The sequence below is a fragment of the Cyprinus carpio genome, chromosome A15, assembly GCF_018340385.1.
Source record: "Cyprinus carpio isolate SPL01 chromosome A15, ASM1834038v1, whole genome shotgun sequence".
In the NCBI taxonomy this organism is placed as follows: domain Eukaryota; kingdom Metazoa; phylum Chordata; class Actinopteri; order Cypriniformes; family Cyprinidae; genus Cyprinus; species Cyprinus carpio.
Window position 1 is genome coordinate 24899905 of NC_056586.1, and position 50616 is coordinate 24950520.

At 34.3% G+C, this 50616-nt stretch overlaps 2 protein-coding genes across 2 annotated transcripts; both read right to left on the bottom strand.

Moving 5' to 3' along the window:
• Nucleotides 1-11006: 11006 nt before the first annotated feature.
• On the bottom strand, nucleotides 11007-12918 carry kcne4 (potassium voltage-gated channel, Isk-related family, member 4). Its single transcript, XM_042771835.1, has 2 exons — nucleotides 12720-12918; nucleotides 11007-12232 (listed from the first exon to the last, which is right to left on the bottom strand). The coding sequence occupies exon 2, from the start codon at nucleotides 12204-12206 to the stop codon at nucleotides 11676-11678; it is 531 nt and encodes a 176-aa protein (XP_042627769.1). The 5' UTR covers nucleotides 12207-12232; nucleotides 12720-12918; the 3' UTR covers nucleotides 11007-11675.
• A 3287-nt stretch (nucleotides 12919-16205) lies between these two features.
• On the bottom strand, nucleotides 16206-41153 carry LOC109080628 (long-chain-fatty-acid--CoA ligase 3-like). The gene is given in 14 exon segments (XM_042771844.1): nucleotides 16206-18220; nucleotides 19945-20089; nucleotides 21118-21245; nucleotides 21529-21720; nucleotides 23506-23580; nucleotides 25536-25708; nucleotides 26031-26170; nucleotides 27596-27667; nucleotides 28683-28806; nucleotides 29801-29951; nucleotides 32002-32128; nucleotides 33180-33304; nucleotides 37296-37473; nucleotides 40293-41153. Coding segments are annotated over 14 exon segments (2334 nt in total). The 5' UTR covers nucleotides 40839-41153; the 3' UTR covers nucleotides 16206-18062.
• Between the last annotated feature and the right edge of the window lie 9463 nt (nucleotides 41154-50616).

Genomic DNA, 50616 nt, shown 5'->3' on the forward strand with positions numbered 1-50616 from the left:
ACAAATTAAGATTTTTAGCTCAAACCGTTGCAGTCTATCAGTCTTATAATGGAAGTGGATGGGAATCACGGCTAAAACATACAATAAACCTAAAAAAAACATACACAAACAAAACTAAATTAGACCCTGCGGCTCGTGACAATATACTGATGTGTAAAGACAAGAAACTGAACAGTATTTATATAGTTTTTTACCACTGATTCACGCAATGTCCAAACAGTTAGAACTCTCCTGAGTGCATCCTCTTGATCGCGTTCTCAGCAGCAGGAGCGTGAGGCGTCTTCTTCTTCTTGCTTTATAGAGTATAACATACACACAAGTTAATTTCAAACACCAATATATCAACAGGTGCCGCAACACTCCTAACTGAGATTGTAGATAGAGTGTCACTATCTGATTCTAATTGGTCAATCGTACCAACGCTGTACTCATCTGTTTCGCGGACATTTATTTATATTCCTATAACGATTCCTATAATCTCCTCATGTGCATGTGCATGTGCAATTATGAACTGTATACGGAGATGGATCTTGAAATAAATATCCGTGAATGTTAAATTTAATAGTCTTTGCTAATGTAAGATCTGTAAAAAAAAAAATCTCTAAAACTTGAATGCCGCGGTTCCAAAGCCATGGGAGGGCAAGCCTGCAACCTTTAGCCAAAAAAGCGTAACGCCTAATGCTAACGCTACAGCTTTGAAAAAGAGACCAGAGGCCATTGTGTGACTGGCTGAGGTGCCTCACATGATCCAAGTTAGCCGTTACTCTTTTTCCAATGGTAAGTACTACAGACCCTCGCATCTCCCAATAATAAGACAATCACTGGAAGTCCTACCATTGGAGAAAGCATAACTGTCAACTTGAATCACGTGTGCCTTGATAACTAATCACATTACAGTCTTGATGTCTTTTGATTTTCGTTTTGAGGATACCACAGAAATGAATGAGAAGTACCGTAAACTGACCTACCTGTCGCAAAATTGTCAGTGACTTCTCTTATAACACCATGCATCCCTCACTGAGATGACTCGATGTCCCCGAGTCATATTAAAGATTTGTTCAAAATGAACGAGTCGCACATGACTAGTAAGTATATTACAGTAAAATTGTGGTAGTGTTCGTCTTGTCGATAAACCAGTTATTTTAAACAAAGTAATGAACTTTTTCTTAGCGGAAGCTTTATGGTAATATGCAGGTAAGAATTTTGACTCAAAATTTCACATTCACATTTGTTCATTCAGCGAATAAACATTTAATAAGTGGGATAGTGTACAGTCATAGAAAAATGAACTCCTCTGAGTCTTGTTTATTTTGTGGTAATGTCCAGTTGACACTGTATGCAGCTTCTTTTAGACATTTTATGGGCATTGTTAGTTTTTATTTGTAAGACTGTATCTCTAATTTATTTATTTATTTTTAACTGCTAAAAATCTTCTTCTGCAAGGAATATAAACATATGAAACAAGAGAGGTATGTAAACTCAATAGACGTAAGTAGTCACCTGATACTAGTTTATTTTGTGTTCTTGTTACTTCCTCATGTTTCTCTCTTCCTCTCCCGTCTTGTGTGGTGTTTTTTTTATGTGTTTGGGTGAAGGTTGTTGGTCTCAGTATCTTGAGGAAAGTGTAGCAGCCTGTTGAGGGACTCTAAACAGATCAACACGCATTACAATTTAATTACTTCCCCTCCACAACACACCCACACCCACACACACACACACATACATACACAACAGCAGATCATCAATCTGATCTGAGCCAACGACCTCTGTGTGTGTGTCTCTCTCTTTCTCTCTTCTTCCCTTCATCTCAATTATTGATCAGTATTTTTATCATTTTCTTTGTTGAAATGGACTCCATATCCCATGATCCCTCCTAAGCGGTCATTAAAAGCAGAGTAGTTTCCTGTTTGAGATTATGGAGGTTTAATCAGTTCAGATGCTATAAGGAATGCTACATCACAACAGAAAAGAAAAGGTAAATTTACTGCATTTTAAGGGATAATAATCAGCCGTATCAAAATCTAACCTGATTTATTTGGTTATACTTCTCATGGAGTGTTTGTTATTTTATTGGTTGTATATTTCTGTCCATTGCTGGACAAAGATTTAACCTAAAATGCAAAAGAAGATAAATGCCAGTCAAACTTTATTGCTTCTTGCAAGCAGTTCATTTAAATGGATGTAAAATCTGATGCAATGTGTCCTAACAACCATATTTGAATGCAGATGAACGTAAATTATATTTGAGGGCTGCAGTAGTGTTTAATTTTAAGTTTTTATACCAAAGCAGACTTGAAATACATAGCACATTATATTTGTGTAGACTTACAAGTGCCTTATTTTGTCCATTTTGGAGTTTAACATCCTCTTTTTTAGTATGGAAAAGAGCAGCCAGGACAGTTCTGCAAAGTATCTGCTTTTGTTTTCCACCAAAGAAACTCATTCAAATGAGGTGCATGAGTAAATGATTGCATTGCATTGTGTGCAGGCTATTTCTTTAATTCATTTGTGCAATTTGATTTAAAGGTAAGAGTGAACTGAAAGTCATATTTGCTTTTAGCTACTTACAAGTTAATGGCATGAAGTGTACAGCCTGGAGGCATCATGTGCTGGAGATCTTTCAGATAGGTTCTCTTTGTTGCCTCTCATAACACGGTCACTTTTCTTTATCGCACATCAGCAGACAAGAAAAGAGAAAAGAAGCGAGACTCAACGAGAGAGATGAGCAGATGAAAGAAGCCTTTGGGGATCAGAAATAGAAAGGAAACCACTCAACAAAAGGGTAAAGAGAAGAAGGGCTGTAAAACTGAGTTGCGACTAAAATATCTGTTAAACGCAGACTCTAATGCAGATGCTGGTGACACACTCCTGACCTCTGAAGACCCTGTGATTGACAGGTCATCTCAGGACACTGGGAGGAGCCAACGGAGACCAGAAACAAGAGGCAACATCAGTCTGAGAGAGAGAGAGAGAGAGAGAGAGAGAGAGAGAGAGAGAGGGAGTATGGAAGAGTGTTTTGCAGTGCTGCCAGCAATGACTCATAGGTCAGGTGTGTGTGTGTGTGTCTGTGTGGCTGAATCGAAACACGCTTTAATGAGGAAAAAAGAGAAAATTAAAAAAACAAAAGTTAACACAAGAATAATGTAACAATTATGAACCAAAAAAGATCAAACAAACTATATCAAATTAGAGTCATGACACTAGAGTGTTTTAGATGGGTTGCAGGGTGTTGCTGTGCCGTTGCTAGGATGTTTTGAGTTGTTGTTGTTGGAGTTTTACTCGGAAGTTGGTGCAGTGTTCTTCTGAGTGATTCTTAATGCATTGCTATGTGGTTTCTAGAGTACAGGTTTCTAGAGAAAAAAAACCTGTAGGATTTACTTTGAAATAATCTTTCACTCAGAAATTGTCAGGAAACTTACAACTAATTAAAAAAAAAAATAGTAAACAACACATTGAATTAAACTGAAATAGTATACTTAAAAAACCTACTCCTGTTATTATTACTATTACTAATATTTGTTTTATTTACAGTACAACTTTGAAAAATCATTTTTACAATGTTGTTTTGGGTGGTTGCGATGAGCAAATGTGCTCTGAGTGGATTTTATCATTTTGCCGGGGTGTTTTGGGTGGTTGCTTTGCTATGCATTGTCCCGGGTGTTCATGATGGTATTTAGCATGTTTATGTGGACATTCATGTACTCTCTATACATTGTTATGCCACCAGATAGCAACCCCATAGTAATGAACTAGAAAATATTTTCATTATTTCTAAAGCACAAATGCTGCATGCTGAGGTTTAATATTTAGTGGTGTTTGCTTGTTTTGAACAAAGCCCCAAGACTACAAATAACACGCCTCTCTTTACCTCGATTCAGATGTGCTTTATTGACATGCCAGGCATTTCTATTGGTCACAATGAATGTAGAACAGATATTAAATGAACAAAATGTAAAATGATAAATTCAGTAAACAGATTTCTAAACTTTCTAGAAACGTACTAAAAGTGTTTGTTTGTGAACGCATCACTGATTTGTCGACTCGTTTCTCTTTTTGTGACAGGCATTGATGTAGCATGACACTGGTAAGACTGGCTTTGGCTACAGTATGGTCATATCCGGCTCTCTTTGAGCAGTCAGTTTTGTCAATATCTGCTTGTTTCCATTAAACCAGAGTGTGATTGCTCAGTCTGTACCTCGTCATGATTTAGTTTACAGTATTTAAATATGCTCAGGTATTCTGCTCTTGTATAATCTCTGCTTAGGGCCAAGTAACATTCAAGTTGCTTTGTTTTTGAGTTGTTTCAGTCCAACAAGTTAATTTTCTTTTTATGCTTTGACAATATTGTGGGGCCGAATTGTGACTGTTGTTGTTGTCTCCCACTCTGAGGTGGAAACAGGGCAGTGTTGAAGACATAATTATCCCCAAGGGTTTTGTTCACAGCAAAGAGCCGAGCAAGCACACACACACACACACACACACACACACACACACACACACACACACACACACACACACACACACACACACACACACACACACACACACACACACACACACACACACACACAGAGGCAAACAGCTTTAATGACTCAATAAGTGTGTATTGATTATACAGGCACCACATATCATAGAGAAACTTCCTTATTTTGATTCAAAATCAATAACTAACATATTCTGAACAGTTTGTGGTGTTCATGTGGTCATAGTGACAAAAGTGGGTGGAAACATCAGCGAGGGGTCACAGGTGTCAGTCAGCCAAAGCCCCTATAGCAACACCAGCTGTCAACATCTGTAGCCATAGCAACCATGCTTGTTCTGTGCCTGGCAATAGCATTTCAGCAACAAATCCCAATCAATGAGAGCAACTAATTATTTCTCATCAGAGCTTAATTTTCTCATGGACAAAATTAACGTGAGCAAGCATTTTAATTATATATATATATATTTTTTTTAATTGCAACTCTCCTGAAAATTCTGTCATTCTCATTTGACGTGTTTATTAGTGAATACTGAGTCATCATAATCAATTGCATTTATTTAATGTGTAATTTTCTATCACTCTATCTAGCATCGTTTGTTATGGTTTGTTCATGTATGTTGAGAGAGAAAGAGAGTGATTTGACTTTTTTTCTGCATACTCTGGTTAAAAGCTCCTTCTTTGTGTGTGTGTTTTTGTGTGTTGATGCTATAAATACTCCCAACCGGTGAGTCATCCACCATTGCACCAATTGGTCTTTTCAACCGTGTCCATTCTGGCACTTTCTATGCCCCACATACACACTCACACAAATTAAGCTTTGTCATTTAAATCCAGCTTAACAGAATTTTGCTCATATATTTAGAAAGCTGTCGGCACAAAGCAAATATGAAATTAATTAGAAAAGATGTTACATGAATCAAGAAATGCACTGTAAAGTTTGCAGTTGTTTACAAGCCTCTGACCTCTAAACTGTGTCTCTCATCTCACTGCCAGCTCCATCAGGATGATTTCAGCACAGCTCCTGATCTGCACAGCAGTGTCACTGCAAGACAGTCGGTGCAGCTGGAAATCAGCCTCCCGTGTTCAGAACTTGACACACTTTACTCTGTGTCCTAATCAGCAATGTGACTTTTGCAGCAAAAGTTTCCAGTGACCGGTAATTTGTCTGTCTATGCATAAATAATTGTTCTCTGTTAGTTCATGTTAATTAATGCATTAACAAATGAGACTTTAAAAATTGTTGCTTTGTGAAGTGTTACCAAACAATCAAGCGAACTTGATTGTGTCAGTTATAAAGCTATAACTGTGGACGCATTTCCATAACAACATGCTGAAACATGGCATATTCTTTTACAGTCGTGCTCTCATTAATAATTTCATGTAGCCTATATGACAGATTTGTTCTGCACATGTTGCACTTAGTACCTCACTTTTTAAAGTAATTCAAGCAATTAAAAACCATCATGGCTGTACGCGCTTGAAGTGTCTCAGAGAGTATCGTGGTAGGTATCATGAGTGGTGTATCCAGACACACATGTAATGTATGAAAAACGTTACACCCCTAATGTTTACTATATACTGTATATTTACTATAAATAGAACTCTCTCTGCTCTTCTCTGGTGGAAAGAGAAAATAAAACCCTTATATATTTTCCTAAATCTATTCTTTTGTATTCAATAGAAGAAAGAAAATCATTTTGGAAGAGCATGAGGTTAAGTAAATGATGACAGAATTTTAATTTTTCATTTGAAAATTTAACATTAATGTTATCAGCTATTTGCGCAGTTTGTTTTATGAACACATAAATAAAACATAAAACATTTTATTTGTAGAAAATCACAAACCCATTGTGTAGAAGCACTCAACCAGTTAACCTTGAATTTGTTTGATTACATTTCTTTTTCTTTCATATCAAGGTGGTAAAACGTGGTAGTTAGCAGTGATTCCCCGCTGAGATGGGAGCAGATGGGATCTAATCATCTACTTTGCAAGATTTTAATGCAAGTTCTGTTATATATGGCACCAGGTTGTGCAAAGTTGAAAGCAGGATCAAAGTTTCTTCAGCATACATATATTCAGAAAAGACAGCAGCTCTAACAAGCATCATGTTATTATGTTCACTTGATTTGGTTGCAGAGTGAAAGTGTTGCTTGTTCTATTGAGATTTACAGTACACACACAAGTTTTCAGACTTTCAAAGAGTCACTTATTTATTTTGACCATAATATCATCATCTTTTATGTTTTGCTGGTTTACTCTCATGCATGATGTTTTTCAGCAGTCGTGTTTCTGCACGTATTCATGCTGCAGGAAATGAAGAGCTTTGGGAAAATCAGCTGGGGGTCTCTTACTAGCCTCCCGAAATCATGAAGCTTATCTTTTTTGTTTTATTATGTCAAGTTCAACTAATCGGTGAGTTCAAACCAGCGTCCGCTCAGACCACCAGAACGAGACACTAAAACTGAGATCAGATAGCAAAGTCAGATCAAAATACAGGTTCTTTAGTGGTTCCTTGCCCATAGCTGTGTAATTTGGTATGTTAAAATACTTTCTCATATCTCAAAATTATGTTCTGACTTACAATAAGCCATTGTTAGTTTGATGTTCTGAAGAATGAAAACTCTGACACATTCAAAACATTGATCTGTTTATTTGAGCAAGCCAGTATGACAGCTTCTGAGTCAACCAATGACGTGAGTTTGTGGATTGTTTCCTGTTAGATACCGTTTATGATTTCAGATGCAGAGACAATTATACATAAGGCTTTCATAGGTTGACATCTTGACATCATCCCGAGCAGCCCAACAAGCCAACATTGACTGTGAATTTGGTATGAGACAATCTGTTTGTCCAACCAGTTTGATGATGTTAGTGGTGCAGACGTTACGCACTTCAACTTTAATGTATCAGTTATATCTACTAGACAGCAATGAGAAAACTGGAAAGGAACTGCAGGCTTTTGAATAATAAGTTTCAGATGTTTTTTTCTGAAGAAATTGAGCATAGTAATCTCATGTGTCTCAGAGTTTCAGAAGAAAGCTCAAGAATGCTATCAACGGTTGTACATCTCAAATGAAAACATTTCTCCTAATGATCACCTGAGCCACTATTTCAACATTAGATGAATATCGACTAAGCATTGACTAATTAGTGTCTGTTTTATCTGTCCTTAGGAGTTTTAGGAGAAACATCTGAAGTTGTCCCTCTAGTGAAGCATAACGAAGAACCCCATTAAGTCTCACAACTACGAAACATCCATGAAAGAGCCTCTGAGAATTTTTTTTTCTCTTGGTCTTCTTTTCAACAACTGTTTTAGGTGTTTAGGTTTAGTTAATAGTAGGTCTTCAGATTTCTTCATATCAGTTTTTTGGGTTTTTAAGCAACAGGGCACAGATGGTTTTCTGAAGAACTATAAGGAAAAGTACTTTATGGAACTTCAATGGCATACATCTCTTTGTAGTTTTAATTGGAACTGTGAGCAATAGTCTTTAACAGCAGAAGGGTTCTTCAAATACTTTCAATATTCTGGGCCAGTTTGATTTTCGTCATTGTACCATTTCATGCAATATTACATTAATGTACAAGATTTAATTTATTTCCTACTTTATGTGCTTTTTCAGGAGCACCCATCCACTCACACACACACACACACACACACACACACAACACGGCCCTCACACGGATGTCCTTACGCCATCCGGATATCTGACTGCCACATGTAAATTAAGCACTCCCTCTGGAAACTGTTGCCATAGAAACTCTCATTAAGAGCCTAGAGATATGAAACATTTGCGTGTGTTCAGACTCCTCTGAGAATGGTTCGGATTAGTATGTGAGCACCTTATCAATATGTTCAATATTATTGGTACTCTTGATCTTCCTAATTACATCTGACTGTTCAGATTGTTGCCCAATATTTAAATATGAATCAGTCAAGTTGGGTTGCCATTTAAAACATGGCAAGTCTCATACATGTTCCATTTAATGGAAAGTCATAAAGGTCAGATGAGAAAAAGAGAAATGAAAAGAGAATGGATTTCATGTTTTTCTGTGTTAGAGATTTACATGGTAAATGTTAGTCTCAAATGTCACCGTGACTAAGTCGGTGAGCAAAGAGAGAGAATCACTTTTATTTTACCATTTATTTTGAGCACAAGTGCACTGCCAAAATGTGGCTAAGGCAGTATGTGAAATAACCCAGCAATTGAACCCAAAAAATCCTTGTGCTCTTTCATCGAACACAAAAACTGTTTAGATTTCATACAGTAAATGGGTACATTTTCTGTTAAAGGGATAGTTCACCCCAAAATGAAAATTACCCCATGATTTACTCACCCTGAAGCCATCCTAGGGTGCTTAATAAAGGGGACATTGCATGAATCAGAGGTAAAAAAACCCCCGATATAAATACTGATCAGTTTCTTGCACAGACCGATCGTTTTGTGTCTTTACACATCAATGTATCGTCACGAGCTGCAGGGTTTAATATGGATTTGTCTGTGCATGTTTTTTTCTCTCTCATAGATTCTGTTACCATTGACAAGCATTGTACTGCTGAGAGACTGCAACGGCTGAAGCAAAAAAATCATAATGTGTGTTCTACTGAAGAAACAAAGTCACCTACATCTTGGATGCTCTGGGGGTAAGCAGATAAACATCAAATTTTCATTTTTGGGTTAACTATCCCTTTAGAACTCAAGAGAAAAACTTTTGTATTCCTGTCATATTTGTTTCTTTATACAGTCCTCGGAAATTGGAGAAAGGCAGCTGTCACTTTCTCTGTTCATACTCTTATATCAACAGCAGCAATGTTGTGTCATTTGTACGGAAAGAAAGAGTAGCTAATGACCTAAACTTAGGAATTTGCGAATGTGAAAATCAAACTGACCGAGACCTTATTCGGAGGTAGTCTGAGCTTGGTTTTCATTTCTGTTCGCATTAAGGGGATCTGAGATCAATCGTAGAAAGCAGTGTTCACACGTGGGCTAAAAATACAGGTTCAAGTCCCTGAAACGAACCAAGCTAGCACAATAACATGCATGACAAGATCCTCGCACTTTCAAATCCTCTGAAATCACACGATAACTTTGAACACTTAAACAAAAATTCGTCAGATATAATTTGCATCGTAGCTGACTGAGTGAGACTAAAGTTTTAATAGCTATGCTTATGTGAATTTTCAGTAGGCTAAATACATTTCAGTTTGTGGAATACAGTGCTGGTGAACCACTTTTACAGCCTTTTTGACAGCTGAAGTTCTCTTTATCTTTATTGTATGCAGAGCCAGACCATACTCTTAGCAAAAACATTGGATGATAAATGCATCATAAAAGAGCTGTTCCCGGGTCAGTTACCGCAGTCCTGTTAACAACACTTACTGTAGCACAGAAGTAGCTAATAAAACTGCTCGTAAACGCTCCATTCATGCCATAGATGTTACAGAGCCACAGAGAGAGGGAGGAAGTGCCTTTCATTTCCTCTGCAGGGAGTATGAGTCACACCAACCTCTCTTCTGACTCCCTCGTTTTGTCTTTCAACACAGTCGCAATCATTTAATCAAAATGAAACTCTCTGGGAGCACAAGTTTGGCCATAAACAGAGACAACTAGATGTGACTGCACGTATAAGCTTGACATGGTTTATAATTCATGACCTTTGATATAGGGCAAAAATGATTCAGTAAATTATTCACATGCAGTGTTTTGTTCGGAAGTTGTATTCATTATGCATCACTGTGTTTCATGTGACTCTAAAATCAAAATAAAATGTTTTTCAATTCACCACAGCAACAGTTGGGCTTCACTTTTTACTCCTCGCTTTAAAAAGCAGGAAGACCAACGGGGTCACCTCTCTTTTGAGGTGACATCGGTGTCAAAAGCTGAATATTTAACTTCAAAAACTTTAAAATTGGACGAAAAAACTCACGTTAGATGAACCGAGGATATTTTTATTGGAAAAGAGCCACTCAGACGGAACATGCGAGAACTTTCCACTGCAATCCCTGGGGTGGAAGACGGGTCACTTGTGCATGTGATGTCATTTCATTAGGACAACAAAGACCGAGGATGATGATTATGAAGGATTCTGGTTATAATTATAATCATCCAGATCTGTGTAGAAGCACAAAATCATGAAATATAGAAAACCCCCTTTGTCCCTGAACGAACATCTAGCCTATCCTCAAAGGGAATAATAAAATGAAATATGTTTCAGGAGTGGACGCTTGAGAGATCTTCATCTCTACAATGACGCCAAGAAGCTAACCACAATCTTTCTCATCTGCAAAGGGGTTCAGAATGTCTAATTGCATCTATAAGAACAATAAGTTTCAGTCCCTCGGGACAGTGGAGAATATACCTAAAATCATTTACATTTCTGAATGCTTATGTCTTAAAGTGTTCCCATTGTAGGTTCCTACATACACTAATCTATGAGAAACAGTCTCTGAAGAAAGACCTGGTGGTCTTTGACTCCCCCAAGAGGCAATACTCGGTGAGTGCAAACATAAACAGCCACAAAACCTTCACATTCTGAAGGAACATTTTATTTAGTTTACACATGAAATAAGGTAGACATATCCATGCCTGTAGAACAAAATATACAGATCATTTTAAATACTAATTTTACATTTTGTAAATCGTTTTACACGTCTGTGTGAATGACGATATAGGCCATTATTGAGTAAAATGATATATAAAAAAAAAAAGTTTGTTTTTTTCAAGTGACTTCCAGGTTTATCGCAATGTTTGGCAGTGTTTACATCGCGTTTAATGCCTGAAACATACTTCACACAAGCGTGTCAAGAAATACTCTTCTAGTAACACAAACTGAATTCGTATTCCAACATGTGTCAGATCCGATTTATACCGCTAGTTCTGTGCTTGTGTAAAAAATATGTTTCTGGCGTAAGAGTTCATACTTTCCAAGGCACTTCAGAGAACTTTCCTAAAGTTAACCACAGTTCCCGCCAAGCTAACTTACTAGTTATTAACAACCGTAAAACCTCAATAAATTAACAGGATTTTCTTAAAACAGTACAAGAAGCGTTCAGAAACGTTCTTTAATTGTTTGTTTTATTACAACGATGGCTTGTACCAACTTAAAATAGTTTTATTTGTAGTACCATTAACTGTAATCGCTGCATTTCGGCGGGAACTATGGTTGCCATAGTAACGGTTTGCGGCGGGAACCTCAGAGCGCTTCTTTGAGGTTTTCCCCGGTCGCTCCGTCACTGTTGCGCGCCTCCGAGCCCGTTTTCTGTGGATCCTCGTGACCGCCGCTGTCCGACTCCTCTTCGATGGCGAAGCGCACATCCGTGACGGAGCTGAGGGAGCTCACGCTGCTCTGCTCCACCGAGCACAGCGCGCACGCCAGAGGCGCGAGAACCCTCCCGCCTTCCAGCGCGCGGCCGGTGCTCAGCATGAACGGCACCGGCGTGGAGCGCAGGGCGGGAAACGCGGGGAGGCTGAAGCTGTGCTTCTTCTGGCTCGCGCCCCACTTGCGCTGCTCCTCCTCGTGCAGAAGCCGCGTAAACGCGTTCGTGCGCCTCTTCTCGCGCCGTTTGGTGCGCAGGTAACCAAGCAGGATGCCAACGAGGAAGACTCCGTAGAAAGACACCACGATGACGATGTACAAATACGCGTTACTGTCGCCTCCACCGAGCAAGGCGATTCGGTTGGTCTGCTGCGACGAAAGCGCGGAGGCGTTGCGCGCCAACTCCATTACGACGGTAACAGAAACAGAGTTATCTGTAAAATAACAGAGAGGAAGATTGCTTAAAACTTAGCCCTTTAAATGATATAGTAGTATTAGTAGTAATGATAATGATAACAATAATGAGGAGATTTAAGAATAAATAAAAAACTATAAAAATATAGACAGGCATAATCATAAAAATATAGAAAATAATATGCATAATAATAATAATAATAATGAGAGGAATAAATAAAAAATAAAAATCTGAAAAAAAAAAAAAGTAAAATAAATATTTAACAAACAAATTTTAGAGACTGTATAAAGGGGTATACTGTAACACAATTTAAACTGACATCAAAGTAAAAAAAAAAACACTTTATAATAACTTTATTAACATTAATAGCCCACTTCACTCCAATTTAGACATGATTTAAAAATACTTATGTTTGCAAGTACACATTTTAAGCTTTAAATGATTTGTTTACAATAACCTTTTGTTTTATGTCCGTTCAGGGCTTTCCATTAAAGTTAGTTACTCACCGGGATGTTTCACCCTGGAGCGCGTCGGCCCGTTCCTCGCGTTTAGTCGAGTCTCTCTGGCTTGTAACGGGGTTGTCAGCTGAGTCCGGTTTAAATAGCGGATCCCGTGCGTGGCCACGCGCCAGGAGGATCTGTGACAGAGGTTGAGGGAGTCGAGATCCTCACGTCCTTCCTCGCAGGATCTGAGTCCCGGCCAGAGACGCTTGAGCTCACAGCCACATTCTTCTGACGTTTAATGGAGTCCAAGTGCGCATGCTGCCAGATGTGCTCATCTATCATAACATAACCTGACAGGATTGATTTAGGAAAGCCTCTTATTAAACAGGACTGCTTGCCATTAGAAAAACCGGTTTAATTGCTTCCATGAATTATGCAGAAATAAATCAACGCTGTCTTAATCCTTGTGCGTTGTTCAAATTCACTACCATTTCGTTATGTTCGGGATGAAAACATCTACTAAATTAAACTGCTGTAAAAATGTATTAGATATTTTTTTTTTTTTTTCAATTTTTTTTGCATACATCTTTTAATCAACCTCAGTCTTGATCAAAACTACTTAATGTTTTTTTAAAACAACAAGATTTTTACTCTTTAATTGCCAAGTTCATTAATGATGTCACTGATTTGGGGGTAAAAACACACAAAATGACTTATTTTCAATATAAAAAGTGATTGTGGACTGGATATTTTTTACCTTTTATCACAGTCTTGGGCATGTCAAAGATTAGTAACAACATTTGCTTTGATGCATTGTTAGTTTTTGTGCAGCATTAGATTTTAATTTTTTCTCCCTCATTTACTGTTCGTAGCTGTTTTTGCCCCATTGACTTCCATTATAATGACATTTTTTGATTGCAAAGCCATGACACCATATAATAATGCGTTCTTGATTGTTGGTGGTTTTCCCTGTTGGAAAGAGGTAAAAAATTTTATTTTTACAGTTGATCATTAGGTGGGACCATTAACCCTTTAGACATGCCTGTGCAAAAAAAAAAAGCTTAGTTTCTGGCTTGTATATGGAGTTATATGGGGTATAACAGCATATTATAGTGTGTTTTGATCAGGACTGAGGTTGATTAATAGATTTATGCAAAAAAGTTTGAAAAAAATATTTATCTGATTCATTTTTACAGCAGTTTAATTTAGTGGATGTTTTCATCCCGAACATAATGAAAGGATAGTGAATTTGCCCACAGTGTATTTTTTTTTTTTTTTAATTTTCAAAACATTTTCCTAAAATATGTCAAAATAAGATTTGTCACCAAAAATCATTCAATTTGCTAAAACACGGAGAAAATTGTGGCCAAATTAAGACTCAACATTACCCCCTAGTGGACAAAAACGTCCCCAACACCGCATAAGGGTTAAAGGAATGGCTCACCCGAAACCAAAGTTAATTTACTAACCTCATGTTGTTCCAAAACCTGAACATGATTTTATTCTACAGCTTTCTAGTTTAAAAAAAAAAGAAGTATTTTTAAAGTAGTTCATATGATGCTATCCACTTTATTTTTAACGTAATGCGGCGTTTGTAAATTAAATGTGCGAGACTTCCGGTCTCATTTGCTTCCAGTTATTTTACCTGTACAAAAAAGGACACTATGCTGTTTGATATTGGTATTTGTTACTATATCATTTTAATTCATTATCATGATCATAAACACACTGGTTTGTAGCGCAAATAGTTTACTGCGTTTTTATAGTAATTTTAACTATAGGAGCTAATGAAAGTCTTGCACATTCAAATAAAATAGCTTACTTCAGCATTGCAAATTAAGGTGATAGCTTTATGTGAGTAATAATCAATTTGCACCAACAACAAATATATATATATATATGAAACATTTAAATTTTAAGCAAACATTATTATTCCAATGGATAGTTTGATTAATGCCATCCTGTGCATTTGAATAAGCAAGGTTAAGCTATACTTTACAACCACACTGAGTAGTGTAGTTTTCAAGGGTCTTCTGGTCTGGTTTACGTCAGCAGTGAAAGCATGTTAGAATCGATGCCAACCTCATCTGTCTGGCAGTGATGCATGACGGGTAGGTGTGGCACAGCTGCAGAAAACTGGAGACAGAATGTACAAACCAATGCCAAACCACACCTGTTAATTAGGGTCGAGTAACACAGAACTGACGCAAAGCGCATAAAAATCTGATCAAATCAGCAGTCTGAGATCACACTACAGACAAAACAGCATTACGGAACGAATCGGAGGAAACTATCAGCATTATAACATTTCATTTCTTCAGTTACATGGACTTTTTACAATCACTATAGGGACTTTCATACGCTGCAGCTCTGTTATGGAAGTATTTCTATAAAAGGGAATAGCAGACTTTCAGACATATGCTCTGGTCAAGATCAGACACTTCAACTTTATTCATTATTATTTACACAATGGAGCTAAAGTTAGTCATTGCTCAGTGAAGGACTGAGGTCATTCTTTAAAACTTGAACCCTTTTTAACCTGAAGTTCATTTCGAATGTTTTAGAGTGACACTAACAAACTGATACCACAAACCATCACACAATTCTTCAAATCCATTGCTAAAACTTACTGATGTCTGTGCTGCTTTTCACCAAACAAAATGATGTTCTTAAGGAAATGGGCTTTTGTTTGTTTAAGGGATTTCACAAAAGACCAATAGAATGGAAAGTTGAAATAAAATTGATTACCAGTTAAAACAATCTGCACCAGTAAACACAATTTGTTTGAAACATTTTGACAAACAATTGGCAACATCCACTCAAAGCACAAAGGTATTAATGACACTGTTCACTTAATAGTGATCTTTAAAAATTAAGTTTATTCATAAGACATGGGATATATACTGGATTGGACGTGTGCTTCACAGTAGGAATTACCCACAAACCAAAATTTAAAGCTGAGTTTTGCACAGGAAAGTCCTTTATTCCATTATCTCATCTTCACAGGATCAATTTCAAGGCAAATGGCAAAATAAATGAATAACTTATGGCCTGATATTGCAATGTCTGATTTCATTTTAGTTCAAAACAGGCTATTATCAGGGGTACCAAACAGTGTAGGACCAAAAGGACAAAGTAATAATGTTGAGAGGAGAGAGAGCGTGAGAGAAATAAACAATGAGAACAGAGTTTATGACAGCCGCTTCCACAGGGATCACAGCGAGTACATTTAACAAGCAGAGAGAGGAAAAAAAAGAGCCAGGGAGCCTTTTATCAGTGATGAATAATAAAACCATTATTATACGTCTAATTCAACTCTATTTTTGCTTCATGCAGACTTAGTTCTGAAACAACATTTTTAAGCCAATCAGCTTATCCGTAAAGGTCACGTGACTGATCGCTATATGTGACCCTGGACCACAAAACCACTCTTAAATGTCAGTTTTTCGAAACTGAGATTCATACATCATCTGAAAGTTGAATAAACATGGTTTCCATTGATGCATGGTTTATTAGGATAGAACAATATTTTGCTGAGATACAACTATTTGAAAATCTGGAATCTGAGGGTGCAAAAAAATCCAAACACTGAGAAAATCGCCTTTGAAGTTGTGCAAATGAATTCTTAACCATGCATATTACTAATCAAAAATTAAGTTTTGATATATTTACGGTGTTTTTATACATATCATAACTCCCTGCAGCAGAGAGAGAGTCTTGTTAAGAGCCTGCCAAAAAAGGTAGGAGATCTAATACAGTGACTTTTTTGCAATTTATATATTCAGTTTATTTCAGAATAATTTTGCTGATTTTGAATGGGCATCAGTGGAGAAACTAAATTTTGCCCACTTTGACCAAAATCATGGTCAGATTAGTTAAGCTAACCAGCCAAACGTTGAGCTTAAACAAGCTCCAAAATTTAACAACTCCATTCGCATCAAGTCTTGTCTGGTCTGTTATTTCTGAATGAAACAGTTCAACTCTCTGAAACAATTCAAGCACACGTCAGTGCGTCTTTATAGACGAATAGTGGAAAATCTCCCTGAAATGAGTCAATTCAGTTCAAAATGTTTAAAGGCCCTGGTTGAATGGTTTGTATTAGTATAATTATACTAGATCTATTATCCTGTCCAGCAGGATATAAAGCCACCCAACAGGAACATTCCAGTCCTAGAATGTCAATCAGAATCATCCAAAGAGTAGAAATGCTGTAGGGATTTCATACTGTCCAATGAGCACGTTCTTATATTAAATAAAGCTAATTATTGCAACAGTAATCTAATATATAGAAATAAGTAAATATATTTGATTTTGTTTGATATTTGCTTTTCATTGGTCTCCTGACAGTATTAAATGAAGGTTATGGAAAAATTTGAAAAAGCAAATAATGGCTTTAAGATTCCTATTTGGACAGATAATTGCTGATGTAAACTGATGTCGTATTTGTTTGAAACTGAAGGTTTCAATGAGAACGTGAGTTTAGAAAATCATATCCCATGATGCATTGTTTGTGTATAGGGCAGATCAAGAACTGGGACAGTTCAGAGTGACAGAGAGCGAGACTGACCGACTGTGAATCTGGCGTCTGTGATTTGGTTTGTCCAGCAACATTTTGGAGATCCAAAGCATCATGGGAAGTATTTCAAGCCATGACAAAGCTTTTTTTTGGGGAATAACATGCATAAAATGTCCTGAGAAATTGCATATTAGGTATGTTTACATGCATTCATTTTTGTAAATTGGTTTAAAATCCAATCCAGCGTTTTCTCCTGAGCTACTGCGAAAATAATTGCAGTTTTTGCTTTGATGACATATCTAAAAACTTTTTTTAGCAAATATTTTGTATATATACATTATCCTCCACTGACCAGTTAATTAAACGCCAGATGAAAATAAACACACGTTTGTATGACATAAAACAATTCTCTGCATCTTATTTTTTTCCTACTGGACAGATTTTTTCAGGTTTCGATCTGACTGAAAGGTTATTTGGATCAAGTTCTGCTGGAGGTGTTTACATGAAGGCTTTTCGGTCTGACTGAGCCATTATTATCAGATTTTTTGAGTGCATGTAATTCTATCTATTTACAGCACTGAACCTTTTTGCTTGTCAGTTATTTCACTTCTGATTTGCTAACATTACGGGGTTTTGGGGAGCATGCATGTATTTGGAGGGGATGGAGGGATCCCTAATTTAGCAGCTAAGTCTGGCAGAAGTTAGCAAGGCTAACATCACTTTTGGCACCTTTAAGAATTGCTGGTTGTGAGTGTTGATCATCACAGTGTACAAAAACATTTCCAAACGATTAACGTCCAGTGGAAATCTCCTTCTGATTGGAAGTTGCTATGGTGAGATAAGTTACTTTTTCTTTCCTGGAATGAGTAGTGGTTTGGCTCTGTCAGGCTCTATTTGGCACCATACATCCTCTCAATGTCGTTCTGGTAGTGAGTTTTGAGCTCCTTCCGTTTGAGTTTAAAAGCGTCTGTAACCAGGCCGGTCTCTGGGGTCCAGGGCTCAACGCTCAGGCGGATCTTCTGTGGGATCTCGAATCTTTCTAACTGGGCTGTTAAATACACAGGAACAGGAAATGAATCAGCTAAACTAAAGAGTGGTAAAGCAGGAAGCACAACAAATGTGCATGATATAAACTTTCTTCCATAGGAATACAAATAACATTTCAAGCTTAAATGATTGCTAATATTGTGGCCATTATGATTTTATTGGTACATTTAATAGGGAAACTTGCATATGGTGTGCAGTATACATTGTTTCTGCAGGTTTTATGAATGCAAATTAAAACATTTTAAGACAAAGTAAAGAAAATTTAAGAAATAAAAATAAGAGAACATGGTATGTCAATATGTTGGGAGCAGAAAGTTAGATGTATTTGCAACACTTCAATGTTTAAACATACAACTTCCAACAGATCTACATTACTTTAAAATTAATTTGACAAAAAATAAAATAAAAATAAATATTAAGCTTAAGGCTTGAATTACTGAGAAACTGATGAAGTGAGTTTATTAAAAAGGACAAATATCTGCCAATGGGCTCAAAGAAATCAACTTCATTTAGAAAGGAAAACAAGTTTTCTTATTCCAATGACAGATATTTGTGACGTGCTGGCAAAATAATAATAATAAAAAAAAAAAAAAAAATCATTCTCCATTAAAATACCTTCAAAATGATGTATGATTTGACTGAAAAATTAGTTACATCTGTTTGAAGTCAATAGAGTCAGCAAAGTCAATTTTGAGAAAAATTGAGTTAAAGTTTTCTCAATGTTCCAAAGCAAAATCACTGAGCGACGTTGCATCTTTTCCTCCAGTTCTTTTCTTAATAATAATTACTATATTAATAGTCACAATATAGTTATTTTTTATTTTATCTTTATTATAAATAAAAACAGATGCAAAAAAAAATTGTTGTTTGTCATTTCTCCGATCACAAATGCAGACATGGTTTTATGTTTACGCGGCACGATGCAACGCAACGCGTAAAAACACAGTATAAATCATTATAATCCGTAATTATGTCCCCACTGGATGCAACAAATGGCTTGTTTGTAATGGGTTTTATTGTTATTGTCTTGTCTCGTCGGTGTTCTGACCAGAACACGCATCACAGTATGAGAAGAAGCATAACATTTCTGTCACATGCTTGAGGTATTCGGCCAATCACAAAGCACTGGATAGCTGGCCAATCAGAGCACACCTCGCTTTTCAGAACGATGAAAATCAATGGTAAAAATCACGTGCGTTTTCAGAAGGCGGGGCATAGAGGAGAAACAATAATGTACAGCATGTGGAAAATAATGTGTTTTTTGAACCTTAAAAAGCATAAACACATTTCATTTCACCAAATACACAAAATAATATTATTTTTAGGAGGATCATATGACCCCTTTAATGAACTCATAACTTTTAAAACCTTCAAATTTATCTAAAAACTAAACCTTACACACTCTTTTTTTTGCCTGTAGCTCAAAATTAGCCCGTGCACATTCCGACACATCTTGCCAGCACCGGACACATTTGTTCTTGTTTTAAGCATAAACTCACTTCATTTTGTTCAGTTTCTCCAAAAACAAGACTTTATATCTTCATTTTGCATATTAAGTAAAGTAAATGTATCTTAGATATCTGTCTTGGAAAACAAGACAAAAATTCTGAGGAAGATTTTCTGCAATACATGCAAGATTTAATGCCATGATTTTGTAAAGTTAGGACTTTCTGCTTTACTTTAAGACCTTTTTAAGGCCTTAATTTGTGGAAGGGTTTGTTTCACCTGAAAGTGCTGTTTCTGTGATGACTTTAAGCACCTCCTCCTCGATGACGGGATTGTTACAAAGCTCCTCCCACAAACCCCTGACACACTTCCTCTTAGCCAGCGCCAGCAGCTGCTTCTGATTGGGCACCACAAATTACAATAACTTAATACAAATCAGTTGTGTTAGGGGTGGGTGATGTAACCATATTGAATAATCAAATGTAACAAATAAAACAAATACACAGTCTTCACTGAATTAATTCATAAGTCATTTTAATGTGATGACAAATCATGCACAAAGTTACACACATTTAATCTTTGTTTATTAAAAAAATAAGAAAAAAAAATGCAAATAACTGAATTAATTAAAATAAAAAGTGAAATACAGTGATTTTCAGGTTATTTTATTATATCTACAGCAAAATAATAAATTGAGTAATCGAAGTAACAAATAAAACAAATACACGCAGTTTTTCGCTTTTTAAATACATTGTTCTTAAAATAATGTAGTTATGTATATTTATATTTTATAAATTAAAAAATAAAAAATTTAAATAAAAAAAAAAATTATTTAAATGTATATATTTAAATTTTAATATTTTTTTTTTTTTTTGGTTAGATTTTATTATAAATTAATATATAAAATATTTTAATAAAAAAAATTAATTACACGTTTTTAAAAATATAACAAAATATTTTTATATTAAAAATGGTTTTGAGTATTTAAGATTATTTTTTATTTAAATATATATAAAAAAAATATTTAAGATTTTAAGATAAATTCTTATATGAAAATTCTATTTATACATGTCGATATAGCAAAATCTCTATCGATAGACTTATTCTCATCCAAAATGTAATCAGAGCTCACTAGATCACAGGAGATATTTGTTTACATTTTTCCATCCTAATTAAAACTCTGTCACACAGTTATTAAGTATGGAAGTTAGAGGGGGAATGGATTTCAGTAATCTCTAATGCTGCATTGTCGGATTTGGGGACCCTGCTATATAACTGCAGCTGTTGACATCTGACCAAAATGCCTTCTGGGATATAGAATAAAGAGCTTTAGATATCACCAGAGTGAATGTAGGTAACATTAAAGCCATTGTGTGTGAAATATAGAAGTCTTCATTGTTAGTACTGTAACACAAGTTGAGGGTGTTTTTGTTTGTGCAGCGCAGGTTGTGCTTTGTTTGGGCACCTGTTGGCATAGGCACAGATGTTGTCGACAAGTGCACAGTTTTTCAAGACGGCCTCCACTTTGCCCAGAGACACGTATTCTCCCGCTTGAAGCTTCACCAGGTCTTTCTTGCGGTCTAATATGCAAACACACACACATATGCAAATATTAACCATAATTCATCAGATGTGTATGAGAGTTTGTGCAACAGGAAGTTTTTCTTTCTCTCCCTTTTGGAGTGTATCCTGCTTTCTTTGCGCTCTTATCGCTGCCCTTGTGGGGGTAGAGTTGACAGCGAGATGTGTCATTTACAGGAAGTACAGGACTGGAGCGTTTTATCGTAAAGGAGAGGCGACTTCCATTCGCTCACTCCTGCCAAAAAGTCCCGTCTTTACGATGTTCTGGCTAATCTCTCTCACCGATAATCTTCAGACAGCCGTCTCCATGAAACTCTCCGATGTCTCCGGTGCAGAACCACCGCTGGCCTTTCTTATCCACAAAGAAGTCCTCAGTGTTCTTCTCTTTGTTCTTGTAGTAACCCATTGTTACGTTGGGTCCACCGACCAGAATCTCCCCTCGCGGACAGGGCCGGTCTGTGCTGCGATATCCACCTGGATACACACAGAATGCATTATTATGACACACACAAAAAGAAAAGAAACGGGAAATGGACTAAACTATATAAAGCACACCATGAGCTCAGAGGTTATTAAGCCACAAGTCAGTATGTAGCCAAGAACTGCTTAATTAGACAGGAAGAGACTGACGTGTAACGGGACCGGTCACATTTTTGGGGATGTTTCCATGAACAGTTGTGGTTGAAACATAAAAAATTGGCAGAAAATGTCTATAGACTGCACTCTTGTGAAGAAGAAGTGTGCTTATTTGTATTGAATGCACACTTGTAGTGTACAGTACTTCAAATCTTTAAAGAATATTTGCCAAAAACTGTACTTGCGAAAAGGCCACTTAAGCGTACTTAAACAGAGACACTTTCATAAATACATTAAATACACTTTTAAAAGTGCAAATTTAAAGTTTTACTTTAAGGTACATATTAAATCTTTGTTTTAATGATCTGTAGTTGTCGTGCTTACTGTATATACTGTATGTATATATATATATATATATATATATATATATATATATATATATATATATATATATATATTTATATAGTATATTATTATATATTGTCTATACTGTATATATAAGATTATAAAACACTTTTTTATAATACAATACAAAGTTTCAGAAATCTATACATTCAGTAAGTACTAAGTAAAGTATGCAGTATACTTATATTTTTATTTTATAATATATATATTATTTCAGTAATAACTTTTTAAAAGTATGCTAAAGTGTATTTTTTCACAAGGGCAGTTCTGCTAATGGATACCTACTAGCTACTAAGTGCTCTCAAACTCTTAATTTCTTTAAAATATTTGATCATATGTGACCCTGGACCACAAAACCAGTCATAAGGGTCAGTTTTTTGAAACTGAGATTTATACATCACATAAAAGCTGAATAAATAAGCTTTCCATTGATGTATGGTTTGTTAGGATAGGACAATATTTGGTCGAGAAAATCTGGAATCTGAGGGTGCAAAAAAATCAAAATATTGAGAAAAACACTTTTAAAGCTGACCAAATGAAGTTCTTAGCAATGCATATTACTAATCAAAAATTAAGTTTTGATATATTTACAGTAGGAAATTTACAAAATATCTGAATGGAACATGATCTTTACTTAATATCCTAATGATTTTTGGCATAAAAGAAAAATCAATAATTTTGACCCATACAATGTATTTTTGGCTATTGCTACAAATATTCCCCAGCGACTTAAGACTGCTTTTGTGGTCAAGGGTCACATATTACTCTGACAAACTTTGGCAAATCCAGTTAGTAGTTCAAAAGCAAAATGTTCGCCAATCAGAAAAGATGCCTGGTTATCATGGATATGAATAACACAGTAATGTACAAAGCAGAGACTATTTAGATACGGTCAACTAATATTTGCCAGCTACCAAAGCCTTAGTGTTAAAGCTTTAAAGTTTAACTTTATCCCTGTGACATGTGGCCTCTCATTCTTATGGTTTTAACAATGATGTTTTTCTTTGTATTGGGAGCTGCGAACAGTACTTTAATGTGTTTTCAAATAAAGACGTGTATCATGTACAGAACAAAGCTGAGCTGATCTGATCTGTCTAGAAATAGCCGCTCGAAGTGTCTTCCTTACAAGGTCGCAAACGACCTTTTATACTTTTTCCACTTACTTCTCTTTTGTTCTGCTGATCTTTCTCTCTGCGTAGACATATCGCCTGATGGATAGGTAAACATCCATGACAGTGTTTTTATAAGAGCAGATATATGCGTGTGTGTCACACTCACCTTCTATCCAGTCCTTCAGCTGAACTTCACAGCAAACCAACGGCGCACCAACTCGTCCTGTACTGTAATCCCAAACTACACACACACACACACACACACAGACAAGAAGATCTATTGGCTGTAAGGGCACAGTTATGTAATTTTTCCACTGCAGGAAAAGATGTGTTTCTTCGTTTAAATAATCTCATATTTTAGGAGTCACCATCTGTGTGAACTGTTCCACCACTGATTCCTCTGAAAAGACAAACCTCAACCATTTTACAAGGCAGCTGTCCTCCACAAATTTTCATTTTAATGCCTTTTGAGGATCACGACATTGAGTTGGTGACCTAATTTCATTTGGCCAAACTTTTTTAATATAATTTTCTCATTAAAACACAATTACAGTTAGAGTGAATATGTACAATCTGTTTACATATTAAAATCATGTCAGTCATGTTTTTTTTTTAATTAGCAAAAACTAAGTTAGTCTATGGGACCATTCTCCACCTGGGACAATGTAGTTTTGCTCGCTTACATGGTAAAACGTGAGCTTTATATTAGCAATGGTGTATCACACCATATTTCACATGTATATGTTTCACAATATTGTGCCCCTAAAACAACATATATATACAAAAAGCCCACAAAATGAAAAAAAATGCACCAGAGAAACAATTTTTTTTGCAACAAACTTTTATGAAGCAACACAAAATAACAAAATAAATTACTGTTGTTTTTAATTAGACACCTGTCTACATCAAATAATTACCATTTGAATACACTACTGTTCAAAAATGTGGGGGCAGTAAGATTTTTTAATGCTTTGTAAAGAAGCCTCATCTGATCACCAAGGCTGCATTTATTTGAAAATACATTAAAAACAGTCAAATATTATTTAAATTTAAAATAACTGTTTTCTATGTGAATAAATTTTGTAAAATGTACGTAATGTATGTATGTATGTAAATTACATATTGTAAAATGTAATTTATTCCTGTGAGTCAAAGCTGTATTTTCAGCATCATTACTCCAGTCTTCAGTGTCACATGATCTTTCAGAAATCATTCTAATATGCTGATTTGCTGCTCAAGAAACATTTCTGATTATTATCAATGTTGAAAACAGTTGTGCTGCTTCACATTTTGTGGAAACCGTTATACATTTTCAAAAATTCTTTGATGAATAGAAAATTCAAAAGAAATCATTTGTAACATTATAAATGTCTTTAAAGACACTTTTGATTAATTTAATGCATCCTTGCTGAATTGATGCATTAACTCTTTCCGTGCTGTTGTCGAGTTATCTCGTCATTTAAAAGACAACGCATCCCCGCCAAAGATGAGCTTTTACGGCTTTTTGTGTTTTCACTGTTATACACTCGGGGGCGCTATTACACATCTTCTGAACGATTACAAAACCTCCCGAACAAAAACACACGTGAACAGGACTGAAAAAGCAATCTCTTATGTAAACAGATGCATATTAAAAATAATGCAATCATCAGCAATAGACCTCATATTAATGAAAACTGCATAATGTTACAGAGTAAAATAATGATCCAGGAAGTGGTATATGTCTGTGCAAGCTTTGGAGGTGTTGATGGAAGCGATTTACTGGATTTATGCTTTGATAATCATACTGAACATTATCCAGATGTAGTTTTTGATAAAAATTTGATTTTTTTCACCTTTTTGCTCAAAACTATACATTTTTATGAAACCTACCCATATTCAAGTGTTGATAAAAAAATAATGCTTTAAGCTAGAATAAAACAGATTCTTTTGTTTAAAAGTAGAGGCTCTGATCTTTATTTTGGTGTATATTCATATTCAAATATTCATACAGCAAAATATACTGTAGGCCATCCAATTTTTGTGAAAATCATCAAAATCGCAGGTGGTGGCTGGCAACTTTTTTCAAAAATGCTGGCGGGGAAAGAGTTAATTTCTTCTTACTGACCACAAACTTTTGTATAGGCAAACGTTAGTATAGGTTATGAAAATGTGCATAATAGTGTTTGAAATGCTGAATGATGGTGTAAATCTCACGCTGGCTGATGGTCCCAGCACCACAGGTCTCCGTGAGGCCGTAGCCTTGACCTACAGGACAGCAGAAGCAGATGTTCATGAACCTCTGGGTCGCGGCAGACAGAGGTGCGCCGCCTGACAGTAACACCCGCAAACGTCCACCTAACAACGCCCGAACCTTCCGGAAGACCAGCCTGTAGAGAGAGAATAAAAAAGTAACCGTGAGAACCAGTCTTGAGGGGTAACTAAAACTGGCAATGCTATTCGATGATAATTCAATAATAATCAAATTCTTTGGAGTAGCATTGAGAAGTCTAATTGATTTTGGCAGATTGTTCTTTGGATTTTTCAATGAACCAGTTCAAAAATTTGACTCTGTGTTCCAAGAATAGTGCAATAAATATTTGGCTAAATACCGATGATTATCGCTGATTCAATTATGCATGTTACAGGTTTTTCATTATATTAGACTTATGAATGTAAATACGTGTTCAAGTTTGTGTGTGTGTGATGTACCTGTCACACAGTGGGGTGCTGTATCCCATCGCAAGCTGCTCCATCTTATAGTTGTAGGCCAACAGAAACAGAGTCCTCTGAAAAACACTCATTTCCTCCACTTTTAGCATCACATTCTTGTAGATCCGATCCATTATCTCCTACACACAGAGACAGAGAGGAAATAAGTGCATGTAAAATCCACAGACATGATGGACTTTTTCACAGTGAAATTTAACTGGGATTTTTTTGACATGACATTTCCAGTTTCCAGACATGAATTTCGTTTTAACAAATTAAAAATGCATTTCATATATATGTACATGCATACATAATTAATGACTTAAATAAATTTTTTATATGACAACTGTGTTTACATTTCTGAATTAAATTCTCTTGTTGCCAGACATCATATATATATGCACACACACACTAACTATATTTAATAAATATATACAATATAAAATAGTCAGATTGATTATACTAAATTATAATATACTTAAAACATTTAAATAAAAATATAAAAATATAAAATATTCTTTATTATATTTATTAATATTAATATTAAGTGGATATAAGTAAAAATATATATAATTTCAATTTATAATTAAATTATTCTAAATTTAAATTCTAAATTTATAATCTAGCTATATATGTAGTATGTATATATAATACAGGATAATTATATTTACAAATGCATACATTATAAAATAGTTTTGTCAGCAACATTAAAAGAATTTTGCCACCAAAATGAAATGCATTAAATGTATTTATTACATTTGTCCAATTTCTTTTAAATTATTTAATACATCTATATAAATAAACATAAATATATTATTAATAATATGTATTAACTTTTGTCCACCAAATCAAAGTCATCGAGGTATAATCAACATGCATAAGGAGAACATAAGAGAGGAAATGACATCACAAAAACGACCCCTTGACTTCACGTGGGCACAGAAGCAATTACCTTTTCTCACAGTGAGAGAAAAAACACAAAATGTACCACAAATAATTCTCTGAAAAACCTTGAAGCACCATGAATATGGTTATTATTCAGCACAATGGTACATAAAGCACAACTGCATTACCATCTGGTTTCACCACAGTATTGTTTTGCAAGGGAAGTGGACGCTGATTCTAATTAAGTTACTGCAAACATTTTTCCACTTCACATTTCATCACATCTCATGTGACATGGGAGGGTGGAGAAGAGCTTTCTGAGTATTTTTCTCAAAGCTGCCTTATGAATCGGATGTGCTCCCACTGCTCTCAGCCGCTGTGTTTATGGAAGTTTGCTGTTCTGTGTCGTTATCCGTCCACTGGGACCCTCGTGTGCAACCACACAATGTGTGTGTGTGTGTGTGTGCGCACATTTACAGTGTCCTCCAGCAAAGAAAATCTAGAAATTAAACATTATTAATTGTGTATCTACAGTGTATGAGTCCCTACTGTCAAAAGGATATCCACACGGGCTTTCTCACGTTCTGTTTACAGCTGTAAATCATTCTGGACAATCACAATCGCTGACATTCAACCTCAAAATCCCAGAGAGAGAGAGAGAGAGAGAGAGTCAGCCTTACTGGTACTGCTGCCATTAAAGTGGGCCGCAGGACGCTAGTGTCTCCTTTGCTTCCCTTCTTTATCTTGGTGGACTATAAAGCAAAAATGATGAAAAAAGAAACATTTTAATTTGTCTCAATGCAGTTACAAAGAAAAAGAAACTCCCACATCACTGCACATTTTTCCATTACGTAGTGCTGCTGTTTCAGCATTTTCCACTGACATTATTTGACATTAAATGGATGATAGTGACATCACATGTTAACTATGTTGTAAATAGTGACTTATTGTGACATCATACACTAAAAACATTGGTGTAGAAACTATTTTCACTCAGAAATTACCAATAAAACTAACAAATAAACACAAATAAACATCAAATAACATAAACACAAAAAAAAAATACCCATCAATAAAATACTTAAAATACATTACTCCATTAATATATATATATATATATATATATATATTATATAGAGCTTATTAGTATTAGTATTAGTATTTTATTAGTATTTTAATTGTTTTAGTAGCAGTGTTGTATGAGAACATTTTAGTGGTTTAGTGGCATAATATTTTATTATTTATCAAAATATGTAAATACAAAGAAAAAATTAAATATTTTATATATATATATATATATATATATATATATATATATATATATATATATATATATATATATATATACATATATATATATACATATATATAAATTTATAATTTGTATATGTATAAATAAATAATTTAATTAAATAATAATAAATAAATATATAATTTGCCTGTATTTTTGCTTGATTGTGACAAGCTGATTATGTTGTTATTACAGAGCAGTGACTGACATCTTACACTAAAAACTGGCTGTAGAAACAATTTTCATTCAGAATTTACATGTAAATTTCACAAATAATTACAAAGAAACAGCAAGCAACATTGGATTAAACCTGAAATTTTCAAGTAGAAAGACTAAAACAGTTTTTTCTTGTAAAACATACTCCAATAATCCGTTTTATATTTACAACTTCAAAAAATCTTTTTATACAGTGTAGGCCGGTGTTTTGATTTCCAGAATGTACACAGTAAACATGAACAAAGCTGTGTGTGTTGTACCTGGTCTGCGAGGGTTTGTGGTGAAGAGTAGCCAATTCTGCAGCCGTGAGCCAAACACACCATCTCAGCGCTCAACTCCAACACGTGAGCCAGTGGAAGGTAGCCAATGTATGTGTCATCCTCACTGCAAAAACACATTCATCAACTGGCTGTGTAATACAAATATCAGGGTTTACATCTAAAACCAGACGATGAAAAAGAAAACGTTATACTATAATATTCTGTTAATTATCAGGCCTGTTTCATGCATCTTGTACAAAACATGCAAGTGTAACAGAAAATATACATAATATATATACAATAGTGTTTTTTTCTGATTCTTACTTAGTATTTACAATGATTTTTATTTTATTTAAATGTTACAAAAGATTTATATTTCAAACTTTTTATTCATCAAAGAATCTTGAAAAATAAATACATCACAGTATTCACCAAAATATAACTGTTTTCAACACTGATAATAATCAGAAATGTTTCTTGAGCAGCAAATCAACATATTATAATGATTTCTGAAGATCATGTGACACTGAAGACTGGAGTAATGATGCTGAAAATTCAGCATTGCATCACAGGAATAAATTACAGTTTAACATTTATTCAAATAGAAAACCACTGTTTTAATTTGTAATATTATTTCTGTTTTTATTGTATTTTTGATCAAATAAATGCAGCTTTGGTGAGCAGAAGAGAATTTAATAAGAAAATATCATAAGAAAACATTCAACGATCTTACCAGCCGGAAACTTAATTTACAGGAAGATCATATTTACATCCAAATGGTTAATATACAGACAAATTTATTTATATATATTATATTATTTTATGTTTTAGTTGCAATTTCACTGTATTTTCTTGCTGAGTTCACAAGATTTGTAAAAACAGCATGCATGTGTCACGTATAAAATACACATGACATATATAATATACAGTGCGTGGCACAGAAATCCCCACAGACCCATAATTGTCACTGTTTTTCCTCACTCTGTTTACTTCATCCATAGGGAATGACTGGTTTTCTAGGAAGGACTGATAAACATTAGATATCCACAAACACATTAGTGAATGACGACAGATGTCAGGATGTTAGCGTGTACAGTATGTATGGATGTGTTTCATACCCAAGGTTGGGAATCCTCTCGGCTACGCCAGTGATTCCAGCAATAATATTACTGTGAGAGATCATGACTCCTTTTGGCACGCCGGTGGAGCCGCTGGTGTACATGATCACAGCCACATCAGATGCACACGGAGGCCGTCTCTGCCTCGACACTGTGGACAGCAGTAGGCCGAAGTTACTACAAATTACATTCTATTAAATATTTTACTCTATTAACCACTAGCAATTCGATTTGAACTAGTTAATGCTTCACTGTGACTGAACAGTGCTTTGATCTCATGAATGCTTATTTGTGACATCATAGAGCAGTGCTTTCATCTCATTATTGTGCAATTGTGAAATCACACATGAAAGAATGTTTCATTGTGACATCACAGACCTTTTTTTTACTTAGTTTACCTTCAAAAATTATAGCAAAATTACAAATACATGGATGGAGACAAATTTGTTACTTCAGTGTTTTATTCAGAATGTACTCAGTTTTTAATATACTGATACACCGTTCCAACACTCTTCGACACATGAATTTCCATGACTTTTTCTATCATTTGTGATTCATTTCTAAACCTCAAAATCCATTTAATAGAGAATTTAAGCCAATTAAAAATTACTAGAAAAATGTATATTCACTACACATTTTCCTGACTTTTTAAGATGTTATACATTTCTATTAATTTACCAGTTTTAGAAAATACATATAAATTCATATTTTAAATATAAAAAATATTAATATTTTTTTTTCTATACACACACACACACACACACACACATATAGTTTTGTTTATATTATTTACATTTTTATTCATATTTTTATATTTAAAATAAAAAACAAAAAATACATAAAAGACAAAAATATCACAAAAAAAAAAATTAAAAGACAAATAGCTCTGATGAGCTCTGATCTGTTTTCTAAAAGTTAATACAAAAATACAAAAATAAAATATTAAATTTTCTATTGAAAACAAAAGGAGATGTTTTCTGTACAATGAAAGCATATTCAATGAAAAATGAAAAACATTAATGACATGTTTATTATTTTTTGTGCATTCTGCAGAAAGAGCAGCATGAACTTCATGCATTAACCTCATATGGGTTTTATAAATATTTAGAATAATTTTTTACTATTAAATTAAAATTTAAGTTCAAGTCATTTTGTGGTGCTTTTGTCATATTTATCTATACGTAAAAAAAAAAAAAAAAACAAATATATATTAATAGATAGTATCTATAATTATATATATCTCGAAGTATATATATATTATATATATTTTTTTATGTTTTAACCAAAGTACTTCAACTAAGTTTTTTATTTTAGTCTGTTGCCATAGCAACATTTCTAATTTTCATTTTTAAAATAATTAAAGGTTTTTTTTATTCAATTTAATTAAAACATTATTATTATTTTTTTAATTTACACTTATTTAAATATTAGTTGATTTCCATTTTATTTCAATTAACGAAAACAAAATTTTAGTTAACAACTGCAACACTGGTTTAGAACAACAGTAATGAAGGCCAAAACATCCATAACACTGGAGATGAGGGGAGGATAAGTTGTAAACTTTAATTCATAGTTCTTTGAAGTACACTGACATAGACTATAAAAGTAAAAATATAGTCTTATGTGTGAATAATTGAATGAATAAGATAAGAACAAGAAGTGGGCGCCGGATGTCAGTAGCAGAACAGGACGTTTTAGCTTTGAAAACAATTAGAGAACCATTAAAACTGAACATGGGAATTCGAGTGTGTACATTTGTGCATTTTGAGGCCCAACGTGATTTATTAATAGAACCCCAAACAAAACAGAACTAACACACATACACAGAACAGATCGAATGTCAATGTCATCTGAAGCAGAAAGATCAAGATCAAGCTCATGTGAATGTCAAAACAGTTTAGAAGAAAAAGAAAAACATCACCAATAAAAAACACCCACTATCCAAAGTCAAAACAACTACTACTACCAGCTGTTGAGGGTCAGTCCTGCTTCACAGAGAATTATAATGGAGGAAGAAAACGGCGGAGTGAAAGAGTCAGGGACGCCCTCGACCCTGTCCTTAATTTGACACAGATGGAGGATTTCTCATTCACATGACCTGAAGCGACCTCAAACACACACACACACACACACACACACACACACACACACACACACACACACACACACACACACACACACACACACATAGACACTAGTACCATTCTCAGGATGGGCCCCCAGCCTCTTCACAGCCGCTATGCTGTGGACACTGATGCCTCGTGGGTATTCAGAGCCGCTCTTGAGTTTATCGTCCACAACAATGAGTGTCAAAATACATCGGCACCTCTAGCAAAATATTCTGTGTCAAAATACAAGCAGAAAAACATTAGTGCATGTATTTAAAGGGATAGTTCACCCAGAAATGAAAATACGGTCATCATTTACTCACCCTCAGGTTATTCCAAACCTGTATGAGTTTCTTTTTTCTGTTGAACATAAAAGAAGATATTTTGAAGAATATAGGTAACCAAACAGTTGATGGTCCCCCTTGACTTCCATAGTATGGAAAATAATATTATGGAAGTCAATGGGGACCATCAATTTATTAATTTTTTTCCCAAAATATCTTTTGTGGTGTTCAACAGAAGAAATAAGCTTTTACAGGGTTGAAACAACTTGTGGGTGAGTAAGTGATAGGATTTTAATTTTTGGGAGAACTATCCCTTTAATTGATGCATTTAAAAAAAAAAAAATATATATATAAAAATATTGTTATAATATTCATTCCAAGCCCATTAGATAAACAATTTCAATTTTACACCATCATTAAAAGTAGACTGTAATATTATTGTTTTTTTGTTTTGTTTTTTCCATACCCATTAGATTCAAAGGGTCAAGGTTACACCATCTTTCTCCTTTCCAAGCAACATATACAGTAAATTATATATACACAGTACTGGCCAAATAATTAAGATTTGTTAAGTTTTTTGAAAGAAGTGTCTTATACTCGAATGATTTCTGAAGGATCATGTGACACTGAAGACTGGAGTAATGATGCTGATAATTTCAGCTCGATATTTCAGCCCCTGTTCATCGCAGCGAAATAAATTACATTTTACTTGTATTTTTGATCAAATAAATGCAGCCGTGGTGAGCAGAAGAGAATTGTAATAATATTTTACAATATTTTAGTTTTTATTGTATTTTTGATCAAATAAATGCAGCCGTGGTGAGCAGAAGAGACTTCTTTTATTGCAAACGTAACACTTTCAAACTGGTGTATATTTTCAGTTATATCAGATGTTAGATAGATCTTTTGTTAATCATATTAAATATTTGTTTGATGTGACTAAAACTTGTTTGATTAGTACATGAAGCACTTTGAGTGTTTGATCACCTTGAGTTTGGTTTCCAGAAGTTCTTTGCTGGTAATGATGTGAGAAACTTCAGCTTCATTGAGTCCATGAAATGAAGAACAATAGCAGAGACCAACACCAAGAGTAAGAGTAAAGAGGTGGACCACTTCCAAAAAACACACAGATACACTCAAAACACGTCATAAATATAAAAACTGTATAAATAAAATAAAAATACCTAGTATAAATAAAAATAAAAAATTCTAAAAAATATACATAAAAAAGCAAAAAAAACTTGCGTGTTCATGTTGCATTTCCAAACATCTGACGCCAGCATTGCAATAACAAGGTAATATTTATATATATGAATTATATTTGATATATACGTATAAATGTATATATATGTATATACAGTACAGACCAAAAGTTTGGAAACATTGCTATTTTTAATGTTTTTGAAAGAAGTTTCTTCTGCTCATCAAGCCTGCATGTTATTTTGAGTCAAAAACACACAAAAAACAATGTAATATTGTGATATATTATTACAATTTAAAATACATTGTTTTAATTTTATATATACTTTAAATTATCATTTATTTCTGTGATGCAAAAGCTGATATTTTTTAGGCTCATTAATCACATGATCCTTTTAGAAGGATTCAGTCTATATGATGATCATTATCAAAGGTGGAAACAGTTCTTGCTGCTTAATATTTTTTCTTTTTTTCCAGAACATGTGATACTTTTTAGGATACTTTGATGAATTAAAAATAAACAAAAAAAAAAAAAGAAGCTATGTTTTTAAAATATAAATATTTGTAACATAGTATACACCTACCTGGTCAGGGTAATTTGGGGTCGACGGTAAGTATGTTTGTATGATCTTTCTTTTTTTAAATAAAACAAATCATTCCTTATGCAGCAAGGATGTGTTAAATGATAAAAAGTGATAGTAAACGAAAATATATTCATTAGATAGCTATATATTATTAGATGTTTTTTTTTTTTTATTTGGAATAATGCAGTTCTTTTTAACCTTTATTCTATCAAATATATTTAGACAGCAGAACTGTTTCCACACTCATAATAAACTCAATGAATATTAGAATGATTTCTAAATGATCTGTGATTAGACTGGATGTTAACATGCTGACACTGAAGGCTGGGCGTAATGATTGCTGAAAATTCAGCGTTATGCGCATCACAGTGATCTGAATAACTTACTTTTTTTTTTAAAGTACATTTGTCACACATATAAGAAAAAACTATTATTTTAAAGTTGTAATAATATTTCACAATATTACTGTTTTTCTGTATTTTTTGAGCAAATAAATGCCAGCAGGCTGTGATGAGAGCATGAAAGAGACTGTCTTTCAAAAAAAACATTATAAAAATAGGTAATGTTTCCAAACTTAATTGGTCTGGTACTGTATAACTGTATGTATACGTGAACTAAAACGACACACACACCACAGGACACATAGCACATACAATTAATAAGATAAATTTAAAGAGATTTCCTTATATTCCACTTATCCCGTATGGAGCAGCGTAAAAGCAACAAAATCAACCCCCACAGCACGCATGGCTTGTGAAAAGTTCAGGATGAGGCAGGAACAACCATAGACAATCCAAGAAACACACAGACACATCATGTACGCATATTAAACCACAAGCACAGCACACCAAAATTCATGTGCCTTCACTTTCTCACTCTTATACAGATGTGGGTATATACACCGCACACACATTTTTGCAAATGACAAACACATCTGAAACAATTCATGTGCCTTCACTTTCTCACTCTTATACAGACATAAACACACACGGCTGCCCAGAGAACACAGGGGGTCGGTGAGCCACATTCTGTGACATCATCAGTCTGCGTCACTGGCTGAGGGCGCGACACTTCAGCCATGAGACACAAACAGAGAGGAGATAGCCACGGAAACATCAACACACACACACACACACACGAAGATAAGCTTAAATATCTGTGTTAGAGCACACGCACACACACATCTGACATAAACAATAACAACCCACGTGACAAAATGCATGTTTGCAATACATAACATACTGTATGAACACAGTCACTCTCTCTAACACACACACATAGACACACATACACACATAGACACACATACACACTTAGGCCTGATGACAGCAAGTACGTGAGCATCTGATGTTGATAGAAACACAAGGGTGCAGAAGTCAGCCAAAGAGCCACAGACATCTGTGTGTGTGTCAATTTATTTATGTGACAGACATGAGGAGGTGAATCTCATGAAAATATGTCTAAAAAAAAAGGCAATATAATTTTCATTATATAAAAAATTATTATATAAAATATTACAATATAGAATAACAATAAAATTAATAATATTAAAAATTACAAAAAAAAACTAAACATATACATAATATAATAAAATTTAAAAATATACTAAACAATTTATACATAAACAAAATATTTTAAAATATATTATTGCATAATTTATACTAAAAATATAAGTACAATTATGATAATTTTTAAGGCTATATATAAAAATATAAAAAAATATAAAATACAATATATATATATATGTTGATGATATAAAAATATAAAAAACATATAAACTACAAGTCTAGTAATAATATTTAGCTTAATATGGCGAGTATTTAGACACACACAAAACAAACACACACACACCACAACATACTAGTTACTTTGTGGGATCTAAATATATCATATCTAGATATGAGGCGAGAGAGAGAGAGAGAGAGAGAAAATTGTTCTTTTTTTTTTTTTTTACAGTTAACCAGAATTTTCCTCCATATTCTCCTTACAATAATACATACAGATACATATAGCAGAAACCCATAGCAGATATATGCATTTATGATCTGCTGTATCATTCAGGAAAATGGACCAAACATTTTTACTGTAATACTGATCTTGTGCATAGGAGCCCTAAGACAGACTTTTATTTTCTTAATGCAAATATTCTTATGATTCTGGCTTTAAATGTAACCCGGGCATGGTCTTGTGAGATTCACCCGAGTGTGTGTGTGTGTTTAGGGAGGCCCATGTGCTGAGAAAAATCACGTCGCTATCAAACACTTTAGAGGAGGATGAGTGAAAAAAAGACGAGGAGGAGAGAGAGGAGGAGGAGGAGGAGGAGGAGGTGGTGGGGGGGGCACGTTTATATAACAGAAGTGCAATGAGGACAATCTGACCTCCATACATAACACACACACACATACACACGCAAAGCTCTGTATTAGCCCCCTGTGTGTCATAAACACAAAATTATGGAACAAATCTGGCTGCAGTTTTGCATAAGCGTGAGGGTGAGAGATTTTCCCTGTGCATGTGTGTCTGTTCAATAACAACATACTGTGCAGATCTTCTCTCTTTCATCTTGCATTTTTATACAGGCCTGTGAATCTCTGATTTATGAATGAAGCTTAGAAAAACTACAATATTCTGTAGAAAATGCCAACTCACTTCCACAATGTAAGTGTAATATTTTAAGCAGTTGCAAGGATGTCCTAAGAGGTTTTAAACGGATAATACACCTAAAAATAAAAATATTTCACAAAAATATAATAAACGGATAATACACCTAAAAATAAAAATGTTGCACTGATATATAATGGAGAACTGGATTGCTCATGACGTCATAAAAGTGAAGCCACCGCGCAGCCAGATTTGGTATTCCCTAGTATTGCCATACATTCTATTGAATTAATAGGAAAGCATATGATTTTAATGAGAAAACATCACGGACGAAACGCTCAACATATGTATTACAAATGATTAAGCACTCATTCTGAAATCTGCATAAAGATTTATGCTTTGTAATGTATACCTAAATTCGTTTAGGTATGTTTATGTTGTTTTATTGTTTTTATTCGTACAGGCAAACTGCAAATGTAATTCAACATACATACATAACATTTTACTCCTATGGAAACTCTAATGCTAGAAAAACGCTACAAAATTTGGAAGATCTGAAATCTGCTCAATCAGTAAATAAAGCACATGCATCATAACTTACTCAGAGAAATAACACTGACTACATACGGTTCGGACTTAAAGCCATGAAGCTTTATTTCCAAGATGTTGTCATTAATTGACCTCATGTCGTGTGTGTGTGTGTGTGTGTGTGACTCACATGGGAAGTTGTACATGAAACAGGCCTGCGCAGCTATGATCCACTCCGCTCTTGTCTCGCAGAAGATGGCAATGTTTTTCAGAGGTTTCTGTTCTAAAGCAGCCAAACCGCTGCCGAAAGCTCTCACTTCTTTATACACCTGATCATACGACATCCAGCGATACTCTCCCAAAATCACCTACAGAGAAACACAAAGGGTTTGAAATGCTTTATTTTCTGTTCAGCTGCTCTTCGAGGAAAAGAGACCATCGCTCACCTGTTCTGTTCAGTCCTTCCTATCAACTTTTCCCCATCATTGGAAAAGACTTTACAATTTTATAGATCAACAGCTCCTCCTATTGGATCATTATTTATAGGATTTATAGGAATCATATTCTACATTTTTAAACTAATTAGGTTTTTTTTCTGCTTGTTTTCTCTTCTTTCACTTATAATGTAAACCAAGTTTTTTATATATATATATATATATATATAGACCATAGTTAATAAAATTATACGAAACTTTAAAATCAAATAAAAAAATCAATACACAATTATGAAATTGATACAATTATAAGGACCTTTACAATTAAAGATAAAAAGATAAGTAAAGTATTGGATAGTTTAAAATCTTTTTAGAATAGCAACAAAAAATCTTTAGATTTATTTATCTTTTTGATATGAAAAAGATTAATGTACCATGTAGAGATACTTTAACTTTTACAAATGCAAAGTATTATTATTATAATTATTATTATTGCTATTAATACTATTATTTTAAATATTAATTGTTCTCTCCTGTATATAAAAGAAAATAAAATTGACAATATAACATAACAATTATACACAAAAAACACAAACACAAAAACACAAACACAACACACACACACACACACACACACACACAAACACACACAATATTTTTATACACACACACACACACACACACAACACACAACACACACACAAAACACACACACACACACACACACACACACACACTCACTAATGTTTTATTATATACTGTTGCTGAGTATTGGATAGTTTATTAGACTCTTGATAGTCTTTTGATAGTCTTTTGATATGATATGAAAATATGTACTGATATGATTAATGTACTATGTAGAGACACGTTAACTTTTACAAATGCAATGTATTATTATTAGTAGTAGTAGTAGTACAGAGGATAGTATTATTACTTTTAACACTTTTATTTGTAATATTTATTGTTTTCCTTTCCTGTATTGTACTGCTGTCACTGACTTTTTGTGCACATGATAAATAATCTTAAAACTTAAAAATTCCCTCCACAGTGCGTTTAAAGCATACTGTATATCAACACTTATAGACCTTTATATATCAATGCCTGTTCATTATTCAGAAAATTTACAAGGATGTTGTCACTTCTACATGCAAAGAATATCCGATCATTTACATATAATAATCTTAAAGGTACAGACGGCTGCCTGTTAAATTCAAAAAGTTGTAAAATGTTGCCTTTGGGATAAAAAATAAAATGCACTGAATGTGCAGAGTATCTTATTTGTGTTTTAGACATTGCTGTGGAGTATTCAAACACATTAGAACCAGAATAGGGTAAGAGTGAAGCACTGTCTTAAACAATGTTAGCAGAAACAAACACCCAGCAGTTGTTTGTGATATATGATCAAGCTCTTCTCACGTTACACAACAGCAGCAGCACATGTTTGGCAGCTTTGGTTGAGTAACAGCAGCGTCACAGCAGAATATTATTACTATATGAGCTGCTCCAGCGCCGGACAATAGGATTACCTTCAGAACTGAGAGATCATTCACATGCTGCAAGTCAGTTTGTTACAGAGCGGCTGACTTAAAGGGTCATGACATGGAAAACAAGATTTTCTCTACCCTTTTGAAAACTGAGTTTTATGTATTATGTAGACAGATTTTCACACAATGCAAAACAAAACTCCCTTATTAGTCCACTCAGAACATTAATTACAGGTAATTCAAATCACATTTATGGCATTAGCTAATTAACTTTAGGCCCAATTTTTTAATATATGTTTATTATGATTTTTCCAACATTTGAATATATGTTTATTATAACTTGTTCAGTATTTAAATATACACCACCAGCCAAAACTTTGGACTAATTAAGATTTTTAAATATTTTTGCAAAAAGTTTCTTGGGCTCACCAATGTTGCGTTCATTTGATTTTATTCAGCAAGGATACATTAAATTGATCAAAAGTGACATTAAAGACATTTATAGTGTTACAATAGATTTAAATAAATTTCAAATAAATGCTGTTCAATTAAGTTTCTATTCATCAAAGAATGATGAGAGTGTCACAGTTATTACAAAAATCTTAAGCAGCAAAAACATTGGTAATGATAAGATCCATTATTAATAATTGAAATACAAAATTAAAATAAAATAACAGAACATCATAATGATTTGATTTCTGAAGAATCATGTGACACTGCAGACTGGAGTAATGATGCTGAAAATGTAGTTTTACATCACAGGAATAAATTACATTTTTAAAACATATTTAAATAGAAAACAGTTATATTAAATTGTAATAATATTTCACAAAATTAAAATTTTTACTGTATTTTTGATCAAATAAATGCAGGCTCGGTGAGCAGAATACTACATTAAAGCATTAAAAGAAATATTATTTTAAACTTTTGTCAAGCAGTGTTTATTATAATTTGAAATGATTAAATTATTAATAAATTATTATAATTTGTGACCAAAAGTAGCATACGCTAGGCAGTGCACATTTAATTTAGTATCTAATTGTTACTAAATGATTTTAGAAAGGCACTTTTGCATCTGGTTTTCAGCAAGTTTTCAATGACTAAAAATTCATAAAAACTAAACTATGACTTTAGTGCAAGAAAGCTTTAACTAACAGTATAAGTGGACATCAGGGGAAAAGAAACTACAAACGTGTTGCTCTTCAACACATCCGAGAGAGTTCTGAAGGGCAGAAGTGTAAGATCTTTGGACTTACAGACGATACGCACCTTCTTGAAGACTCTTCCATCCTCTTGGGTTTCGTCTTCCTCACTCAGCAGTTCTCTGGTGCCCAGGCAATCGAGGTGAGGATTGCGGCACACAGACGATTCAAACACCCGATCGAGTGTGTTCATCCCCGGCTGTATGCATGTGGTCAGCGCCCTCAGCGCTCTGACGTCCCGGTAGGGTCCTGAAGGGTGTCCGCTGATGGAACGGGCCTTCACCCTCCGCGAGCACTCGGAGAACGACTGCGAGTCGGACGATCTCAGCATCAGGTACGGCAGGTAAGAGATGAGAGAGTAGAGCCAAACCACCAGCCTAAATATGACGACCACTACCGGACTCACATCCTGCTTCAGCCTCATACTGACTGAATGAAACAGAAAGAAACATACGAAGAGTGAGGGAAAGATAAAGGAAGTGTTGTGATGTTCCTTCCTCCCAGGTTTCCTGCAGCTTTCTCTCCGATGGGTCAGTGGAGCTTGTTTTCTAAACAAGGAATGCAAGCAGCAAATCTTCCATGTCATTACATACACACTAACACTGAACAGCATCAGAACATTCCAGTAAAGATCAGTACAAGGAAATTTCACAATTTTGACCCTTGTGAGCCCCTTCCACTTTAACAAAGATGCATGGTGGAGAGACAGATTAGAAAGCGGTACAAACAGCGGTGTGTAACGTCTGATTCTCAGCCCAGATTTCAGCACAAATCCAAAAGTGGGTGAAAGGTGACATCAAACTAAGCATGTGCATGGGTTTTTGTGAGTGTGGGTCAGGGTTATTATTGTTCATTAAAAATTAAACCATAAAAAATTAATTAATTGAAATGAAATAACAATTAACTGAAATAAAATATCAAATTATTTTATTTCATCTAGTTGCCAAGGCAACATTTCCCCTTTTTTCTTAAATTTGAATGACTAAAATAACAAAAAAATTAATAAAAACTACAGACATATTTAAAATTTGTGGTGTGTTTGGGGAAGTGTGGGGATGATGTGGGTTTGTGTCACATGTTAGAGCTGTCCTTGGTCCTGAAGACACTATTCATGTTTGATTGACAGGTGGATCATCTACTCGCGGTGAAAAGCATAATCTGACATTGCGACATCAGTCTAATAAAACAAGGGAACAATACATTGCATGGCTATTTTTTTGCCCATATTGTGACATCACAACCAACCATCCACAGCACTTTTTAGGACAAAGTCATGGTCATGACTACAAGCAGTATCATGTAAGATAGTGTTTCAGCCCACTTCTCACTGTTGTTAGATACTATACTATTGTGACATAACAATACACATTCTACAAAGTCATAAAAAGATACAATTTAAGATCATATATGTTGAATCTTACTAGGTGACTGTTGTGTGTAAGGCAACACAACCAATGTGAGTATTACAAAGGATCACCAGGGTTTGCAAATTCACAGTAGATAAAATATTCAGGAATCATTTCAAAGATATCCTGCATACATTCACGCACACAATGCCTTCTGAATAAGATCCAAGGAAAGCTATTCCTGCAGATGTCATTTATTATTCACACTCATCAGTGTCTGTAAGGCCAAGGAAGTTCATCTTTTCAAGCCACAAATATCCCCGTCATAAATTCCTAAAGGAACTCATGAATAACTCAACGAGAGTCGACAAATGCATGACGATCTAAAAGCTAATATTTTGATCGGTTACTACGAATGTAAAGTTTTAAAATTAAATTTTCCTTAGCATTATTTACTCACCCTTAATCATCTTTCAGAGCTCATATTATTTTATATTTTTCTGAGATGAAATTCTAAGCTTCTGATTGCCATAAGTCCACTATACAATAGTCAATACGATTTGTGTAGGAAACAGACAATAATTCAAGCTGTTAATCACTGATAAGTCTCCAAACTCATTTGCACTTGCAATCAATTAAAAAAATTGTGCTTTATGCCATGCCATACTTGACATTAGTAACATTATATGCCATTGGTTCTTCAGCTTTATGGTGTTTTTTGCTGTTTTGGGCACTTGTCTATCCACTTTCCTTGTTTAGAAAGCCAAACCTTCTATCCACTTAAGACATACTTTTGTTTTTCACTGAAAAAAAAAGAAAATACGTGATTGGAATGAAATGAAGGCAAGTAAATGATGACAAAATCTTTATTCCTTGATGTCCTGGACAAGTCTCATTTTTTCTTGTACATGGCCCCACCCATCTTTTTTTGAGCATTGAGAGAGTCACAGCTGTCTTATCAGTGTAAATAAAGCTAGAGTTACTCAACCTTAAGTCTGAATGCTCTTAACCAACAGGGAAAGAAAGATAATGCAGCATATAAGAGCATTGCACAACAACATAAGCTGAATGCCGTGGGTCTGAAACAACGTGTTTGGTATTTATGATGATAAATCAGAAATCGCTGCCATTCATTAGTGTGGAATGTGGAGAGAGGCGAGATTTACTTCCTCTTTCCAATGAAAGAATCTTTGTTTGACAACACCAACACTCATACAGGATACAAGAAGGGGTTGAGTGAAAGAAACAGAGAAAGAGAAAAAGAGAAAGAGGGAATGTTGCCTTTGTGTCATGTTCTTTAAGTAACACTGAGCGTGTGTTTGCTTTACTGTGCGTCTTTGTGCCCGATATGAGCATCTACAGCCATCATCTGTGTCTTTTCAGCGGTCAGTGTCTGACAGTAAAAAATCAGCATTACATCACTGTCTCAGCAGTGGATGCTCTGCAGTGAATGGGTGCCGTCAGAATGAGAGTCCAAACAGCTGATAAAAACGTCACAATAATCAACACCACTCCAGTCCATCAGTTAACGTCTTGTGAAATAAAAAGCTGCATGTTTGAAAGAAATCCATCAAGACATTTTTAATTTGCTTCTGGCTAAAATACGGCTAAATATTTCCATAGCATAGTGAAAAAGTAATCTGGTCTGAATCAGGAGAGAAATATGCACAGATCAAGCACTGTCCAAAATAGCTCTAAACAAATATGTCAGTGGAGTATGATGTGAGAAGACAATTGGGGATTGAAGGAAGCGTTATTATGGATTATGGACTCATATTTTGGCCAGAACTGACGGATTAAAGTTAAAATGCCTTAATTATTTGATTTGTTTCTTACAAACCTGCAGCTTTTTGCTTCACAAGACATTAATTGATGGGCTTGTGTGGTGTAGATTACATGTGGTAGTTGGGTAAACTATTCCTTTAAGTGCATAAAATTAAGTTCCATTCTTTATGCAAAATATTTTTTCCTTATGATTTTGGAGTCAAATTTGACCAAGACCATTTTCATGAAATTCGCCCATCATGCAATTACACAAACACAAAACACAATCATAACATGAGTGATTAAGAACTGACTGACTGTTGCTATAGCAACGGTTCATTCATTAAAACATTAGAGCTGGAAGTGTCAGCAAACCATCTGCGTAGGCCGGGAGGACGTTCGTGAGAATGAGAGAGAGAACGAGAGAAGAAACTTGCAGAACAGCATTGGACCAAACACCATTAAAACACATTCAAACACAGAAAACTCTGCTAAGAATGCAGTAAAGCTCAAGAAAGCCAATGAGCTTGTTAATGCAAAGGCAGAATAATGATGCGGTGTTTACAGCAGACACTAAATACCTCCATCTCATGACTTCTTCTCTCCCACCCAGAAGCCCAACAGGACACATCCTGCACAAAAGCGCCTCTGTGTGCCATTCATAATCATAATTTGATTCATTATTACAGCAGCATCCCAGACTCCCTCTCTTACTAAGGAATGGGAGGTAAACATCCTCTCTTAAGAGTCTCTTAAAGCAATTTATTTATTTATTTATGTTTTAATGCCATATCAGCAACAGTCGATATATTAATGGCAATATCAATTCAATACATCATTTACAATAATATAACATTTTCTTAAGAAACAATCGTTATACAAAAACATACAAGAAACAACTATAGTACTGATAAAAATCATATAGTACAATCTTAAAGTTTAATCAGTGATAAAAATTCTAAAATTCTTCCAGGAGAGACTTAAAAAAAAAGTATTTTAGTATATTTTCTGATATCATTTAAAATTAGACATTCAGTTAAAATATGTTATAAACTCAAAAAAATTCTTACACAAGTCACAGACTGGTTTCTCTTCTCCTTTCAATAAAGAGTGAGTCTTGAATGTCCAGTTTGACATCTACAGTATATATATATATATATACAGTGCAGGTCAAAAGTTTGGAAACATTACTATTTTTAATGTTTTTGAAAGAAGTCTCTTCTGCTCATCAAGCCTGCATTTATTTGATCAAAAATTACAGAAAAAAAAACAGTAATATTGTGAAATATTATTACAACTTAAAATAATAGTTTTCTATTTGAATATACTTAAAAAAAAAAATTTTATTCCTGTGATGCAAAGCTGAATTTTCAGCATCATTACTCCAGCCTTCAGTGTCACATGTAACATCCAGTCTATCACATGATCATTTAGAAATCATTCTAATATTCTGATTTATTATGAGTGTTGGAAACAGTTCTGCTTTCTAATATATTTGATGAATAAAAGGTTAAAAAGAACTGCATTTAAAAAAAAAAAAAAAAAAAAAAAAAAAATCTCATAATATATATTCTAATAATATATTTTCTTTACTATCACTTTTTATCAATTTAACACATCCTTGCTGAATAAAAGTATTGATTTTATTAAAAAAAAGAAAGAAAAAAATTACTGACCCCAAATTACTGACCAGTAGTGTATATTGTTATTACAAAATATTTATATTTTAAAAACATAGCTTCTTTTTTTTTTTTTTTTTTTTTACTTTTTATTCATCAAAGTATCCTAAAAAAGTATCACATGTTCTGAAAAAATATTAAGCAGCAGAACTATTTCCAACTTTGATAATGAATCATCATATTAGAATGATTTCTAAAGGATCATGTGATAATGATCCTAAAAATTCAGCTTTGCATCACAGAAAGAAATGATAATTTAAAGTATAATAAATTTAAAAACAATTATTTTAAATTGTAATAATATTTCACAATATTACATTTTTTTTCTGTATTTTTGATCAAATAAATGCAGGCTTGATGAGCAGAAGAAACTTCTTTCAAAAACCTGCCAAAATAATTATATTTATTATATGTAACTTGAACTATTTAATATTTTTTAATATATATATATATATATATATATATATATATATATATATATATATATATATATAGATATATAACCTGATCATAACATCAGATACTGTTTTCAAAACAGTAATTACTTCTTTCATTTACTACTGGATTCACCTCATATAGTTTGTTGTATATGCATGCATTCATAACATTTGCCATTTATTGTTAATGTATAGATTCAATTTAGGTTTTACATCAGATACTGGAATATTACATTGTTATTTCCACCAGAAGAGCTTCCTTAGACACTTTATCTGCTTTTTCATTGCTTGACAACAAAAATAATGTTGAAATCTTGTTTCTTTAAAAAGTTAACTATAAGTCTCTTAAATATATCCATATGTCCTCTCTTTAAGGAAATTAGAGATCAACGTGTTTAGTTACAATTTTAAAGCAGTTCTGTTATCTACTAAATTAAATATCATAAGGTGTTAGGACATTGAAGCCTGGTCTAATAATTTGTCTTGATCAGAATTGAATATTGTACTCCATTAAAAGAGTCAGGAACCCCACAAACTAAACTAAAAGGGTTTTTAAAACGATGTATCTTTCCATTTTAAGTACTTTTCAAACATTTCAGAAATTACTAAAGTTAGATTACGTTAGTTACAGACGATCGCGCGATTTCAGTCAGGACGATATATAAACAAAACGTAAGCATTATATTTATATTAATAGGTTCACACGCAAGAAATATATCACCAAAACATATACGTCTTTAAGATAACTGACAGTTCTCTAACTGTGCTAGAGAAGACCCTCAACTGCTTACAGCACAAAAATTACTGAAAGAAATTCATTTAAACACAGACCTCGTTTAAATCCATCGAAAAATCGCGCACTAACCTCAATTCGTTTCCGGCGACAGAAACTGGAACTTTTACGCGCAGCGCACCTGTGAGGTCCAGCTGACTGGACACACACGGCGCGCGCCTCCGGAGCGGTCTGTCGCGCGCGCTCGTGGGTGTGGAGCGCGAGCTGTGATTGGACTCTCCGCGGTGGCGCGTGCCGGGGTCCGAAGCGTGATGTCACGGTTCCCGTGGCTCGAGGAGGTCACTCCCGGTCGGTTCGTAGTGGCGCGCCATGTGCGAGATTGTGATGCCAGTGTGAGGTTTTCAGTTTTTCTCAATATAAAGTATATGCAATCTTATATATACTTTTTTTTCCTTTTACAAGTGTATGAAACTGTAACTGTTAAGTTTTTCTTGTTTTTAAAGCTGGCCATAAGATTTAAAGTTGTGTGTTTTAGTTGTGCATGAAATGTTTGTTCCCTCTTAATGCTGCCAGATGGTTTCTATGTGTGGATTAGGTCTGAAAGAACAAAAACAACTAACTCTGCAATCTTTCCTCTTAATTTGAGAATAAGGTGACGGATTAGGGACAAAGCGAGTGTCTTGAATATGTTTCAAATGGGACCTTTGTTCCAAAGGAGATTAAATTACAAAAAATGTACCCAAACCCCACACAACATCATTTATTTTCACTCTTTGAACTAAGGATGTTAACGTTAATACAGCATACAAAGCAAATGTTGTGGTTTAACTTTTAAAATTGAGTTAAAATAGTCTTTCTTTTTTTAAGAGAATAATGAAATTGAAAAAGTCTAAAATAGTGGTTTAAGAAAAAATATTATAGTCCATTTTTAGCTGAGCAGGGCAGATGTGCTAAACAAGAAGAAATAACTGTTGCATTCATTTTAATATTGCAATTAAGGGTGCCATTTCTAAGATTAAACACTTCTAGAATAGTTTTAATGGTGAGAGTCAATGAGTTTCTACATTTTTATGATTTTTTAATGAATAAGGAAAGCTCACTGTCATACCTTCAGGAACATAATTATAGCTTAATAACTGAACTACAACAACTTAGTTATTTCACAAGCTCTCTGATCTTGAGTTTTGTGATCACTAGATAATGATTGATTGATTTAGTGAATTTTCTGATCTGGACATTTGACTGTACTTTTTTTCTGGCGTCTATTTGCATGATTGGTGCAAATGACCAGTCATGGATCTACAGCATCCTCTATTTATTTATAATATTTCATATATATATATATATATATATATATATATATATATATAGTGTGTGTGTGTGTGTGTGTGTGTGTGTGTGTGTGTGTTTGTTAATAAAAAACATTCAAGGACAGGAAATGTTTAAAATAAGCTATATTCAATAAGGTCTGCTTGAGCTCTAACAGTTACATTACTTTTTTCTTCTTGGGACACAGTACACATCATGCCATGTTCTTCAAAAAAATTCTCCTCCGCCTTCAAATTTGTCTTTTTATGCTACCTCCATAAAAAATGGAAATAATAATATTAATAATAATAATAATTATATACATATATATATATATTACTTTCTAGTCAATTATTACAGTATATATATATATATAACAGGCAGAAGAGAATGATCACAGACACAGATTAAAGTGCACAAAAACAAGGCAGAGAGCAAGACCAGTTTGGGGTCGACAGACAACATACAAAACTGTGAGGACAACAAGACAACATTTTTTTTTTACATGTAAAGTAATAAATGTTTTCACATTTCTCTAGGCAGAAATGAAGATGTAACAAACTGTTTGTCAATAGGTTATCTTCCCCACTTCCAATTCTATTCTAAAATCTTTCTATAATATCTCTATTGAATTGGGTGAAAAAAAATACCTGCACGTAAAATAAAAATTGCAAAATAAGAAACAAAAGATGGAATACAAATGTAAACTTTGACACTGATAACAGCTCATGCATACAAACAGGTACTTCATGCATTTTGTACAGAGGCACATGTACAACTTCACATTTACAGTAATGAACACAGTCCAGCCGCTGGTGGACATCAGAAATGCAACATCATCACCAGAACACATGAAGACGTGTTGAAAAAAGCCAAGATGGCCTTTTACTCAATGAACATGCCCTTCACACGGTCAACAGATGAGACAGTCACAACTACAGTGTATTTCACTCTGTTATCATGAGTTAAATTCCTTGTAAATAAATTAATAAATAAAAATAGCCTTTGGCCCAGTGTACAAGAAACTGTTTTACAGAGACATCACTTATAATTCATTAGAAAAACAAATGATAGATAGATAGATAGATAGATAGATAGATAGGTGTGAGGATGCAGCGTAGAGATGAATTTGCTGCATTAATAAACACTGCAAGTGGAATCTCAATTATCATACAACATACAGTGATTACTTACAACCCAAGTAAACCTACTGAGAATATCTAAACAACTTGGAAATAGTTATCAAAAACTATTACATCAATAACTCTTGAGGTTCCTATCAATTTGAGTACACTTGGGAATAGAAAAACCACCTACCGAAAATGTCACAAAGTCATATTCCAAAAAGTTTTACAAAGCTTTCGACATTAACAGAGTCGTAAAAAGAGTAAACTTCTGACATTCAGGGCAATGGGTGATTTCTACAGATCAACACCAGACTTGATCCCACAAAAACATAAGATCAGTGATGATAAAACTAAATATTAACTTTCAGAACTTTCAGAAAATCTCTATGATTTTCCTTCTTGCCATTTGTCAAGCTTTATTGCACTTTGTTTGTAGCGTTAAGAAGAAAAAGCCTACATGCACTAAAGAAAACCTTGAAGCAAGCAAAGGGGCCAGGAGAGGCACCAAGTATTCCTGAAGGGTTTACTGCAATGCCTGTTGCTCAGGGTTGGTTCGCATATTGCACACTTTGTCTCAATCAATTTGGTTTGTTGTACTCAGAGAAAACAAACACATTAACATGTAACAATACAGATACAATTATGAAGTGTTATTAGTTAAATGTTAAATATGTCTCTTAAGGCAATAATTGGGAACAAAACAGATTCTGCTAATCTAGGATTGACCCCATCCTTCAGGGTTTCAGATATCAAATATGAAAATCTCTGTTAAAGAAAAAAAAACATTTTCCCCAATTTTCTACTGATGCATTTTCTACCTAGTGATTAACAGTCTGTTTAAGCCCGTTTAAGTTGATGCTGATGTTGAGCATGTATAAAACAAGATTTCATGCTTTATCATTTGCACAACATCTAAATCAGAGCATTTTTCTCTCTGGTGAACTGTAAACAAAGGTGAATGTCATTCAATGTGAAAAAAATGTGAGGCAAAGCATGTGGAAAACTGTGCCTTTTTTTTAAACCACAAGACAATCCACCAATTCAACATCCTGTACTTAAATAAGTTAAATTTTGTTAATTAAAGGAATAGATCACCAAAAAATGAAAATTAGCTGAAAATGTAATCCCTCTCAGGCCATCCAAGATGTAGATGAGATTGTTTCTTCATGGAAACATTTAGAGAAATGTAGCATTGCATCACTTGCTCAGCAATAGATGCTCTGCAGTGAATGGGTGCCGTCAGAATGAGAGTCCAAACAGCTGATAAAAACATCACAATAATCCACAAGGAATCCTCACCACTCCAGTCCATCAGTTAACATCTGGAGAAGACAAAAGCTGCGTGTTTGGAAAAAACAATTCTGGTGTTTTGAGTTTACACCATCGGTTCTGGCCATAATCCTTAAAAACGATTCTTCAAGAGAAAAAGTAGTTCTCTTACATCAAAAGAACTGTTTTGGACTGTATTCACTTGTAAATGGTGCTTGATCGATGCATATTTCTATCCTGATTCAGATGAGATTACTTTTTCTGTGGAGAAAGCAATATTATCAACAGGGAACTCGTATTTTAGCTGCAAAGCAATGGTTTGAAGTTATAAAACTACTTAACGAAGGTTTGTTACTTAGAAACATGCAGCTTTTCACTTCATAAGATGTTAACTGATGGACTGGAGTGGTGTGGATTACTTGTGGATTATTGTGAAGTTTTTATCAGCTGTTTGGACACTCATTCTGACGGCACCCATTCACTGCAGAAGAATCATTGCTGAGCAAGTGATGCAATGCTACATTTCTCCAAATCTGTTCTCATGAAGAAACAAACTCATCTACATCTTGGACAGCCTGAGAATAAGTAAATTTTCATTACATTTTCATTTTTGAGTGAACTATTTCTTTGAGTATTGACTTCACGCCAAAATATTACAAAAGAGAGCTGACATAGGCAGCCATCAAGGTTGTCCCTTTTAGTAACAAACATTGTAAACTTCAAATTCA

What these genes read in the sequence shown, in the direction of transcription:
- kcne4 (XM_042771835.1), bottom strand. Translation starts at nt 12,206, where the DNA reads ATGGAGTTGGCGCGCAACGCCTCCGCGCTTTCGTCGCAGCAGACCAAC.